We start from the raw sequence: 72,089 nt of genomic DNA, 5'->3' as shown, positions 1-72,089 counted from the left end.
TTAGGGTGTCCCAAAACTTACCTTAGCAACCAACTCACCCCTTACCGAGCTAGCTACAGTGTCTCATTGGACATATCAAACACCCAATGTTTAGACAAACCAGAACATGAACTTACAGTACCTCAGGGTACGTGGGACTCATGAACACTCTTTCGTTATATTATCATTACAAACCAGAACATGGAGTAAAGAAGACACATGTGCATTTGAAATGTTTATTTACTAATGCCGTCTTCTCAGGCGCAGTATCTTTGATAATACAAGTATACTTATTATCAGTAGCAAAATTATCAGCATAGTTACTAAGACATAAAAAGCGAATGGTGACAGCATGTTAACATGCTGTAATGAATAAGAGTTAACAACACTTATATCTCACCCTCCCTAACACATATATTATATTATTATCTAAGAAGGTCTCTTTGGGTTGTTTTAGGGCGGGCCCATACCTTAGTGTCCTAGCATGAAGGAATCACATCAGCATACACCAGCTCTCTCTGCATGTGCACCGCATCAAGTGTGTTAACAATTCTCGTGCAAAGCAATATCAATCCCGCCTCAAGCCCAAGTTGGCAAAGGCTGCACTTGTGTTATGACTATGAAGGCGTGGAGATCAGACCTCATAACAATTCCATATCGTGTTGCTCCTGAAACTTCAGCACTCTCCGTGCAGACATGTTTTATTAAACAAAGCAGATATCAGAGCAATAACATATTATTCTCACATTCACCACGCCAAACTACTAGGTTGAAAGCTAAGTCAACAAATGAGGGTCGTGTGCAGAAGTTGCAAGAAAGGAAAAATGGCGTTTAAATCTCAAACGTACCTATGCTAACTTAACACGATATAGGGATATATAGGAGTTATACAACAGCAGGAGTCTTTCCAGTTGCAGTCTTGATGCCCAGAGTGAACTCCAGAGTGCCCAGACGGTTGAAGTGGTATCTTTATATGAATCTTGTCCCACGACAAATCTAGGGACCCACCTACAGGTAAGCCCTTAAGTACCTTAAGAAGAGGGTTTGAACAAATCAGGGTTCCCTCCCAGGGGAGGGGTCGGACAGTGGGGAGGATACACCCATGTCCTTTTTCCAGTTTCGCACCAGAGCAGGAGCCAACGGCTCCCTGAGTTGTTTTGAACTAGACTATGCAAGGAGAACACCAAGTGTGCCCCTCACGCAGAGTGAGTGGCGCTGGCAAGCGTTCCAACCCGGTCCCAATACACTAAACCCTGTCTGAGAGGAGGTCACACCTCCCTGTGACAGGATAACTATTGTTCTGCCTTCCCATGCTCGAGCTTGGCTCAGCATCAGGAGGGCAGAATTGTGTCTCTGGTCGGCAGCATCCATGTTGTGCTGTCCGGGTCTAGAAGACTGGTACCGGGAGCACTGAGGGCCTCCAGGAGGAGCTTTACAGTGCATGGAATCATAGCTCCCACACCCTTTACGGTATGGGGGTATGATTCCAACATGTTTGATACCAAACATGACAGGGTTAGTTACAGCCAGTTTAGAGATGGTCATCGCGTAATGACAAATAGAGTTCAAAACAACTCAGGACATTTATCACTTAGAAGCCTAGTCTAGTTCAAAACAACTCAGGACATTTATCACTTAGAAGCCGGGAGAATGGACTTCGAAAGTTGTAGGGGTGTCCTGCTCATGCAGGGGCACCCTCACACTTAGAACCGATCACCCTGCCTTCAGGATTGAAAGGGGTGACTTATAGTTTTTAAGTGCAGTGACCTTAGATATAGGGTAACCTATATCTGTCGTAAGTGGTGCTAGCACCAACTTACACAGCCTGCAATGGCAGGCCTGTAGTTACAATTTGAGTGGTCTCCCATGGGTGGCATAATACATGCTTCAGCCCATGGGGAACCCTGGTGTACCTATGCCTGGGTACCTCAGTAGCATATACTAGGGACTTTTAAGTGTACACCAGTATCCAATCTGGGATGTACCTAAGTACTTACCATAACCAATTTAGGGGAGGAAGCACAGAGACTGGGGTCCTGATTAGCAGGATCCCAAACAGACTAGTCAGAAACAGCATAGCGCCAGGCAAAAAGTGGGGGTAACCATAAAAGGAGATCCTACTTTCCTACAGTACCAAACATACAAAAACAAACAAATTAAGGCTTTGTTAAGACTTTGTGAAGTACAAGATCCAGAGAGGTTGCACAAGTTTGATAATGAGACATCTCTGAAATCTCTAACATCAAAATGGAAGAGGTGAAAAAAGGAGAGCCTCTCTCAGCAGGGCAGATATTTTAACAATGGGTTAACATCTGGTTTGTGCCAGTAAGCAAGAGAGCTGGAAATATTGTAATGGAGAGCAGAAGGAAAAGTTAAAAAAGAAATGAGAATCTGTATCTGCACAAAGGTGGGATGTCAAGTGGGAATAAGCAACTACAAGTAAAAGAAGATAAGACAAACAGGGTCAGATAAGATATTCACAACTGAGCACTTGGGTACCCCATAATGGAGAAGAAAAGTACTAGACAACAACATATTTGTCTGCGTTCATGCAGTAAGATGCAGTAAGAGCAATTGGATAAGCAGCATAACCAAGATAACTCTGAATCTGTGAGTCCGAAGGGTGCCAAGCTTCTATGAATTGAGTGACCCACCATGTTAATAGCAGACAAAAGATAAACTACAAAGAGAAGAAAGACAGTGTGTCAGGAGTAGCGATGTTAATTAGTAAACACAAGGAGAGAAGTTCCAGCTCAATGAGTTAAAGTGGAGTCTGATTGTGCAGGCCTTTGGGGACGATGAGAATCAAGGATAATAAATCATGAGGGACTATTTTTAAATACAATGAACAAGGTGGAGTCTGAGCCTGTTTATCAGAGTCATGATGCATAAAGTGGTGGTGACAGCATTCAAAGGTATGTGAATCAATAAAATTACCAGACCTTTTTTCTGTGTCAAGAACAGGAAATCCTAAAGGATCATTCTAGGCAAAGTTCAGCTGTTATGAGAAAACTAGAACCTTGCAATGATTTTCCGTGTACATGCTGAGTGCATATATGTACAGTGAATGTGTATTGCATTTATGTTAGTTGATTCTGTCGGTTTAAGTACTGACCCCAGTGTGATCAATTTTGGGGGGCCCAGATTTAGCATGAAATAAGACTGAGGATGAGGACAGCTTCCCCAGAGAGTATAAGTGTATTTTTGGTATTCCTGTAGCTGGAGGAGGAAGAGTCAGACACTGAAGTCAGGAGGATGTGGAAATGGCTACCTGTAGGAATTCAATGAGGACCTTGTTAACAATGGGCTACTGATTAGTTATTCCTGAGTGCTGCCATTTTGTAGATGGTATGGGTCAGTTGTGGGACAGCAACTTCTGTTGTTCAAGGTAAGTTTCTAGGCAGGCCAGATAAGGGCAGGCCTGCTGCTTATTACTGCTTCAGGAAGGACGATGACAGCCAGGTGCAGAAATTTCACACCACTGTGTCCTTAGTTTGGATACTCCTGCTTGGAGCCAGCCCCATTGCTATCACCTTGCACAAAGGCTGTGTCTGAGGAACAGTTGAAAATTATGTTTGAAAGAAAATCACCCATAACCGTTTCTGAAGCCTTAAACATCGATCCACATTCCATGTCCAGAAAATGTGTATAAAAGTGGGGTCCAAACCACCCCACTTTTTTCCAGGTCCAATTATTTCATGACCATGAAAGGGAGTGCTCTATGGGGTACTTAAATGACGGCTATGTGATGCGGGCTGGTTCTGCCTGACAGCCAGTCTCCCAGCGGAATGGGACATCACCTGAAGACTGCACTTTCTTCTGGAGGAGCAAAGGGTCTGCCTAGAGCCCAGTCTTTTGAGAAAGAGAAGGAGGGAGACTGGTCATGAAGAAGGATACGCTATTCAGAAGGAAAAGTCTGATGTGCTTCCGGCATGAGGAACACCCTGTGAAAGTGGACTGTCCGAGAGAAAGAGAAACCAGGAGCGATCTATTATGTGAAAGGATCCCTTGGCCTTCTCTGGACATTTCCTGAGTGAACTGCACCAAGGCTTTACAACTATGAGTACCACTGTGTCATCTTATAGCCTGCCATGGTTCAGAAAATTTTCACTGCTGCTGACGCAGAGGAGCAGCTGCATCATCGCTAGACTGGGAGCTCTATCAGCCTAAAAAGCCACAATTGCCAAAGACCCATTACTGCTGACAAATCGGTCCGGGGGCTACAAATGCCAAGGCTGGGTACCGGTCTGCACTTGACTCGAATCACTGCAGCTGCTGAAGACATTGTGCCACTGAGCAGGACCGGCTACAATGAATCCATCCTCTGATTTGTATTCCAAATGTAGGTAGCTGCAGAGGCCCCTGCAGTGAGAAGCAGCCGCTGCACAGAGAGGGATTGCGATCTCCAACTGCTGCACCACTACATCTGCAATAACCACTAACCAGGTAAAGCGTAAGTAACCTAATAACAGACTAAAACAGAACAAGAGTCTAATGTGAGAACTTTTGCCTGAGTAAATGTCTGGGGAAAGAAACACTGAACTGAGTTCAATCTATGCCTGCAATCTATGCCTGCTTTATTCTGAGGGACGGTAGACATTATAGATATCCAAGAACAGGAAAAGGCTACCGAATGTAGGGCCAGATGTAGGAAGCCCAATACCGGTTGGTAACGGCCAAAATTGCCGACCGGTATTTAGGGTTTGGGATGTAGGAGGCATCTTTTTGGATTCAGTAAGGAAACGGTAAAATACCGATTCCTTATTTTAAGGAATCATTAATTACCGAATCCAAAAAGCTATGTAGGAGGCACTCAAGTGTGTGCCTTCTTGCATTCAGGATTAGTTATTTACCACCAACTACAAGTTGGTGGTAAATATCGAAAACCTTTAAAAAAGCAAATTTGTGCTTTTTTAAATGTGCCATGTGGCAGACATACATGCCCTTAGGTCATGTATGTGTGCCACATGTGCACACATGCACGATTCAGGGGTGCAACAGGGTGTCAATATGACACCCTGCCACCCTTGAATGTGTTCCCCATGAATGAATTCCCATTCATTCCTATGGGCCTCCAGGCCTATAGGAATGAATGGGAATTACCGAATTGGTAAATATCGATTCTTAAATACCGAATCTTACCGATTCGGTAAAATTTACCGAATAATTACCTACATGCTATTTACCTATTCTTAAATACCCAATCGGTAAAATTCGGTATTTAAGTATCGGTAAATAGTATTTACCTACATCTGGGCGGTAATGTCTTAATGAAGCTGGTAACTAAGATTACAACCCTGTAATTGCGATTCCTATTTGAATTGTGTAGTATTTCGTTTTGTCTTGTTGTGAGTTTGAAGTATTTTTATTTATAAAAAGATAAACACTGTGCTGATATTACATTAGTGTGTCTATTGGCTGACTGTTGAGTTCTAAGCTCTTGTCCCCTCTACTACCTCCTTGAAAAGTCTTTCACTGGTTGCCCTTATATCCCTGGGAGTTGTTGCAGAAATAGTTGCACTGAGCCCAGCAGCCGAGCCAGTAAGACACCGGTTGCCTATGATCTAAAGACCAACCCACAAGTCGTAGGCGGACAGAGTACCCCTACTATTTTTAAAGAGAGGACTCTGTTGCACCCACCAGAGGACTAAAGAGGCTGGAAAGTGACACCATGTGCCCCCGCAATGCAGCTGCGTTTTTTTAGAATTTTTTTCATCATGTAACATGGCATCAGGGCGTTTTCAAACCCCCTTGCCAATGGTAGCATTACCTTTATGTGTACTGAGATGGGGGTATTTTTAAATGTCTTAACTGAGAGGGATCTGCGAACTGTACAACAATAATCCCTTTTCCTACTGATGAATAACTATCACATTTGTACTCTCTAAACACAGTTTAAAGGTGTAAAACCATGTTTGAACCGTCTCTTTAAAAAGCAGAATTCCTTGCAGCTATTTCTGAGGTGTACTGCTAATTGGTACTTGTAAAACTAATGCATGACTTACAAAATCGAAAAATAAACCAAAAATGTTCCTTTAAAATTTCTTTGTGATTATGCTAAGTGCTGTTTTGTAAAATAGACTGGTTCAATTCTAAGTGGGGAAAATTACATGTGGTTAATAATACATATTGTGATGTCATTGTCTGTGAAATCATGGTGAATTAAAAATGCAAATTAGGCCCTGTGCTGTTTTTCCCAGGACATGTGCTTCGGCAACACTATGTTTGGGGCCCAGTTGCCTCTGTCTGCCAAGTGTCCCCCTGAAAGGGGTCTGACACAAAATATGGGAAATCAACACAGAGAGATGGGAATGTTCGAAAAGATAGTTTGCCCTGGAGCAAGCACCGAAAAGGTTATGCAACATTGTTTGAAGTATCCCACAAATTACTACTAAGATGGGAGTGATATTAAGCAACATTTTTGATTGCAAAGCCTTTTATTAAGTCTAATTCATTGCACTCACAAGCTTGTGGGACCAAGTTTATGGGCTATAGTTTACTTTCACAACTTTCACTCTGCTGAACCTGCTTCGAGGTGAATGACTAACAGCACTGGCCAAACAGACCAGTATGCAGAGATCCTTCTGCATGTTTTATGCATTTACAGTTTGAGTCATGGGGATAGGTGAAGGATTTCTAAGTAGCCAAAGCCTTAACTCCCACTTCCATATGTCATCCATACCCCACCTTTCTTGTCCAAACCATACTCCACAAAAGCAGGGGTCCCTCAAGGTTCTATCATCTCGCCCATGCTTTTGAACATCTACATGAAGTAATTAGCTGTACTAATCAATCAATTTCACCTCACGTACTATAACTATGCAGATGACATGCAAATACTCCTTCAACTGGAATGCCCTAAAGACATTGAAAACTCCCCAATTTTCAGTTGTCTCAGAGCCGTGGATCAGTGGATGTCTTGGAGCCATCTCCAATTGAATGCTTAAAAAACGAAAATACTCATGTGTGGCGATTGGAAACATTACGACCCGCTTGCCGCCTGGCCTGATGAACTGGGATCACCACCTAAAGTATCGAAGTAAGTAAGACATCTTGGAATGACCATGGACTCCAAGCTGTCGATGAATGCCCAAGTGGACAAACTAGCAAGATCAAGCTTTGTCACTATAAAAACGCTGCAACAAATTTTCCCTCATTTGGGATTTCCACACAAGGTCCAAGCTACCATCTCTCTTGTTCTGTCCAAACTCGATTACGCCAATAGCCTCTACCATGGATCACCTTTAACGACCATGAAAACAACTGATTCAGAACTCAGCTGCCAGACTTCTCTTGCATATCAAACCGCAAGACCACATCTCACCTGCCTTGAAAGCCCTGCATTGGTTACTGATTGCCAGAAGATCCACGTTCAAGCTACTTTGTATCACCCATAAAGCAATACATGGAATGGGACCACTCTTCATCAGGAATAAAATCACCAAACACATTCAACAAAGGAACCTATGCTCTAAAGGGGCATCCCGCCTCAAAATCCCAAGATACAAGAAAAAATCATGGGTGGCACATCCTTCTCTGTTCATGCACCCAAACTATGGAACTCTTTACCCCCCAGCATAAAATCCACCGACAACCACCTTATCTTCAGAAAACTATTCAAGAATTGGCTCTTCCCCACATAAGCACCATAAGAAAACAGAAATTTACAGCATATTCCTCTGTATGGCAGCATTTATTTTCACTATAGATATGTACCTATCTTTGTGTATTGCTTTGTTTAAACATGTAGAATAAGTATGTTGTAAATAAATAAATACATTTAAAAAAATCATCTTTGGTCTACATGTACTTACTTCCATTGTGCATCTATGTACCATCCATGTACTTGGATCTGTGTGTGTTACCTTTCTCCTGAAAAAGCATATCCAATGCACTGCCCTATTTCTCATCCTGTACCTCTATAATTATCTTTAATCTATATAAACCTACCTCCTCTATGCATCTATATACTTTCAATGTACTTATGGATCTACATTTTTATTCCTTTCTTCTAATTTAGCATTTCAAATGCACTACCCTATTTCTCAGCCTATCTTCCTTGCATCATCTGACACCTCTTTTTACTATACTGATCCCCCAAAACAAACCTTTATAAACTCTTCCCTCTGACTCTTCCCCTAAAAAAAACCTTTTACATAACCAAAAGCCTCCTCTTACTGCTATGACCTAAAAAAGAAAAAAAAGAAATCTCACTCTTCTGTCCCTCCACTATCCTTTTCAATCAAAATAACAGATTAACATGTTCACTTCTCAATTTCCACATTCCACTATACTAATTCACCACTAATCCTTTATGGGTTCCAGAGTAGCGTCCTACTCGCCAGAAAAGCGCTTCAACACCCATCCGGGGTAACAGGTGCTACATGAATGCAAACCTTTCTTCCCTTTTATCCCTCCGCTACCCTTCTCACTCCAAATAACTGACTAATATCCACCACTCAAATTACTTTCATATTTCACCATACTAATTCAGCACTAATCCTTTATGGGTTTCCAGAGTAGCGTGCTTTAAGATTCTGCTATCTTTCCGAATCTGAATCCAAATAGCTGACTAACCTATCCACCACTTAAAAGTTACTTGCATGTTTCACTATACTAATTCAACACTAATCCTCTATGGGTCCCGGAGTAGTATGCTACTCGCCGAGAAAGCGCTTCGATGCCTCGTCAGGGGTAGTAAGCACTATAATAAATGCAATAACAATACAATATGCAATGACAACTTGCTCAGTCTCTGCTTTCCCACGGACAAAAAGGAATGATTCAGCAGATTCACACCATGAATGGAGGAGGAACGGATGTGGTTGAGGTCAAGAGACAGCATATACCTTTCCTCACCCTTAACACCTGTGCTAAGTAAATGAGAGCTACAGGAGGAGACAAGATAAGGCTTAGTGAAGCTGTCTCTCTCTTCAGAAGCAAGTTCAATAACTTTTATGGAGAGGAAAGGAAGAAAATAACTGTAAGGTGTTCTATAGAATCTTTATGATTTTTAAAAATTAGCCTCACGCGTGTCAATCTTGACCAAATTTACAGTTAAGTCACATACCCCCACTTACAGCTACAGCAGATTCACAGGCAACACAACTAGGATCAGATTTAATCATGTTTACCCTTAAGAGCAGAATTACCACCCACAGCTGTATCAGTCTACTTGTGATGAGCTGAACTGGTGAAAGCACGGTACGTTGCCCACCTGCGGGTATTCCTAATGCATCTTGAAACTGAAAGTGTTTGACCTGAAAATACCATCTGTAAGTTGTCTGCTATCCAAGCTTACTAATACCAATAACTATTTAGAAGATATGCCAGAGAGAAGCAACTACCTAATGCGGTCTTGTGAGTGTTGAGCTACAACTAGTGTGAACATGCTAGGAGCCAATAGAAACTGGTCAATGCCCAACTATCTCACTACCTGGAACAAGCAGGTCTTTTGTATGCCTCACAATCGAACTTTAGGCAGTTGCAGAGCACTAATATGCCTTGCTGGAAGACTCCAATCACATCAAAATCACCCTTGATGAGGGGAGGAGGCAGCCCTAATCCTTTTAGATTCGTCGACTGCTATCAATACTGTTTTCCGTCCTCTTCTTCTTCATCGCCTGTCTGAGTTAGGTATTTGTGGCCTAGCACTCAGATGGATTTCAGTCTTGTTTGTCAATCAGACAAACAATGTAACCCCTTTTTCCTCAAGTAATAAAACGTCTCACTTGCGGTGTCCCCCAGGGGGTATTCATTGAGTCTCACCATGTTCAAAGTTGATATATCCCTCTTTTTTTTTTACTGCACTGATTGAGTTGTTTGGTATTAAGGTAACTTCATATGCTGATGATACCCGGCTGATTTTCTCGCTGGGGCACTCTACTAATGTCTCTACTAAAGCTTCTTTCAAAACATTCCCAACAATGGTCGTTGAGTCGATGCATAACATCATGCTTAAATGCAACTCTGATAACACAGGGATTCCACTCTTTGGCCACAAAGAGAATTGATCTAACTTTTCGGTTGCTGATTTCTGGTCTGAAGGTCTGCCTACTCCACGTGCTCCTGTATCCATTATCAGAAACGTAGGTTTTAAGTTTGACAACGAGCGGTCTATTCGTCCCCCGAGTGCTAGCAGGCCCTGGTCATGTTTTTCTATCCTAAAAGCCCAAAAAAGATCTTGGATATTCATCCTTTCAAGATCATAAATCAGTGGTACATGCTTTAATTGCCTCCAGACTTGATTTCGCTAATATCTTGTACAAGTTTCCTGAAAGTCTTGTTAAATCGCTTACATATCACCCAAAAGAATGGCAGCACATCTAGTTCTTAGATTACACCGGCACTGATCGATGTAGCATCATATCTGATAGCTGCGCTGGCTACAAATTGTGAAACGCATCCAGTTCAAAGCTTTAGTTTTGGCTCAAAGAGCCTTTTATGGCATCGGTGTAGGAAGTTGGCTCTGTATGTAGGCCAGTGGATCCCCAAAGGCTTAAAGAGGTAAAAGTAGATTATACCTTACTCTCTATTTGTGGTAGTGTGGGCGAGCAGTAAGGCTTCATCAGAGGGTAGTGTTAGGCATGTATTGTACACACTCAGGCAAGAAATGATGTCACACACTCAAAGACTGAACTCAGACCAATTGTTTGTATCAAACATATTTCTTTGTTGTATTTTATCTTTTAGAACTAAGCCAGAGTTGGTGCAGGTAAGTAAAACTAGTATTTTTCTAATCATTCAATTGAATGCAGTTGAATATGGATACGGGTAGGTCAAATGTTTAGAAACTGTTGAAATAATGTTTCTGTTACTTTGAAATTACTTTGTGATGACTTTTTAAGTTACTTTTCATATTACCTTTTTCTACTCTGATATGTCTAGATATCGCAGTGGGATATTTCCTGGATAAAAGGTGAGTAAAACAATTTTTTATCAAAATACAAGTTCTTAGGTTTCCATACAAAACACCCTCAACACCTAGAAGTTTTTCAGAGGACAACAGTTAATGCAATCCTATGGAGAAATATGGGGTTATCGTTTTGCAGGTAATTAAATGATCTTGAGGGTTGAGTTTCCTGGATTAGAACAAGGGCTCCCCCAGGGTCAGGGATGCACTCAAAAAGCACCCTCAGTGGCACTATGGCGGCAGGGTGCAGAGTGCTGAGGCCCAATGTTATCCAATAAGGGATAGGGGGTCTCCGTTTGGTGGCTGCTCATAACCAGGCCACAAGGTTGAGGGAGAAAAGCTCCTGGGGCTAAGCTCAGGGTAAAGGGGGGTTCAAGTTAGCACACAAGGTTCACCCACAGCAGCACAGGGGTGGCTACGTGCAGGGTGCTGATTTAGCGTTGGGTGTCCTGTTGTTTTCAATGGGGATTGCCATTTTAGGTTTTTAGTTGCAGGCTCGGTCCAGGAAGTCTTCCAGGAGGAACCATAATCTGGGCAGGTAAGTTGGAGGGCTCGGGACGTAGGTGCACCTCAGGTCCTCTTCTCCAGGGTGCAAGGCGCCTGGATGCAGAGGTGCCTTTTGAGGTTGGATTTCACCTTACCGGGCCACTCGCGGTTGGGGGTTTCTCCATGCAGAGGCTGCAGGCAGCCATGGTCCGTGCAGGTAACAGGTGGGGCAGCGTGGGAGGGGGGATTGTCAGGGACAATACAAGGGGTAATTTAAATAAATCATTAATTTTCCGTTGGCATCGACCGAGTTTAAGAGGGGACAACCCATGGTGTACTCGGACTCTGGAGCGCTGGGGGACCTCACTGGGACCGCTGGGCCACTCAGACTCGGGTCGTAAGCGTCAGGTGCAGTGGTGGTTCCAGGCATTGGGTTTCTTTGTCCTCAGCAGGCTCGGAGTGTTTCTTTGGTGATTCTTTTGGACAGAGATGTGTGACGCATCTGTGCCGTAAAAGTGGCGCATTGCTGGAGTTGCGTTGCAAGCACGACGCTGCTCCAGCAATGCTCTGGGGGCCCTATCTAGTTAATGCTGCGTCAATCCTTACGCCTGCTTCAGGCAGGCGCAGGGTTTTGACGCAGCATGGGACTAAAAGTGACTGAGTGAAATCTTGTAGATTTCACTCAGCCACTTTTAGAAGGCGTTCCAACGCCGAACGAACCCCCCCTGCGCAGGAACACCTACATGTGGGGCAGGGCTTTACAACATGACGCATCTCCCAGATGCGTCACATTGTAAGTACCCCGCACCATGGCGCAGGATTTGCGCCACCGCTGCGTCACAAAAGTGACGCAACGGTGGTGTAAATAAGGCGCAAGGGGCTTGTAAATCTGCCCATAGTCTACATGATGTCCCACAGGAACCGTACATGTTAGAACCTAGTTCTGGCTGGCTGGTGAATAACCTGGGCTGCTGCGCTTGGCTTTAGTGTGGCCAGGCCTTCGCACCAATGCCCTGCAAGGATGTACGGAGCCAATGCCCAAGAGCACCCATAACTGTGCGCTGGTGAATGATTAACTGCACAAGGAGAGCTGGCCAGGCAAAAATATTTGCTCTGGACTTCCTCCACGAGCAGGGTTTGCGTGTTGCCATTTTGTGCACACCTCTGCTGGCAGAGCTGCAAGGTTACTGGCCTGGGCACAGATGCCCAAGATTAGAGAAACAGGATGCTACAGCTACAGCTTTACTGTTTTTCACCCCGCAGCATCCATGCTGTGCTGTCGGTCTGTGCTACAGCATGCCTGCTGGCGGTGCGCTCTGTGGCCCACAACACTGCGGTGCTGTTTACTGTCCATGCAATGCCTTCTCTACCTCGTCCCCAAGGCAGCTCAGCGACATGCATGCTGTCACTGCTCTACTGCAGCATGCCTACTGTGCCGCCTATTGGCTCTGCAGACTGCTGCTGTGCTGTTCGTTAGCTATGCAAAACACCCCCCATAAGAAAGAGCAAAAACAAATCTAGCTTCATTGCTGAGTGCACCGCCCTTCAAAATGTGAACATATTCCAACTCATTTTTAAGTTTGATTTATTGAAGAATAGAAAAAGGGGAGGGTGAGGGGAGGGGGTGAAGGAGAAGAGTTACAATGAGCGGATGAGAGAAATAAACAATGTAATAAAAAGTTCATAAAAGTAAGCATTACAAGCATGAAAAATTATGAACATATTATAAAAATAGAAATACAGTAAGCAAAACACAATATATAGAAATACAATAGTTATAGCAATCAAATATATAAAGAAATAGTAGTTAATAAGAGAATCATGGGGGTTTGCGAAATTCAACTGTTTCGAGAGTAGGAGAGGGATGAACAGGAGCAGAGGGAGATAGATATGTTACCAAAGGAAGCCAAAGCAGGTCACGTTTGATAGCTAGGGAGATGGGGGATACATAGTTGGTGTCTAAACGATGGTTAAAACAGATTGCATTCCACCAGGATTGATAATAAATATTTGCAGCCTGTTTCCAGTTAGAGGTGACAATGTGAAAAGCAACAGCAAGGAAAGGGTCAAGTAAAGGGTATTGATTACGGGAATGAGGAAGGTCCGACGAGAGGGAGCCAAGAAAAACTAGTGAAGGCGAAAAGGGGACTTGAAACTGGAAAATCTTTTGAATTTGTTGCCAGACCGACTGCCAGAACTGGGAGGTAGGGGGGCATTCAAACAACATATGTTTGAGATCAGCAGAGGGGCAGGGACAGGACCAACAGGAAGAGGAAGTGTCTGGTGAAAAACAGGATAAGGCAAGCGGAGTAAATAAAGTTCTGTGATAAATGAAAAATAAAGTTTGGGTAGTGTTAGCAGCCCTAGAGGTCTTATGAAGTTTAGTCCAAATTGTATCCAAAAGAAGTACAGGCCAGTTCTGAGAAAAATCCAGCTCCCATGCAAGTTCAGTGCGAGATTTCAATCTATCAGTAGTAGAACGGAAAGGATTATATAGAGCGAATGCAGAAGGAGAGGATTCCAATAAAAGAGAAGTGGGTTTGTGATCCACAGGAATTTCGTTGGAGGATGGAAGAGTTTGAAGATATGAGAGCAGGACTGGGCAAAGGGTATTGTATTGTGTTCGGGTAGAGGCGGGCAAAGAGAAAAGAGATTGAAGATCCTGGAAGGAGAGAGGTGTACCTTGAGAAAATAATTGAGAGATCCAAGATAGTCCTCGAGAGTGCCAGGTCTTCCAATATATGGTACGATTACGGATTTTGAGAAGAGAGTTATTCCAAATCGATTGTTCGTGAATGGAGAGAAGGGATGGATAAGATGAAGGTAAGTAAGGAGAAAGGAGATTACGAGAATGTGAAAGAATAGGCGAACGAAAACGAGTTAAAGAAGACGTAAAGGACAAGAATTCACGAAAGGTAAAAGGAGAAATGAAAGAAGATTCCATAGTTAACCAGACAGGGGGATGATGAGGCACATTAGAGGAAAACCAGCGAGTCGATTGTTTCAGGGAAAAAGCACGATGGTATTGTATGAAGTCAGGAAAACGGACTCCAGATTGAGCTTTGTCCTTGCGCAAAGAAGCAAGAGCTATTCGAGGTCGTTTACCATTCCATAGGAATTTCAGTAATAAAGAGTCGATCTTCTTAAAGAAAGAAAGGGGGATGTGTAAAGGAAGCATTGAAAAAGTATAGAGGAGCAAGGGGGAAAGCATCATCTTGATAGAGTTGAGACGACCCCACCAGGACAAAAAGAGCGGATGCCAACGAGTGATAGCCGTATCCATTTTCCTATAAACATAATCAAAGTTTAGGTTGAGAGTGTCAGATAACAAGGGAGCAAACCAGACCCCTAGATATTTAATTTTGGATGGTTGCCCTGAGAAACCTGTAGATGAAAAGAGATGTTTCTGACAAAGAGGATTCAAAGGCAGAATCTCACATTTGTCAGCGTTCAAACGATATCCGGAAACTGCAGAAAAAGAAGAAACTTGCTGAAGAAAAGAGGGAATGGAAGTGGCAGGGTCGCAGCAGTAGAAAAGAATATCGTCGGCATAAACCAAGAGCTTGACTTGTTGGGAACCAAAATGAAAACCAGAGATAGTGTCATCTAAGCGAATTTTAGTAAGGAAGGGTTCTAAAGCTAAAATAAAAAGTAAAGGGGATAACGGGCAACCTTGTCGAACTCCTCTGTGTAGAGAAACATATTCCGAAGACATCCCATTAACAAAAATAGAAGCTTGAGGATTAGAGTAGGTTAGAGAGATAATAGAAATAAATTAAGGAGGAATACCGATACAACGTAAAGCCTGAAACATGTAATCCCATCCAATCCTATCAAAAGCCTTCTCCGCATCAAGGGAGATAGCTGCGAAAGGAAGAGTGAGAGAAGAAGATTTGCTAAGAATGTTGAGAAAAACTCGGGAATTATCTGAGGAGAGACGCCCCTTAACAAAACCAGATTGTTCTGGGCCAATGATATCCGGTAAAAGGGGATCCATACGTAATGCTAATATTTTCGCTAGAATTTTGTAATCAGTGTTAACTAAGGATATCGGTCTATAATTTTTGCATAGGGAGTGATCTTTATCTTCCTTTGGCATTAAGCAAATTAAGGCTTGTTGAAAGGAGCCACTAGAGGAACCGGCATCAGAGAAAGATTGGAATAAAAGTAGGAGTTTAGGGAGAAGGAGAGAGTCAGGAGTTTGATTTAAAAGAAAAAATTCCTTAGCAAAAGCAGTAAATTCGGTACAAAAGGTGGGGTCCAAAAAAGGTGGGGTCCAGAAGTAAAGCATTGTTAAATCGCCATCTGCCAGAATGTGGAGAAAATGGGAGTAGGTCCAGGTCTACAAAAACTGGAGCATGGTCGGAAAGTAAAATGGAGCCAATCTCAGAGCGGATAGCGTGTTGGGATAAGGGTTTGCTGAGAAAGATATGGTCAATACGGGATTGGGATTGATGGGGAGGGGAGAAAAAACTGTATTCTCTAACATCAGGATTGCACAGTCTCCAAAAATCTACTAAGGCGTCATTTTGAAAGGAGTTCACAAACTGCGTGTGCATTCTAGAGGGAACAAAAGTGACTTTTGAGTGTCGGTCAAGGAAGGGATCAACAATCTGATTACAGTCCCCAGCGAGAAGTATGTAATCTCCAGAAAGGGAGGACAACTTGGAGGAGATAGCAGGCCAAAAGGATCTATCGATTGCAGTAGGAGCATACACATTAAAGAGAGTGAGTGGTATATTATCGATGAGTAAATTAACAATAAGCCAACGGCCATCAACATCACATTCATGAGTAATCGAGGGAACATTTAACTTTTTATGTAACAAAAGTACAACACCATTCTTCCTAGATATCATAGGAGAGCACAGAACATGACCTACCCAACAGCGTTTAAGTTTCAAAGCCTCCGGCTCAGTAAGATGAGTCTCTTGAAGGAGGGCAACATCAGTTTTGAGTCTTGCTAAATGTGAGAGAACCCTCTGTCTTTTAATGGGATTATTTAATCCCTTAACGTTCCAAGTCGTTACACGGAACGAAACAATTTAGAAAAACAGCTAAGAGCAACATGCTTAATAATGAATAAGAAATATAATGGAGAGAAAATGAGAAAAATAGAAGAGTATAATGAAAAAATGGAGGAGTCAAGAATGAGAACAATGGTAAATCCAGAGAAGAAAAGATAAAAGCAGGGAAGTAGAAAAAGAAGAAAAAGCAAAGATGAAGAGAAGAAAAGTTAGGAAAAGTTCATGATAGGAGAGGTAGGAAAGAGGACAGCAACAATAGCGAATAAAGAGACAGTACATGTCCAAGACGAACGACTAAAAGACATACTTACGAAAATGAGAAAAACAAACAGAAATGGGGGATGGTGGTGGCAGGAGACGACGACGACAACATCCAGAGCAAACACCAAAACCTCAATTAATATGACATCAAAAAAGGCAGCACGAGGGATAATAGGGTAAAGACAAGGTGGCGAGATGAAGGGGAAAACCTGTTGAGAGAAGAGAGACATTAGGATAAATATATGAGTTGAAAAAATAAACAAGAAGGGAGATGGGATGGAAAAGAGGTATACAAATAAGATGAAACAAATAAGAAGAAACATATAAGAACAACATTGGATGTTTCATAATATCAACAATGCGAACAATGAAAAGAGCAGAACCATATTATAATGCAAATGAAATAAGAAAGGTAACAGGGCCATTCAACCGGGATTGGACATATCCATGACATCAGGACCATGCCGACGAAGAAAAGCCTGTAGGGCCTCAGGATCCTCGTAGGTGGTTGTTTTGTCTTTATAAGTAACCTTGAAAAGACAAGGATGCAAAAGACCGTATCTAGCATTAAGGGCTCTGAATTGCGGCCTCATGTCCAAGAACTTCTTCCTGCGTTCCGCGGTGGCCCTGGAGACATCCTGTGAGCTGTAGAGACGGTGACCTTCCCAAATGATCTGTTTCTTGAGTTTGGCAGCTGAGAGGACCTGAAGAAGGTCGGTATATTGGAGGAAAAGCATGATAACACCTCTAGGCTTGGTAGCAACTCTAGGACCCAGACGGTGAGCACATTGAATGTTAATGGACGATAGAGCTGGTGCATCTAAGATCTTGGCAAGGAAGGACTGGAAGAAGGCGGTAGGATTAGACCCTTCTGAAAGTTCCGGAAGGCCGTACAGGCGAAGGTTATTCCTGCGATTTCTGTTCTCCAAATCCTCTGTCTGTCGTTTAAGTAGTAGAATCTCCGCCTCCATGGATGGAATACGAGAACAAGAGGATTGTAAGGAATCTGTGGATTGTTCCAAGGTGAGAACACGCGAATCCAGAGACGACCACTTCTCCTGCATTGCCTGCATATTTTTGGTGGTAGCTTCCATAAAAGGCTTGAAAGCACGTAGTTCCTCTAATATAAGATCCATAGAGGAAGGGGAAGAAGAGCTCCCAGGAGAAGGTGGATCTTTTTTGAGACGTTTAGAAGAAACCAAAGAGGATGCCGCTTTACCTACGTTGGAAGCCTTTGGAATGGCTCCAAGTGCTGAGTCAGATTTTGATGACCGACCTTCCTCCATGTCCTGAATAGGTGAGTCAGAGTCTGAGCCGACTGGAAGTTTAGAGGTAGAGACGAGCTTCAAGTTGCGAAGTCTCCCCATGAAAGCTCAAACAATCAATTGAGAGGAGACAATGAGGCAAAAGGAAATACGCAAGTATTCAGTCACCGCAGAAAAAGAGCAAAGTATAGGCACTGTAGTAGCATAAAGAGAAAAGGTTCATCAAAAAGCCATGAATGTCTGAGAGAAAGGCAGGGTCCGCAATGTCATGTGGAGATCAGAAATGGCATCATCACATCCGGGAGGCCAAAGCTGAAAGAGTCACATCAAAAAAGAAAAGTTCACTTGAGTGCCTTTGCGTGGAATAAAAGGAGCGCCATGCAAGCGGTAGAGCAATGATGAGGGAGTAGAGAAATGGCAGAAAAACAAGCTGCAGTACTCAGTTAGGCCGTGTGAAGAGGAAAGAGATTCCACTAAATGGGGGATGTATACAGAAAAGTCAATTTACAGCAAGGACAACAGAAGCAAGTAACAGGAGTCACAGCAACTATAAACGAGGGCTCCCCTCCGATGTAGAACGTAATGCAGGAGGTACATTTAATAATGCAGTATGTAGGAACCTCATAAAGAACCCCCTCCGCCAGCCGTCGTGTGGAAATTGAAAGGACTTTGTGGAAATTGTGTGAATCCACAAAATTGCGGGCGAGTGAAGAAAAGTCTGGTCACTCCAAGCGAGAACGGAAGAAGAGCGAGCAGGCACAACAAACTGCAAAAAGAGGGCTCACCTCTGAAGAAAGTCACATTTCAGAACGTTTGATGGGCAGAGAGGCATGATAGGAGCTCCACAGGAACGTTACAGGAACCTTCTCGCCGGCCGCTGTGTGGAATCGCGGCCGGCGAACAAAATGGCGGCAGCGATATTCGGCATCAGCACCTCCGTGAAAGTGGCTGAAAAACAATGCGGAACCGGGAAAAGAAGAGGGCGAGCAACGCGCCTCACGTTCCGGTCCGCAATTCTTGTTTATAGCATGCGGAGGGTCCCGGCAGTGCCACGAAGGAGAGCGAAGTGCTGAGGCTGGATGCGGAGCTCCGGAGTCACGCCGCCATCTTGGCCGGCGCTCAAGCCACGCCCCATTACACCCATATTCCAACTCATAAATTGGTCTTGGGCAGCCAGGGCCGGACTAGGGACCAAAACCGGCCCTGGCCAAGTGCTTGAACCCCCCCCCCATTCCCCCCCGGGCGGGTTTCGGACGATTTTGTTACAGGGCCTTTGGGCAGCATCCTCACCCCACCCTTTCATTCCCTCAACACGACCCTAGTCCTATTAAAGCTATCAATTATGTATTTACACTGTGCTGTCACTGCCACGCTCAAGTGACTCTATAATTTTGATGATTCTGGACAAAACCTTGGAGAGACAGAAACTTTCTTCTTTATAGTTATTTATGAGGCATTGCATTTTGTTTTAAAATAAAACCACCTAAGCAGCTACATTGCCTGTTTCTAGGAGCTATACATGCTAAGATGGCAGGGTGTATGGATCAGTATTCAGCCGCTGCCATGCTGCCTCATTTTGCCTAATTTCAAAGAAAAGCTGCCTGGCGCCGCTTGAGCCAGAGTCCAGTCTGCCACCACGCCCAGGGAGTTGAGTTCCGACACCAAACATGACATTTCCCAGACCTAATGGACATTTTCAGTTCATCCATCGAGGCCTTGTGTTTACAGCACTCCCACAGAAACCGAGCCATTTCCCTCTGTGACGGGTGGGTGCTCGCAGAAACAACGGGACCCGGACCCCCAAAGCCTAACAGAGAAAGAACCAGGGCACAAGTCCTAAAAAAAGAAGTGGGAGGACGCTTTCACCGGAAGTGACGTCACAACAGGAAGTGAAGTCACGAAAGGTGGCTTGCACCATCTGGCTCATTGCCTCACCCCTTAGATGCGACACCCCTTAGATGCGATTGCATCTGAGAAGTTAGCGAGTGAGCAGCGTGCTGTGAACTCCGCTCCTCGTCCCAGAGAGGCCAATGAGTGAAGTCCAACTGTTTGGCAGGGGGGATGGCATCCACCCGGTAAAATAAGTGGGGGGACGCCGTCCACCCGCGTGGTACCCCGACTCGAGCCCTGGAAAGAACCCCCTGAAGCCCGGGCCTTTATTGTTAGTAAATACCATAAATGCCTATCTTTAGAGGCAATCAACCCCGAGCTGTGACCCCGGTGGATCATAATGAAAGATAAAGTGTCTCAGGCATACTGTGCCTGAAGTGGTGTGTCTAATTGAGCGTGTCTTACCTGCAAAAGGGTTTGGAAAAGTGAAGGTGACCCTGCGAGCTGTGCGGCCGCCATAATGAATGATAAAGGGCCTCGGGCATGCCCTGCTCTGTGTGCCACTGAGCCTGTCCCGCCTGCTTAAAACCATTTAAGAAAATAGTTTTCGGAGGTTGTACTTAAAACCAACTGAGTAACAACAAATGTGAAAAGACGGCACTAAGGAGGGACTACTAAGCCTATTGGCCAATAAAGCACCACCATTTACAAATGAATGTGACGAGAGCCAATTAAAAAGATGGGTGGAAAGTAGGCGGAGCTTCATGCCCATATCCTGAACTGCATGTGTCAAAAAGACAGTGAAAGCGATACCTAGGAGAGACCTAAAAATTGAGTCTTTTCAAGCAATTCTGGTGTGAGGAAAAGGAACATGATGCAACCGGAGGGAATGAAAAATGACGAGAAATGCAGTGCTATATTTTTGGAGCTGATCCACCTTCAAGGACTGTTGCATCTACATCATAAACTCATCTCAAAGACGGCAGACCAGGCACGAAGTGGATTGATGTAAAAGTGTAATCAATCAGCAGCACAACGAAGGTGACTTGAGGGCAGAGCAGAAACCATAAAAAAATGTGAACTGTTCACAGCCATGTAATCTGCATTTGAATGTTTTTTTTACCTATTGATTTGGTTTTGTTTAGCTTGGACATATTCCTTTGTTAGCGTTCAACAAATGACCTCAGCATTTTTTATCATTAATCCATTCCACCCACTCAGTGGCCCTCAAAGTCTTTCAGGTCTGGAAGCCAGCTCATAACCAGACGTTTTTGTCCATTTATCCCATCTGCAGGGAGAGAGTGTCAGGGGCCTTAATGTGGCTATATTTGGAGGCCACAATGTTACTGTATGTGGCAGCACTGCTGTGCCTGTGCTACCTCTTCCGTTGGTATCGGGAGAAGAAGACGCTTCCAAACCTCCAAGAGAAGTATGTCTTGATCACCGGCTGCGACACCGGCTTTGGAAATCTTCTGGCGCAGCAGCTGGACCGTCGTGGTCTGCGCGTGCTGGCGGCGTGCCTGACGCAGAAAGGGGCGGAGCAGCTGAAACGTTCGTCCTCTGAGAGGCTGCAGACAGTCATCCTTGACGTCGCCGATGGCCAGAGCGTGGCTGCTGCGGCTGACTGGGTGAAACGTATGGTGGGAAACAGAGGTGAGAGGAAGAACTCTACAAACGTTTGAGTGTTTCTAACAACTTATATTTTTGTATTCATACTCAAGCCTTGTATTTTTACCTCAGTCTCCTTCTCCAGGACAGATCAAGACTTTATTAACTGCCCTGAGCTCTATTTGTTTTTCTTTACCACATCTACACCGTTTGCTCTCATCTCTCTTTCTCACTCACACAGAGGGACCTTATTCCCCTCGAACTCCTCTCTTTTCTTTCCATCACACATCAGGTCTTTCTCGCCCTCTTTTACGCAGTCCTGCCAACTGTACCACGCATCAGGAGTTAGACTAAAGCATTTCAGTGTTGTGCTTCTCATCTCTGCACTGAAATGCATTGCCACGCATAACCCATAGCGCCTCAGCTGTCAAGACAAGCTGTTTATAGCTCTGCCGAAATAAAAATGTGGGTTGGTAGCTGGCAGCGTGAGCTGTGACATGTGCATGCTGCTCCCCAGGCTTGGGGTTAGCTCTGCTGGCATACTGCTGTGCTTAATGCTACAATGTTACATACCATGAGACGTCACATCCTGCTGCCAGGGTTTACTTGTGGAAGGCTGGCAGGCGCTAGCTACTTTGCGGCAAATTTTCATGGTTGCTGCCGCAGCCTCTGTTGCTGAGAGAGGTACTGGTTAGACTGTCACTAACTGGAGTGACCGGCGTTGAAGAGCAGCCAGAGTCGCACTTCAAGTGAAGTTGCTGAGAGAGTGCACTGCAGCCTAAATAACTAATTTCCTTCAGGCTACGAAATGTGGGGCTCTGAATGTTCTCCATGAGCGCTTACTCTCACCATTAAGAAGAAACAAGCAGTGAGGCGGGAGGAAGGTAGGTGAACAGATAAAGTGCGTCACAGAATCACCTTTCACTTTGATAACCACTTCAAAGCGAGCCCTGTGAGGGAGACAGGTACATCATTCCTCGTTTCCCCATCACATACACGTTTGAGACTTTCCTGGGTCTCACTTCTAACTCGCCACACATGCAAGAACTTGTGGCAACAGGAAGAGGCCCCGCTGTAGGCCATAGTGGCTACATGCCAGCCATTGGCAACCCTGCGCCCGCCCAGGCCTCTAGTCAGCCGTTGCTGCTGTTACTGTTTAGCTGTAGGTTTGTTGACTGTAGAAGCCTGCAGGTCTCAAGAAGGTGTGAATGGTGGGTGGGGCATAGGGGAGGCTCACCCTCCTTTTTGATTTTAACCCTATTTTTGAGTGGATCTGGCATTAGCTGGTCTCTCTGGCCTGTAATATGTACTGTAGTGGTTCAACTTTTTGGAGACCATCCGAGAGCTCTATCCTCAGTGGCAGGACCTCGGTTTTGAACTGTCATTAGTGTGTGGGTGCTTGAGAACCAGGATTTCCAAACACAGAGCTGAAGTTCAAGGAGGGGGGACTTTTTGAATATGCACCATCCATCTATACGCTCTTGTGGCTGGGTGATGCCACTTGTAGGCATCAGTTTTGTTCCCGATATCCTAACAAGGTGATTCCCATACTCTGCTATGAAACCAGGTTGTCATCAGTCGTACTGGGGTGAGATTTGGAGCAGGTACAGCAAGGGGGACTTCATGTCAAAGGGTACAGCAAGAAGCCAGGTCAATAGTAGTTAACCTATTAAACCAAATATCCAGACATAACAACGTTTAACATTCAATTAGAATCAAGCCTAAAGCATTAATCCACATAATAAGAAATGATGAAACACATAATAACCCAGACCCTCTGCAGAAAGACATATTCAAATTAACAATTTGCTCTTTTTTTTACAAATAAGCTCGTACAGATTCTATTTTTGTAGAACCCTTCAGTTGTTCATTCTTTTGTGAGGTGTTTAAGGTCTTTGAAACCAAACTTAATTGAAGCTTTGTTCCTAGCACCACAGAGAATGATTGGGGACACCTGTCTCTAAAGGGCTCCTATATGACACAGCATCTTTGTTTACTTTCCCCAGTGTGTGTGTGCCTGCCTCGAACTATGAACAGCTCTGCGGTACCTGGCTTGCAGAGATGGCAGTTTGTGACAGATCTTCTTTCTCTCTACAGCTCAATCTATTTGCTATGCATTTATCTCCTCTCGTCTACCGCAGGGGCAATGCAAATCAGCCTAGTCTCCTCTGTGCTTCCAGGGCTCTGGGGCCTAGTGAACAATGCAGGGATTCTCATCCCTGTTGCCCCCAACGAATGGCTGACCAAGGAGGACTTCCTGCGCGTGCTGAATGTGAACCTGGTTGGGATGATTGACGTGACACTGAGCCTGCTGCCCGAAGTAAGGAAGGCCCAAGGCAGAATCGTCAATGTGGCCAGCATCGCAGGGAGGCTGGGTTTCTGCGGAGGGGGATACTGCATTTCCAAATTTGGTGTGGAAGCGTTCTCAGACTCCCTGAGGTAATAAATGCTGACAGGATTTCTTCTTAATGTGAAGCAGAAACAAGATGCATCTTTACCCAATCAGAAGGCAGCTTCTCAAGTACAACATTGACCACAAAGGTTCACTATGCCCATGACTTAGCGTTTCTTCTTTTTGTCCTGACACAAGCCCTAAAAATCCTGCTGTTGTTATTTTTCAAATTTGAAAAGCTATGTTTCTGTCAGTATCTATTTTGGAGTAGTTTGATGTAATGCAAGCAGGATGTAACCTAGCAGCAGCCATTTTCTGAACAGCATTGTATTTGTGACAGGTTGTGGTGGTGCTCAGTGGAAAGACAGAATTCTTAAATGTAGTTTGTATGTACTTTAGTTGCAGTAAAAGGGTGCCTCCCTAAGCTTGTTACATTTTTTTAACACACTTTATTGGTGACCACAGCGTATTATATAGCATACATAGAGTACATCAGAAATAGTCTTTTCTTTTTCCTTTCCTTTCCATACATTACTGTACAATCAGCTGCAACACACCCTCAGCTTGTTACATGAGGCTTTCCTTTGAAAAGCAGAGTAGAAGGTGATGGTCCCTCACACATTTTTTATCTCAGTGACAAACTTTGAAAATTCAACTTGGTTAATTAGTCCCTGAATTCCCCAAGGCATCTTATAATGATGGTATCCACAATGTAATATTTTTGCTCCTTTGCTGATGGGCCGAGATAAAGTATATTTCCAGGAATCGCAATCACCAAAGACTTTACTGCTTGAGCCATCTCTTTAGCGCAGACAGAACCAGGTGGTTTGAAAAATATACTACTTAGTATTTGAACAATGGAATGTTGAGAGCTCCATTGAAGACAATGGGGTGCTGCGGGCTTCTAATGCCTGGTAGAAGCCCGGAGCATCAACATGCAAAGGGCTCGTGTAGCCAGAAGGGATTTCAATTCCCTCAGTCTCCGTGAGACCTTTATTTCACAAATTAGAACATTCTACCCTCTAAGGGCGGAATGTTCTAATATCCTTAGAACCCTCCGTAGTGAACTCCACCAGCCATTAAATGCCCTCTCCCTTGTTAAAGGCCTTTAATGACCGCTAGAGCCTGCTACAGCGGGCTCCAAGGATAGAATATAACAGAAAACACAAAATGTTAGGATCATAGTCAGAAGACTATGTTTCCAAAAGATACAAATAGAAAATGTCTGCATTCACTACCAAGGACAAGTCCACTTTTTCAAACGTGTATGACTTTCCAAGCTCTATAGTCCAATAAACAGCAAGTCAATTTTAATGGTGATCCATGGATGTCAATTCACCAAATTGCCAGGGGTAGTGGAAGTGACATTGCTCGCAATTTGACCTTTAGTTTGACTCACACACACACATGCTTACACATACTAACACATTCACACTCTCGTGCACATAAACACACTCACCCACGAGCATGCATACAACATACATTTAACACCATTTTTTACTAACCTTAGCCTCCAGATAGGGCCATATTCCAGCAAATGTAGTCCATTTTTTATTACACTATAGGGAATATTATTCACTATTTGTATAATAAAAAAATGGACAGAAACCAGGCAAGTGGAGCTCGAATTAGCACAGTTAGGAAGAGCTGCCCCTGTGCTCCAGGCACTGATTTTGCCACCTCTAAGGCCAGGGGGTCAGAAAAGCAGTGCCAGGGGTAGCAAGGGCCAAGCCAGCTGTGACCCCTAAATGACGTCCATGGCGGTGATCCTAAAATCCAAGGGCCTCATTAATGAGGCCTTGGGTCAATTTTGCGCTTCCGATGCGTCACGTTTTGTGACGCATCGGCGGCGTAAAACATGCCTCCTGTTGCGCTCTATTTACAAAGTGACGCATCTAAGCAGATGCGTCACTTTGTAAACCCCTGCGCTACATTATACCTGCGTCAAGTATAATGTATGCAGGGGGGCGTTTCCCCGCAAAAAGCTTCGTAGAAGTGACGCAGTGAAATCTATGAGATTTCACTGCATCACTTCTAGGACACCGTTGCGTCAAAATCTTGCGCCTGCCTCACAGCAGGCGTAAGACTGACACAAGCCCATTCACATGGGGCTTGCCCCATGTGAAAGGAAGCATTGCTGGAGTTGCGTCACTTTTTTGACACACGCCAGCAATGCGTCACTTTCGCGCTTACAGATACGTCAGAAATACTGACGTATCTGTAACCCCTTGCGACATGATGCGTCATACATTAAATATGATGCATCAGGTATGTCGCAAGGAGTGCGCACTGAGAAGTGACGCATCACTGCTTTCACGCAGCGATGCGTCATTTCTCATAAATGAGGCCCCAAATACTTAAAAAAACAATGATATGTTGCAACGTTATTCGTGTAGCTTGAATTCCATTTCCTAAATTCAATATTAGCAGTGGAAAGACTCCGCTTAAAGTATGGCAACAGGGGGTCCATCTATGATTTCTCCCGTCAGCGGGGAAGGCATCAAGGGATAGATCAGGATAGCAAAAGTGTCAAAGTAAACATAGCGGGCATCGAAGAAGTTGTACAGAAGAAGGGTTACCGGAAAGGAAGTGCACAGCAAGGTAAACTGCAGAGATGACGAGATCGGGATGAACAGCAAGAAGGGAGTTGCAAAGCGTGGCTTGCGGTATGGAACGTTGAAAGTTACATGTTGGGAACGAATATATGACGTAATTCCGCAAACAGTTATACCGCATACCATGACTCCGCATTTAATACAACGCATTAGTCATTAGTCCGCAGTACCATCACTCCGCAATATATTACACCGCATATAACTTTACCACGCATGCCTTTAAAACGCAAAAGCATGTGTGGTGAAGTTATAAACTTATTAAATGTACTTACCATATATTTATATACCGAGAGACAAGATGGCGGCCACTCCGGACTGTTTAGAATGTTGACAGACACCAGAGAGCCAATCAGCTTCGCTTCGCGAAGTTCCGTTACGCGTCAGGTACGCGAACCGGGGCGCTGCCCGGAGCGCGCTTACAGATATATATATTTTTTTGAAGGTTAATTTATCAAAATCCACTGGAGCACATATAATGAGACCTAGCAAAGGCACATCGGGCTACCAGTCCCTACAATGTTGCCAAGTTTCGTGCAAATCCATTCAGCCGTTCGGGCTAAAAGTGAGCCAACCGCCCTATGGAAATTAACATGGGAAAACGCGTTTTGGGACCCCCCTTTTTTCTCGGCCCCCCCTTGATGAACCCCCCCCAAATTTTCAGTGGCTGCTCAGAAACAAAACGTTCAATTTTCCTGAAAATTTCAGCCAATTCCGTCCACAAACGCCAAAGTTATTAGACATAGAATTTTCAAAAATCCCATAGAGAAAAAATCCTAACTATATATACCTACTGGCGACCGCCAGTAGGTAATATATATATATATATATATATATATATATATATATATATATATATATATATATATATATATATATATATATATACACGCTCTTAATAATGCATATGTATATAAAAATATATATTTTTTAATTTTTACTTTTTATACATATTTTTTTTATATATATATATATATATAAAATATATTTTTAAAATAACTTTCTGCACCCTAAAAACTAATCCCACCCAAGTCCCTTAAAATACCCCAGCACCCCAAAATACTAAGCCACCCTTACTCCTTAAAATACCCCAGCACCCTTAAAAACTAACCCATCCTGACCCTAGAAATACCCCTGTACCCCAAACCTATCCCTCAACCCTAAAAATACCCCTGTACCCCAAAACCCAAACCTACCCCTGAACCCTAAAATACCCCTGTACCCCAAAACCCAAACCTACCCCTGAACCCTAAAATACCCCTGTACCCCAAAACCCAAACCTACCCCTGAACCCTAAAAATACCCCTGTACCCCAAAACCCAAACCTATCCCTCAACCCTAAAAAATACCCCTGTACCCCAAAACCCAAACCTACCCCTGAACCCTAAAATACCCCTGTACCCCAAAACCCAAACCTACCCCTGAACCCTAAAATACCCCTGTAACCCAAAACCTACCCCTGAACCCTAAAAATACCCCTGTACCCAAAACCCAAACCTAGCCCCGAACCCTAAAAATACCCCTGTACCCCAAAACCCAAACCTACCCATAAACCCTAAAATACCCCTGTACCCCAAAACCCAAACCTACTCCTGAACCCTAAAATACCCCTGTACCCCAAAACCCAAACCTACCCCATGAAGACTAAAAATACCCCTGTACCCCAAAACCCAAACCTACCCCTGAATCCTAAAATACCCCTGTACCCCAAAACCCAAACCTACCCCTGAACCCTAAAATACCCCTGTACCCCAAAACCCAAACCTATCCCTGAACCCTAGAAATACCCCTGTACCCCAAACCTATCCCTCAACCCTAAAAATACCCCTGTACCCCAAAACCCAAACCTTCCCCTGAACCCTAAAATACCCCTGTACCCCAAAACCCAAACCTACCACTGAACCCTAAAATACCCCTGTACCCCAAAACCCAAACCTACCCCTGAACCCTAAAAATACCCCTGTACCCCAAAACCCAAACCTATCCCTCAACCCTAAAAAATACCCCTGTACCCCAAAACCCAAACCTACCCCTGAACCCTAAAATACCCCTGTACCCCAAAACCCAAACCTACCCCTGAACCCTAAAATACCCCTGTAACCCAAAACCTACCCCTGAACCCTAAAAATACCCCTGTACCCAATACCCAAACCTAGCCCTGAACCCTAAAAATACCCCTGTACCCCAAAACCCAAACCTACCCATAAACCCTAAAATACCCCTCTACCCCAAAACCCAAACCTATCCCTGAACCCTAAAATACCCCTGTACCCCAAAACCCAAACCTACCCCATGAAGCCTAAAAATACCCCTGTACCCCAAAACCCAAACCTACCCCTGAACCCTAAAATACCCCTGTACCCCAAAACCCAAACCTACCCCTGAACCCTAAAATACCCCTGTACCCAAACCTATCCCTGAACCCTAAAATACCCCTGTACCCCCAAACCTACCTCATAACCCTGAAAATACCCCTGCACCCCAAACCTACCCCTGAACCCTAAAAATACCCCTGTACCCCAAACCTACCTCATAACCCTGAAAATAACCCTGCACCCCAAAACCCAAACCTACCCCTGAACCCTAAAAATACCCCTGTACCCCAAAACCCAAACCTAGCCCTGAACCCTAAAAATACCCCTGTACCCCAAAACCCAAACCTACCCATAAACCCTAAATTACCCCTGTACCCCAAAACCCAAACCTAGCCCAGAACCCTAAAAATACCCCTGTACCCCAAAACCCAAACCTATCTCTAAACCCTAAAAATACCCCTGAATCCCTTAACCCAAAAGCCACCCTGAACCCTAATAAAAACCCCTACACCCCAAAACTTAAACGTACCCCTTAACCCTAAAAATACCCAAGCACCCCCAAAACCAACCCTATAATCTAAAAATAACATACACTAAAAATACACTGTGCACCCCATAAACCAAACCAACCCTTAAAATACCCATGAACCCCTAAAACATATACCCCAACACCCCCAAACTAAAACCATATACTTACCTTAAACTCAAATATTAAAAACATATACTTTTACCATTCATGCTTTTACAACGAATTTCGTTGTAAAAGCATGCGCGGTAAAAGCATATAAATGTAATGGTATGCGTTTTAAAAGTATTGCGGAGTAATGGTACTTGCGTTGTAATGGTATGAGTTGTGAATGTATGCGGAGGGAAAATTGCGGAGTAAAGGTGTTTACCGTTGGGAACTCGAGTCAGAACTCGACATAGCAGCAGCAAGGGACAGAGGTCGTCCTGGAAAAGGAGAAGTAGATAGAAGAATGAGAGATGGGGGGGGCAGGAGACAGGGATGCACAGAGACAAGCAGAGCGTAGTAGACAGTGGGTGCAGGGCTTGACTGGGGGACCAAAAGCTGCCCTGGCAAAAATGCTCAAACCAGCCCCCCCTCTCTTCTTTTCTTCCCTTCATCTCTTTCTGTCCATCAATTATCTCTTTCCCCACTCCTTCTCTGATATCTTGCTCTCGTCGATGTATCCCTCTTTTCATCCCTTACTCTGTCTTTCGCTGTGCCAGCTGCCAAGTATTCTCCGGGATCTAGGTGACAGAGGCACCAACAGCGGCCCTTGGCCTTCAAAACCAGCCTCCTACTGCTCCAGCCCACAGGGGAAATGATCAGTGGAATATTAGGCCAGTCCAGCATGTGGGAGAGAAGGAGCAGAGAGGACAGGTAGTGGGTTGAGCAAACAAGTATTACCTTTGCGTCCCTCTCACTTATCTCCATTACGCAATGAGTTCCCCTACCAACAAGGCCCGCCCCCTCCACAACTCCTGCTCTTTTGTGTCCGTAGACACTGACAGGTGGGTGTGGCATGCTCACTTCAGCGTAAATTGAATTTCTTCTTTTGTAAATGTGGCCGTTTCGGGTTTGTTTTTTTGGGATCCTGTCCTTGCTTTGCCGCACTTTGTGGTTAGTGCCTGTACCTGCGCTTCTGGATTGGTCATTACCAGGGCTCGAGTCAGGGGTACACGTAGGTACACAGCGTCCCCCACACTTTTCACAGGGTGGACGCCGTTCCCCCCCTGCCCAGAAGCTGGGCCCCACAGAAATAAGATGAACGTGTACCGGTGTAATTTTCAGACACCGGGACACATTCAGCACGTGATGTCATGAGGTCTTTTGCAAATTGCCCGTCCCCCCCCACTTCTTTGTATAAGACTTGTGCCCTGGTCATTACCCTTCGGCTCGAGGGCAGTTGATTGTTTTCCTTATGCATGCTGCAGGGTCTGGGGTTCCTTGCGGCACAGCAGGATATGCTTTTGGTTTCTCTCTGGCTGCTCTGCCCCTGTGAGGGTTGCAATGGTGGGACTTGGGGTTGTTGCTGCGACTCTGCGTTTTCTTGCTGGCCTGTGCTGTGCTTGATTTGTAGCGGTGCTCTCCGGTGCTCACCACCGGCACTTAATTGCCAACACCGGGGCTTATGACTGTCTGCCACATGGTAGTGGTGTCTGAAAATTTAGGTACGAGCACAACAGCTGCTATTTACTATTTCAATTTACATTTCCAAGTATTAGTATTTGCCTCTAAAGCCATTCTTATAGCTTTGGGGGCCTGCAATAGTATGAATTGTCACACTTTTAAGAGTGTGATGACTAGTAGCTTGTTGGTGCTGTCATTGGCAGTGCTGCCAGGGGCAACGGATGGTGCAAGATCTAGGGTCATCCTGTCGAGGGCCCTGGCTCTACTTTTTTTTTTTTTACAAATTAAGCACTGCTGTGAACGGCTAGTGGTAGGTGTCCCAGTGGATAGCTTTGAGCCTTCTGCTGTTGCTTTTGTATGTACCATTCCCATGTGGTGCGGGGCTGTCGGCTCTCTTGTGATGCTCCTGGTGTTTTGGTGTGTATTCACGCATCCTTGGGATTGAGCTCAATAGTGCGGGCGCTTGTCTGTGGTTCGGCATCTGCTTTCAGCCTGGTTGCTTTCCTGTGTTTGAGCCTTGGTCACCCCCCTTCGCTTGGCCTGTAGTCTGCTGTGCCTTTCTGTGGCCTTGAGGCATGTGTGCAGTTGCCGTGGCTCCCTGCTGTTCTCCTGGCTCTGGGTAGTTGTCTTGGGTCTCTGGTGATGCAGTTCCCACTCTGGCATGATTCGTTCTTAGCTGCCAGTTGTTCGGCTGCGGGGCTCTGTAACTTTGCAGGGGGGCCTCCTCAAGTTTTGTTACGCCACTGTCTCTGCGTTACGCCTCTCCGGATGGTCTGTTGCTGTTGGCCTGTCTGAGCTGTGTGTGATTTTGGTCTGTCTTCTCCTTGGACTGTGGAAATCCCTGGGCTTGTGGGGCACTTCAGGGTGGTGCTCTGACAGTTGTCCTAGCAGGATGGGCGTACTGTGGCAGCACGAAGCTGCATGCTTTCAGCCATTCATATGCATGCCAGGCCTCTCGGAGAATGCTGTGAGTTACAGCCTGTAGGGGATGTGGTGCTCCTTGCTGGTGGTAAAACGGTCGCTGATGGATATTCCATTGGGGGCTTCCTTGCATCTGGATGGTCTCAGGTGGGTTTGGTGCTATACATCTCACCATCCCATGGCTGGTTATGGTCTGTCTTGTTGTGTGTGGCCTCCATTTATGCTCTTCTATTATGTTGTTCTCTGTTTGCTCTTATAGTACCATCATGTCAACACTCCGCACCCCCAAGCACATAGCATGCATACAAATAGGTACACACAACACAGATTTTGTATTGGGTAAAACTGCTGCAGGTTTATTACATACAATGCTATGTAATATGGTGGGTTATCTTACGGGCGATCCAAGGGCAGTCAGCATTCTCGCCACCTGCCCGCCTGATAAGCCAAGCAGCACTGGGGCGAACCCCATCTGTGCTGCCCCTTCTGGTGATCCTCCTCCCGGATCACGTGACATCTGGTCCCTTATTACTCACGCCCCTTTCAGGGCGGAGCGTAGCAAGGCAAACGCCCGGTTGTTCAGGACCACAAAGCCCCGAAGGACTATCGGGGCACGGACACGGTTTCCAGGAATCTCCCATAAGGCTCCTGGGCTCTGGCACCCCTATGTGCCATGCAGAGGTACCCTTCTGTGCCCATTTGCTTCCAGATTGCCCTGTAACTCCGCAGCTCTGGCGGCGGCCACCGTTGCCGACAGAGCCCCCCACCAAAACAGCTCCTTTCTCACCTGCAACTTCTCATTTACCAGTCCCCTGCCAATCCACGGGAAGAAGACCCCATCTATATCCCAATAGCCCTTGACGTTAGACCGCTAGTGTCTCATGAAACCAAGAGCCCTTCTGGCCTATGAACTTGTGCCAAGAACTAATCCTCCTATGGGAGAGTTCCACTGCTTCACATGACTCTGCCCCGAGCCAGCTCTGGGCGGGGCAGATTCAGACACCATGGCTCACAAAGCCCCCTGAATTTGCTGCTCTCACCTAGCTGCCATCCAACTAGCACCGTGTGTCCTGCACACACTGGTGCCCCACATCTAAGGGACAGCAGCCCACTTGTTAGCTGACTGCTCCCACACCTGCCTGCCTACTTTAGGCTAAAGGGCGAGAAAGATAAACTTTAGCCTTTGCACCGTCCTTTTGCTTCCTAAATCTGGACGCACCTGAGTGTCCATAACTAGAAGTCTGTGACAATGAGCAAGGAGGGGCCCTCCTGCCCTTGCCCGGCATCCCTTAATCCTTATGGGGATTGCCAGATCAGCTCCCTCTGTGGTGAATCCCCCTAGGCATACCTTCTCAGAGAATGTCTGATTTTATCCAGTGCCCACTGCCGGTCATATGGTGCCTAACATGAGAACCTTGAAAAGCACCCAATTTACACCTGGGCATACACCAAAATGAGACTGGCTTCACACAGATGTAAGGTCATAGCGACACATTTTAAACCTATTACTGGTTGTTGCCACTTGGCACTTTTCTGGTTGCAGCTCTGTGTTTTTGTGAAGTGCGCGTGCCCACGGAGCACGCTGTCGCTGGATAGCCGGGTGCAACTACCTCCTGTTTCCCGAATATTGGGAATGCCAAATGGTCTAAAATACCATGTCGCTATATGGCTCTAACTCAGTGTGTACCAAACTTTTTGGACACCAGCACACCTGTTAGCCTAGAACTACCACTGTTAAAACTATTTAGTCGGGTCGGGGACAATCGATATTTGCCCGGCGGTATTGCCTCTGTGACCCTCTAGTTATTTAATCAATGAAGAGGCAGGCGCTGGAGACTGGAAAGCAGGAAACAAGGTTTTTATTCTCTCCGGAGGAGAACACAGCAAAACGGACAGCAGGTATCGTTCTGAGGTGCTCTAGCTTATGTTTGAGGCCTGGCCCCTTATATACAGTGTTTGCGGTTTTTATTACAGTTTACATACATATGATAAAGCGTTGATGTACGGAAAGACATTCCCGGAATCCCCCCTTCGGGCCCGTTCCCACACACATTTACAGTTGAAGTCCCCACCCTAGTCACAACAGGTGATGAGTATCGCGCAGCTGGATATTCCGCCGATTCATGGAATGTGGGGGTCGATCGGATCTCATGGGGAGGGGGCTTTGATCAACCCGGGGATCCTTTGATGGGGGAAGCTTTCTATTGTGCGGGGAGGGGCAAGGAATAGTATCGGCAGAGCTGGGTGTCGGCCTGGGAACGGGGAAGACAAACGGGCACACGGGGAAAAAGGGGGTTTGCATCTAAGGGCCGGGGATCATGAAAGGGAAGAAGGGAGGTGTCGCGCTGGGAACAGGATGAGGGCCTGGGGCAGAGCAGCGCCGAAGAGGGGTTTATGATTCAAGGCAGGTGCAAGCAGGGGGTTGGTCAGCGTGCAGGCTTAGTGAGGGCGAAGGGCTATGTCAGGGGCCAGCGGCATGCAAAAGGGTTCGTTCTGATCAGGGCATCTTAAAATGGCGGGTGCGCACGACAAAAGTGTGGCATCAGGGGAAGAGGCAAGATGGCGCAGATAATGTTCACCGAACCGTACTAATTTTCAACAGTCCTCCCTTTAACATATTCAAGACATCTTGCTGGTTCATTTTCTACTCGGTTCTATTGTGGTGGGCATGAGAAAGAAAACGGTAGGAACCCTAGATGAAAGAGTTGTAAACAATACATTTTGAGATTTCTAGTTTTTAGGAGGTGGACCTATTTGATAAACTTTGATAAACTTGTTCAGCAGGAAAGTCATAGAAATGCAATACAAAAACGATTCTGTAGCGAGAGCAGCAAGTACATTTCATAACGTGGACTGGTAGGTTATTACATATATCCGATTCGGATTGGAGCATGATCAATACAATGGCGGCTGGGAGAGAAATGAGGCGCAGCAGAAACGGTGATTGAGGACGTCAAAAAAATGTTCGTAGTTAACGAGTTCTCAGTATTCTTTGTTGTCTTTCGTTGGCGCTGTGGAGCACCGGCGATGGAGCTACGGGTCCAGCTCTATTCTAGGTCTCGCGTTGCAGGGCACGACCTTTCCCTCGTATTCCTGGTCGGAAAGGTCCTTTTCGCCCTGTGTCCTTTGAGGTGATTGTCAGAAAGTTCAGATGGAAGAAGAGCGTACAAAACAGTCCATAGGGTAGGTCGGAGAAAAAGGGGGATGGAGCAAGGCCAAATTAGGAACAAACTAGGGGAACGAGAGACTTCAGATGGGCGGGCTCATGACCGAGTCTAGAGAGCGGGGACCTTTCGGCACACATTCGAACATAGAGCGGGGGCATCAGGTTAGCCCTTTCTTCTCACTTTGCTGGAGGTAGTGCCTCGTCCTGTAGCTCTGTTCTGTTGCGGTCTCGCCTTGGCCCATGTCGCAGGTGTTCCATAGTCTGCAGTCAGGCCTCGTGCTCCCACATCCGGTCCTTCTCTCTCCTGACAGCCGTACCCTTAAACGAGTTTGAAAAGACAGTCTTTAGAGAATTTGCAGAGGAAGGTAATCACAAAAGTCTATTTCTCTCCCAGCTTCAGACAGAAATGAAAACGTCCGTTATTTTAGGGTTCACAACTAACATATAAATGACCGATGACGGGCCTGTTGGATGTACTATGACTTTCCTTCATAATTATTTATTACAGTTTCGACAGTTTATCTGATGGAGACCTACCTTCGTAAGACGAGCTTGACAAAGATATGCCGTTCTCTAGGGTTTTATATTTACCAAGGGTACTGTGTGCTATCGACATGGTACTAAACAGGTATTTTGCTGAGGGACGAACATAGGCTAAACATTTCTTTTTATCAATGCGTCCTGTTTTTCAACTAAACATTTTTCACTTTCGGCAGGGTTCATTTCAACGATTTCTTCACTTTGGTCTAGTCTTTTAACCTTGTAAAACATCATTCTGGTTCCTACGTAGCTTCCTACGGCCTGATTACTTAATCAGAAAAGACAGGGGTTTTATGGGAAACAGCTAGGGACATAGAAAACTTATGGTAAGGGCGTAAATCGACCCATCTCTCACAACCGGGAATGAGGGGTAGTTTCATAACTCCAGTTTGGAGCGGCTGATACAGGGGATGTAACAGGGGTGATCATTTTTCCTGTTTGGGTATTGCGACAATTCGGGGTGGGGAGGGTCGCGTATTCTGAGGTCCTTTTTTATACCATAGGAGCCGTTGACATGTAGTTCCCTTATTACGGGCCAGATTAGGGAACCTCTGTCGTCTTACCTGTCCTTTCCCTTACGGCCCAACCTCGGTTCATTGGCTTCTAGCGGAAAAGGAGAGGTAATGACACGGTCTCAGGGTGATTGTATTAAAGACAAGTTTTTGTGCAAATACTGACGGTATTTGAAGCCAATTAGGTGGTGTGCTAGGGGTGGCAGTCTGCCAATTTCGGGGCTAATCGCTCGGAAGAGTGGGAGTGCAAAAATAGAGGGAGAGAGAGAGAGAGAGAGAGAGAGAGAGAGAGAGAGAGAGGGAGAGAGAGAGGGAGAGAGAGAGAGAGAGAGAGAGAGAGAGAGAGAGAGAGAGAGAGAGAGAGAGAGAGAGTGCAACGGCAGGCTAAATAGTACACGTGCAACAGAGAGGGTGGCAGTGTATTCAAGAAAGGCTATTTAGTGCATTACACAGTAAAGGACATTCACGGGTCTGCGTTAGAATCTTGTAATCATGTAGTTTGAGCATTAGTCAGGGTAGAGGGGACGTGCCTTGAGAAAAAGGAAAGAAGAAAGGAGGTACCATTTTGTCGCACTTTCTCGCATTCTCGGTCCTTCGACCAGTTGGGTCAACGCCTCAGTCACACACACACATTCTCTCATAGTTTCGCATCATACGTGACATGGGTTCATTCGTGTGGTCTGGTTTAAGGGTGATCACTTTTTATCAGGTCATACTAATTTTACGGGTTTGTTCGATACGTGAGTAGTTAGTAGGCGTGCTTAGGCACCACCTTGCAGCGCTAGTCTGCTTCGTATATTAGACACGGCAAGGCTTCAGGTCTTCGCCACACCTCGGCTGTAATCTCTGATGTAACCTGCAGAGGGAGGAAAAAGGGGGTGGGGGGAGACAGTATTCGCGCATATTCAAATACATGGATTCATAAGTCCTTTACTTACCTCTTACTCGTCTTTCCTCCTCGGGGCAGAGTCCCGGGGGTATGGTTTCTGGGGTCGGGAGGGGAGAGGGGCAGTGTGCCCTTATAGGTCGGGTGTAGGAAAACGTTAAGAAGAAAACCAAAGATACCTAGTTTGAGGTATCCAGTTGGTAGGTGCATCTAGCTATCGGGGTCCTTAAATCTCCTTCAACGCTGTGACATTCTGCGGTTCATTAGTTCTTTGGTCAACTCTGTTCCCTAGTACCTTCGAGCGTTGTACTTCATAATATTTACATCATTTCATTTCACCCTTCTTTTACATTCCCTCATTTACACCGTTCGTTTTACCCATCCTTGGAAGTCGAGGTCTTCCTCCATGCGAGAGTTCATGACTCAGTCGCGTACTTTGAAGGCAGAGTGTCGTGTTGTCGATCCGATCCGACCTCCAGGGCTGGGCAACCATCTTCTTTCAACCTTAAAGAGAGAGCAGAGTAGGGTGCACAAAAAAGAACTTTCCCGCCGATCCCACATTTTTTTAAAATAAAGCATGTAATACCCGTCCATAGTTTCGAAAACCTTTATTTTGCCAAATCATTTCAGCACGTGGATTATGAGGGTGCGGTCGTATTTGGCCGGACGTGGCAATGGCTAAAGTGCGTACAGTGGGGGTGTCGTCTTGCAGCAATAAATACATTGGAAAGTTTTATTCATTCATTTGTAAGAAACTAAAACGTCTATTAATTGGCTGGGGGTTCGGGGGCATTTATTTCATAATTTAGAAGCATAATCATAATAGTTGCAATCAGATTTCCTATATGCATACCGTATGTGTGCGTCATAAATGGGGTTATACATCAGCAACGAAAATATAATACACCGCACATTTGTAATCAACATTTTTAACGGGACCCTTTCACAATGCTCGTCGAGTGAACTCTCCTTGTCTTTTCTAGCCAAGTGTACGAAGGATCATATAAGTCTCAGAACATCAAGTTTGTATTAGTGCGAAGGAACACCACGAGGTGTTCGTAAGTTCCTATTGATACCAGCGCCATTTTGGGCGGGGCCGGCTCAGTCCGGAAGTAGCATCAGGGGAAAAATGTTTCCTACAACCGGCAGTTGGACCAGAGTCCTTTTCGGCAGTTCTAGAATTCATGCTAACAGAAGGAGTGGCAATGTCATGCTTGTTTCGTTAGTGATCAAGGCAGTCGTCCCTTACCGGAAGCCTGCAGGGGCCGAAGGCTCCGCCGGGGACCTTTGTACAATCTTCAAGGCTGCGGAGATGCTGTCGGAGATGGGGGCTCGTGCCCCAGTGGGCAAGTGTCCGAGTCATATTGCTGGTCAAAGTTACTCTAGCGGCCGGGGCCCGCCTTCCAGCGGACCCAGAAGCCATTTTGAGGCCCTACAGGGGCCACTCTCGTCGAGTTTGCAAGAGTGGAAGAGATCCTTCGGAGTGAAAGGAAGAGGGCTCTGTTTTGTGAAAGCAGGACGTTCGGCTGGGGTGCAGCTGTGATGCCCCCACCTGGGGGGGGGGCGAGGGAGACTCGTTCGCGCCGTCTCCTTCTTCCGGTGCACCCCATGCTGCTCTTTTTCATCGGCCTGCACGAAGGTCTCTCCCCATCCGGTGCTCCCCAAGTCTCGTGCTCAGTGCTGTGGGAGTATGGCCATCTGTGGCGCACACTCGGTGCTGCGCAAGTATCGGTGCAGTCATTGCATATTCGGTGCTCCGAAAATATGGGCACCATTGCACGTTCGGTGCTGCGCAAGTATTGGGGCACCATCGCCTGACTGGGGGTGTTCGGCGTTGGGCCGGGGGCTGGGAGACCTCCTATCTGTGGAGGTGGGAGAGGCTCGTCCGCGTCGCCTCTCCCTCCCAGCCCGACTTGGACAAATTGTTGTGGAGGTACGTGCAGGACATCCCGCCGTCCAGAGCTGCTGCGGCTGTTATGGAAGGGAAAAGAAAGAGGTGCCTCGTTCTTCTCTGGACATGTGGCGGGACTACTTAAGACTATCCAGGCCCGTTGCGGCTGGCCGAGGAGACATGTGGCGGGACTACCTACAACTGCCCAGGCTGCTGGCTCCTGCCTCTCCTCCGGCTCCCCCATACGTTAAGATTTCCTGACCAAGAGTTGGCAGCAGGGCCCGCCTTATATGGGTTGCCGCCGGTTGGGCGTAGCCGTAACCCTACCCTCCTTTGGAAGGTTCCGGAAGGTGGGGGGGGGTGAATGTTCTATTAACTTTCATGTTCTACAGTTTACCGTTCTTGTTTTTCTAGCGTTATTGAGTTTTTCCTTGCTTGTTATGTTAAAATAAAAGTTCGTGTTTATCAGTGGCTTACTGATTTCGTTTCCCATTTCTTCCTTTCCAGGTTGTTTCATGCTAAAAATTTCTATTAACATAGTTTATGTAACATGGAAGCACGTGCAGGGGGATGACGCAGATTTACGTACACACAAACTCAGACGGGGAGGGTAGTAGAAAAGTATGACACACAAGATCCAAAGACAAACATAAAACAGTGATTATTTGGCCAAAATTATCTTTTTCCGTCTGTCAATTTAGAGCTAGGCTGGGTTCCCGTTTTTATATTGTCCGACCTAGGAAAACTCGAACATGTCGCTGAAATCGTTCTGGCGGAACCTGTGCCATCGGGCATAATCAAACGTGGTGGTTCTATCTGGTCTGTCCGTACGAGTCGGATTTTTCTTCGTTTCGCGCTTTTTCTCATTCTGCTGGCCTGTCATTCCTGTCGGCCCTTTGCCCTTGCTCACGCTCAGTAGAGTCGGGCATTGGGCTTTCCAGTGTCCGACATATCTGCAAAAAGCGCATTGGTCTGGCCCTAAGTCTGGCCGTCTTTTGCATAGTGTCGGGGGATAACCTTTGGGTAGTGGTGTCCCGGGGTTGTCCTGTCGGTATATTTCTCTACTGGTTTGTCCTCGTCTTTTCTCTGTCGTTGCATAGCCTCTCTGCGCCACATACCGAGACTGTCGAGCATAATAGGCGTTGTCTTATTATTGCGAAGGGCTATTTCCAACGTTTCTATTTTGTCAAGGTCAAAGGATCCTGCCAGTGGCCACTGTTTGTCTTGGCTTTCTTTGGTATACCTGTGCCACAATTTATTATAGGCTATGGTAACTAATCCATAGTTTACGAACATGTCCTTATTAGGGGTGCCTTCTAGTGGAGCTATATGGTCCACCTCTAATACACGGTCCGGGCTGAACCAATTATCAATCAATGGGGAGAAGACAGACATGACGGCTCGTAATGAGGGACTAAAAAGTCAGCACTGCCTATCTTATCACTAGGTGCAAAGACTAGACAGAATATTCCTATTCTTCGTTGTTTGCAGGCAGTGAATACCTCATGAACAAAAATAAAAAGAGTAACTAATAACGAGGAACAATCAAACAATCAAATAAATAAATAAGATAGAGTAAGGTCAATGGGGAGAGTAAGTAGGGCGCAAAAGTCTGCGTCCTCTACCCTTTCACTATCCGCAAAGAGGAATCTGTTGTTTCCGGTTTGCAGACAGAGAATCTCCAGAAGACAATCTGCGAACAGTAGTTCGGGGTTAAAGAACCCAGTTAATCAGTGAGGGAGAGGGAGTCTCCCAAAAACCGTTAGGAAATAATAGAGTCAGTGGGGAAGAAAGATAGGCGCGACGGTTACGTTACCTATCCTTCACTGTTTGCAAAAGAGAAGGAGCCTACTGTTTCTCCGCGTGCAGACAGTGAATCTCTAAAATAAGTTAACAAAGAGTAATACTAGTATATATTGTAAACAATCAAGCAATCAATTATTTTCGCACTCCGTCGTGTTTACACGACCTTACCCGGACCGTGTGGACAGTTTCTTGTCTTCCGAATCCAGCGCCCGTTCGTCCTCTTTTTCTCGTATTTCTCACGGCACTCCTAATGGTCCCCAGTCAGGACCGTAGATCACTTGAGAGAGAGGTCTGTTCGGAACTAGTGAAGTTCGGATGATCGGCTGCCAGACGAGGGTCTATTGGGCAAGAGCTCTCCCGATCGTTGCAGTCGTTCACTCTGTCGTCGGGACCTCTCCCACTGGATCCACGAGTCGCTGATGGGCCCCACGCTTGGGACGCCAATTGTTAAAACAATTTAGTCGGGTCGGGGACAATCGATATTTGCCCGGCGTTATTGCCTCTGTGACCCTCTAGTTATTTAATCAATGAAGAGGCAGGCGCTGGAGACTGGAAAGCAGGAAACAAGGTTTTTATTCTCTCCGGAGGAGAACACAGCAAAACGGACAGCAGGTATCGTTCTGAGGTGCTCTAGCTTATGTTTGAGGCCTGGCCCCTTATATAGAGTGTTTGCGGTTTTTATTACAGTTTACATACATATGATAAAGCGTTGATGTACGGAAAGACATTCCCGGAATCCCCCCTTCGGGCCCGTTCCCACACACATTTACAGTTGAAGTCCCCACCCTAGTCACAACAGGTGATGAGTATCGCGCAGCTGGATATTCCGCCGATTCATGGAATGTGGGGGTCGATCGGATCTCATGGGGAGGGGGCTTTGATCAACCCGGGGATCCTTTGATGGGGGAAGCTTTCTATTGTGCGGGGAGGGGCAAGGAATAGTATCGGCAGAGCTGGGTGTCGGCCTGGGAACGGGGAAGACAAACGGGCACACGGGGAAAAAGGGGGTTTGCATCTAAGGGCCGGGGATCATGAAAGGGAAGAAGGGAGGTGTCGCGCTGGGAACAGGATGAGGGCCTGGGGCAGAGCAGCGCCGAAGAGGGGTTTATGATTCAAGGCAGGTGCAAGCAGGGGGTTGGTCAGCGTGCAGGCTTAGTGAGGGCAAAGGGCTATGTCAAGGGCCAGCGGCATGCAAAAGGGTTCGTTCTGATCAGGGCATCTTAAAATGGCGGGTGCGCACGACAAAAGTGTGGCATCAGGGGAAGAGGCAAGATGGCGCAGATAATGTTCACCGAACCGTACTAATTTTCAACACCACAACCCGCCTGCTGCCCTGGCTAAAGCGCGGGTGAATGATTTAACTGCGACATGTACCTGCCCTTGTTTGCAGAGGGCACTATTTCGCTGCCTCGACAAGACGTGGCAAGAAGGTACAAGTTTGCGAGACCCACTCCCACACAACTAAATTTAAACTCAGTCCATCGGGGGTCGCAGCCCTCTCTTTGCGTTGTAATTGCCAAGGGTCAGTGTAAGATTGTACTGTCCCCCCCCATGGGCTAGTTGACTGGCTGACTCCCCGGTGGGGACCTGGTAGTGGAATGTAACCTTTATATCCTCATTGCCTAGCAACAGTCCCGCCGCAAAATTGACATGGTGCATGAGCATCCTCTGATCGCACTGGTCGATCCCTCAATTATTTCAACTCATAATGCTGTGCATAAGAATAAAATTATGCCCCGGTAGCTGAAAATTTAACCTGTTAGTCAATGTGAAAAATTTTGGATTTGACCATCGAATTAAGCCAGACACCACCCTGGGAAAGTCTTGCCCTCCCAAACTTCTGCTGCTAAACCAGGGGGCCGGCATGGCAGTGGGAGGAGGGGAACCATATGTATCAAAGCCCACCCTTTCATGAATACTGGGAATGCCAAATGCTCTTTAATATACTGAAGTCTATCTGTGCTTTCACTTTGGCTCATTGCTCCATCCCAGTTGACCCCAAAATGTAGGGGTTTTCGCAGAGCCCCACGATGTATACTTGGATACATGGCCGCTAATGCACAAGTAAACTACCCCCTACCCATCCAGTGGGGTTGCACATTACATACAAAGGATGCAGAGGGCAGTATTCTCCTGAAGCCCCATGCCACTGCACTTGCGGCGCTAGTGAAAACGTTGTTGATTTGGCTGTCAACTTGTTGCCTCCTCCCGCCCCATTGAGTTTGTGCTGGACTCTCGCTTACTACCCTACTGGGTGAGCCCAATGTATTTACCAAATTCCTTAACAATTTACGCTTCTGACTGTAATTGGGACCCGGTACCCCCATGGGATCAAGGCACAGCCTCCCATGTTTATTGTTAATCAACTCAATGGTACTTGTTTTATCGACCTCAGAAGTGTAAAATGCTAAGTGGACCTGCCAGGATCTAAACCTGTGACCAAGAGTTGAACCAGCCAATTACGGTTCTGCCGCTCCCTACGCCAGTGAAGTTGTATCCCAGGGCCGACTTATTCGTGCACATATTACTTTTATTCCCCCTGTGCCACACTAACCCCGATAAAGTTATGATGACAGACTGTAAACTGAATTGAGAGGCATGGGCCGAATAAAACAATGCGGCAGTGCCACCCGGTGGCCAACAGCAGGAGTCCGAAGAAAAGAGTTTGCTTTCCAACAACACACGTTATGAGGCAACAAATCCATTACTGCTGCGAACCGCAACTTGAAGTGCAGCCAAGGCTTGACTTGACCTGCCAGTGACAGCAGGGTCCTAGCTATGTAAAGAGATGTGTAGGGAAATTCACCAATTGTATGCTAGCAAATTGTAAAGTGTTCAATACTTCATACACCTACATGGAAGAGCAGACTGCATGCACGAGTATGCATTACTATTGTGCTTTACGGTCTTGTAAGATAAGCCCCTGCACACAAATTGGGAGAGGGTTAGTGTAATGTGCACTGTTAAACAATCTATACTAATATAATAAAGAAAGAGCCCAAACCTTTGAGGCGGGTAATCTCAGGAACGACAGCACCTTTCACAACACCCAATACAGCGTTGGAAAGGGCCGTTGCAGCCGAAGGACATAGGCTGTGCAGATGCCCACCATTTACATTTAAAAGGTAAAAGAACCGCGCCAGCAAAGTAGTCCCTTGTGGGCGTGTCTGCGTTGTGCTGTGGGCGTGTGATGTAAATGTAAATGTAGTATACTTGTGCTGTGGGCGTGTGGTACGTTCCGCCCTTCATGCCATGTCTCATTTCGTGTGCTGTGGGCGTGTGCTGGGGGCGGGGCGTGTGCGGGGCGCGGGATTACGGAAAAAAAAAGCGAGCATTGTGCCCAATATTTTATTGTTTTTTCTTCCCTGGTTCTGTACATTCCAGCTCCGGGTGTCCACCCTGCTCCCTTTAAATACCCCTGCACCCCATAATCATAACCCACCCTTACTCCTTAAAATTCCCCAACACCCTTAAACACTAACCCATCTTAACCCTATAAATATACCCTGTACCCCAAAACCCACACCTATCCCTAAACCCTAAAAATACCCCTGAACCCCAAAACCCAAACTTGCCCTGAACCCTATAAATACCCCTGTACCTCAAAACACAAGCCTACCCCTGAACCCTAAAATACCCCTGTACCCCAAAACCCAAACCTACCCCTGAACCCTAAAATACCCCTCTACCCCAAAACCCAAACCTAGCCCTGAACCCTTAAAATACATCTGTACCCCAAAACCCAAACCTACCCCTGAACCCTAAAAATACCCCTGTACCCCAAAACCCAAACCTAGCCCTGAACCATAAAAATAGCCCTGTACCCCAAAACCCAAACCTACCCCTGAACCCTAAAATACCCCTGTACCCCAAAACCCAAACCTAGCCCTGAACCCTAAAAATACCCCTGTACCCCAAAACCCAAACCTAGACCTGAACCCTAAAAATACCCCTGTACCCCAAAACCCAAACCTATCCCTGAACCCTAAAAATACCCCTATACCCCAAAACCCAAACCTAGCACTGAACCCTAAAAATACCCCTGCACCCCAAAACCCATACCTATCCCTAAACCCTAAAACCACCCAAGTACCCCATAACCCAAAACTATATCTGAACCCTTAAAATACCCAAACACCCCAAAGCATATACCTCAGTACCCCAAAACATATACCCCTATACCCATACTTACCTTATCCAAACATTAAAAAAAACATGCTTTTACCATTCATGCATTTACATTGAATTTCGTTGTAAATGTATGCGTGGTAAAAGCATATAAAATGTAATGCCATGCATTATAATGGCATTGCGGAGTCATGGTACTTTCGTAATGAAAGTATGCGGAGTGATGGTATGCGGAAAGAAAGTTGCGGAATAATGGGTGTTTACCCTCCCCCGGTAAGTACATTGGTCGCACGGCGGCCCACATCTCCAGCAACATACTCATATTTTTTCACCACCGATTTGAAAAATGCACAGGTCTCTCTCATTGATGGCCAGCACCGGCATACACTTTTAGTCACACCTCCCGCCACAAGTTCTAGAATTGCGAACTTTAGAGCTGGGGAGCTACGTTCGAATCTCGGCATCAGCTCAACATCCTGTGATTCCAGGCAAATTGCTTTGTCTCCCCGTGCCTACCACAAATGAATGTGTTCTTCTGTAATGTAAATTGTGCTCATGCTATGTTGTCGAGTTCGTGCTATATAATATTGCAAGGAAAAATAAAGTAGGGAAACTCGAGTTCACACAATACTGAACGCGCACTCTTAAGTGCATCAGCAGTGCACTGTGAATCGGAGCATTTCACAGGCCTGTCACAGATAAGAAATGCTATGAAAACGAAATCCTACAAAACAATATACTACTGGCCGGCACCAATTCATACCCGGACAACGTCGGGACGGGCTGCTAGTGCTTTTATAAGGGGCAACACTTTGCTAACCCGGATTGGGGAGCAAGCGCGCTGATGCTGTTCACGGGCAGGCCCTTGAATCCAACTTTATAACTCGCTTCCCCGCCAGAGTACCAGCCCAACGGGCCCTACAAACTTGCCCCCCCCACTTCAGGATACACATGGCAGCCTGGAGCAGCTGGGCCCCCGCCGAGGCATTGCACCCCGTATTTTAGGTACGCTAAAAACAACGCCTGCGCTAGGGAGCGCTACACAACTGGACTAGTTCCCCTTTCTTTACCTTCCGTGTGGCTGGTGCAGCACTCGGGTAGACCTGCAGACCCAGTGACCAGGCCGCATAAAGGGCGTCTATTGTTTCTGGTGTTTCCCAACAATAAAATTCCCTAGGAACACCAACTTCTCTGTGTGCCTTATTGCATGGAAGATTGGATATTGCTTGCACTATTTCATCCTTTGTTATTTCACCCGTCAGTATGACCCGCTCCTGTCTATTAAACATATATTCTGCTTTTGAAAAATATAGTGTATCAAGCTCTGTCTTAGCGCTTTCCAATCTATGTCTGGAAGTTTCAGTTGGATTGTTAAAATGAGCATGTGTTAGCGTTTTGATATCATTTTCTAAAATGGTCTGTTGACCTGTTCTACATTTAGTGGCAATGGCAGAATCCACTAATTGCCTACTAATGTTGGCTTTTGCGGGCGGACGGTAAAATGTGTGGAAAAGAAACTGAGCCTTTGTTGGCTTTCATATAAGTTGACAAATGTGATTGTAATTGTGTCTTCTCTGCCAGCCGTTTGTATCAAGATATGTTTAAATGTCATGGTTTCCTACAAGGGCATTTCAGACCCTGCTCAAGCTGGAGACTGATAGGAATATGATTTGAGAGCGCAATTTTGAAAATGTCACAATCTAGTACTTGTGGTATAATAGAACGTGAAATACGAAATTGTTTTTTCTATAATGGGTTTCATGCACTACCGAGTGATATGTAAACTCCTTTTCTGATGGATGTAGTAAATGCCAGATGTCAAGTCAAACAATAATCTTCTCAAATGTCTCACTGTATCTCTCTATCTCTGATGTGTGTCATATCTAGGGGGTCTGAGATCACATGTGGTGCCAGAGTCCATTTGCCGTCCAGACCATTTTGGAAATTCCTGATAGAATTCTGTTCAGATGATGGAAAAAAGGGGCTTTGGTCCCAACAGGGGCATAAATGGAACCTACTGCTAACATGTTATCACTGAGTTTAAGCTTGGCTAAAACAAATCAACCATCCTCATATGACCATGACTGTAGTTTTTGACATTTCAGTGTTTTTGTATTAAAATATTGTTAATACTGAGCAAGAAATAGCGGATATCGACACTGAGCTGGGGGAAGAGGGGATTGGGGAAGACCGACCTGAAACTGAGACATAGGCTGAGTCTCAAGCAAAGAGAGCTTAAAGACCTAGAAGAAGACGCGGCTCACGTACATCCGGTATTCATGCAGAGACGAGTTTACAACCTCGGTGACAAAGCTAACAAATTGATAGCCTGGATAGAGAAGAGAGATAGGAGCTGTAACTGGTGTAGTGTGTTTATCTAGGTACCTATATTGATACTCCTATTTCTGACCCTTGTCCGGTTATTAATTCACTAGTGTCCATACAACGGCACAGAAACCCGTTTTCAGATTAGGTCATAGCGCATGCTGTCACATTAAGCAAGCACTATTCCCCCAGCCCCCTAGAACGCACACCGAGTTCTCAAAACAAACCAACCCATCAGCAGACCTGGGAAATCCCCCGCAGCTATTGTTTTGATTTCGCTCGAGAACTCCTAAAAGGAATGTAAGAACGAACAGTCCTTATGACATTCTTACTGATGTCTTATGTCCATCCTTATGTCAAACTCGGCACCTTTCAGGTATAAATATACCAATGCTGCCCTAAGCAACGACACGGTGGTGATGAGCTTGGAGCAGCGCTACTTGCCGGAGAGCCCAGCTGATGCAGGAAGCCCCTCCCTTTTTGACGCGCTGAGAGAGACGCTGCCTTTTCTCCTGCCGAGAAATCCAGCCTCCGGCGTTTCCGGCTTACCTTCGCGGTTAACTGGGATATCGAGTCCTGGGAGAGAGATACCAGCCCTCCTGCCTTCTAAATCCCAGGTACTGAACTGACTAACCCCTTACAGAGAATTCTTGAGTCAGATTCTTGGCAAAACAAACTTAACTTAAACTGCTACTTACTTACTCCCTCCCACATATTAGGCTTAGGTCAGGTACACCGGGGTAGGCATAGTTAGAAGCACCAGTTGAGTACGATTAGTCAATGTATATATGTATGTATATCTTTTATCCATTTTAAGTATCATATGGCTAAGAAACCATATCAATGCTTTTACAGTATTATTTTATAATCCTGCTTTTACTGTATGCACTCTACTTAACCTTAAGTATTGCAACTGTAGCGATTCATTTCTCTTGTATGAGAAAAAGAGACTGATCAATAAATAACATCTTTTATTGAACACGCCCATCTCTTCTTTCTCTACAAACTGGTGGAACTAAGTATGCACGTACTGACTGAGTAAAATAGTTGTCTTTTGTTTTCACACGACTCTGGAGATATACTCTTGATTAGGGAGAGCAAAGTTGTCATGTTCTATGGTTGTCAGAAACTAAATCCCTTCTTGTCTATCCAGGGAGGTTAAACTCCTCCTCGCCTATTCGAGAAAGTTTCTAGTGAACTCTGAGCTAGCTGGCACACAAAACTTTAAGTCTAATATCGTCAGTAGAAGACCTAGTTAACCTCTGTCCTACGTCTATACTATTGAAGATATTATTCCAATGCGCAGAGCCTATTGGGAATATAGGAACTACACTACATGGCGCCCAATGGTTTGGTAAGGCGATAAAACTAATGCAAGAGATTAGAGTAACTCAGTCGTGCTTTTCCACACAGACCCTTTCTCCCATAAAACTCCAAAGACGTCTGGAGTGGGTCAAAGGTTAAATCCGCCAAACTTAGTAGGAAGAGACTCCTATGTATAGTTTTTGGTTTATTCAACGTTGAAGGATACACTGTTCCAAAACATTGTGCATCTAATCTTTGTTTCCGTGGAAACCTGATCTGCAACAAAAACCTTTCTGTCAGGAAAAATGTCAGAAACTGAAGAAGAAAGAGAGACAGCTAGAATAGCAGCTCGTCTAATAGAGGAAGACACAAGTCTCCTGCAAGCTGACCCGGACGCAATACTCATCCCGGTCAGCATAAGAAAAACTATAACTTTAAAACTTATAGAAAATGGACTTACATCAAGAGGTGGTACAGTCATATTCGTAATTGAGGCACATGAATATCGGCAGACAGAGGTATTCTATTCATGGATAAACTTTCCAGCAGCAAACGCTGTAACAAAGGAGTTCCACTATTACAAAATAGAGGAACCACCGGATGAGTACACCCCTTTCGAGGAGGTGGAAATCCCATTAAAATACCAAGAGCACCTGCTCTGGTTTAAAGGCGCCCTAAAACATAATGATCACATCACCAGGCTCGGTCCACTAGGTAGACCAGGAGCAACGTGGCCGGTTCTAGCCAGCTACACACCACATCCAGACATTGAAAAAATGTCAGAACCAGAACTATTAGCACAGTTAAAACAACTGATTAAAATACACAGACAATTAGTCCAATATGTAATGCGGACTTCAACAGTCCAACCAGCTATTAAAATTCCACAGCTGACCCCTCATCAGGGGAACACAAATCAAATCACACCACAGAACATACAGTCCTGTCTATGTAAAGTACCCATTAAAAGGGAACAAATTCCATTCTGGTTAGCACAGAAAATCACTCAAATAGAGGCAGTATTCCCGGATACTACCCCTACTGAGAAACACAGAATTCTGACTATCTGTCTTCCAATGGGGATCGCACCACATGTAGAGGACTGTGACACTTGGGGTACAGTCTTTGCTTCCATTTACACAAAAACACATGGTGTTCCGTCCATGTCGGTAATACCAGAGGTGCTAAAGCAGATTCAAAATGAATACGGTCCAGAACCTGCTTTAACTCTGGGTATGAAATTACTGAAAGACTTTAAGCAGGTCTCGGCAATATTACTAGCCACTATAAAGGGGGAAGCAGCAAATGTGGCAATCCGCCAAAGGTTGAAGGAAACAGATATAGCAGACCAACCATTTGAACTTGCCAGAATCATAGAAAAATCCTATGAAGAACTAGGAAGAGATAGTTTGGGTGGGAAACCAGTGAAACCCCAACTAATTGAAAATCCTGAAAAGGTATTTATTAAAAATAATCTAAACACTCCAAAAAAGAGCTGGATGGAAATAAACAATCCACTCCCAAAGAGAAGAAATTCCAGTCCAGAGGAAGGTCTCCTCGGCGGAGAGAAAGATCTCCAGACCAAGGACACAAGTCTCCCCAGAGGGAGCCCTCTGAGAAAAAATACAACCTTAGAAATAGGGATAATTTGAAGAAACCTGATAGATATCAAGATATTGATACACGTCCATCTCGATCTTTTCAGACTTCCTCACAGAAATCGGAAAGAAGAGGACGGTCAGAACACGGAAGAGCACGTCAAGTCCAAAGACAAGGAACCTGCTCATCAAAATAAAAATTTCCAATTTCCAAAGAAGAAGGTAGCCAGTATTAAAGTAATCAAACATGCCGAGGATCCTGAGGACACAGCTGAAAAACGGAGAGTGGGCTCAGACAATGCTAGACAGCGCAGCAGAAGTGAGCATAGCTCGCAAGATCCTGATGAATCATCTGGAGACAGTGGACACGAATGAGTACATTCAGGTGGAAACTGCAGATACCAGAGTTAGCAAACCTCATAAAATATATTAAATAACTTTACGTATAGAGGGAGATAAGACTAGGAAAATAAGGGGTCTATTTTGGGATAACCTCTCCAAAGGTTATGACATCCTTCTAGCTGAAAAAGACTGGCCACCAGAGTTTGTCAGGGAGTGCCCTCATGGCGAAGAAATGATTATGCCTGCCTTCTCAAATCACATTCCAATACATAAAAAATATACACTTGCAAGAAAGTGGGCAGTAGCCCAAGCTCCTGCATTATATAAAAATCATGTGGGATGGGATGAGGACTCTCCTCCTCACAAAATCCAGTTAAAATCACAACCAACTGCACAGAGGCAGTACCCAATTAAGCAAGAAGCTAAAAAACAGGTCAGGGAGATCTTAGATCAACTTGAATACCAGGGGGTGATTGAAACATGCACCTCACAAATGAACAATCCTTTGTTTCCTGTCTCCAAACCAGATGATTCATATCGTCTAGTTTTGGACTACAGACACCTTAACTCATGTTGCAAAACCTTTGCAGTACAAAACTCACACAGTGCAGCACTAATGAATAGCATAGTGCGCAAAAAATACAAAACAACATTAGACATCTCTAATGGATTCTTTTGTCAAAATATAGCACCTGAAAGCAGATATTTGACCGCTTTCTCAATAAATGGCTCGCAGAAAAATAATGTCGTTTGCCACAGGGGTTCAAGAACAGCCCGGGATTATTGTTAGCGAGAGTAACAGAGTTACTACAAATGTATGATGATGAGGCATTATCTTATGTCGATGACATCTATCTAACAGATGATGACTTGGATACTCACTTGAAAAGAGTGAACACCATAATACTTGGGTTCGCAGCAGAGGGTTACAAATTCAACTTCAAAAAGTCAAGAATTGCCCATCTGACTGTCCTATTTTTAGGATATGAATTATCAAGTGAAGGCAAAAGCCTGGCTGACAATTTCCTGGAGAAATGTGCTGTAATCCAAGCACCAAGAACGCTGAAAAACTTACAATCAATTCTAGGTTTCCTGAATTTCGGAAGAACTTACATTATAAATTACGCGGAGAGGGTTAAACCTCTCTATGACTTAATAAAACCAGATTTTAAAAGAATCAATTGGACTCAAAAACACACAGAAATTTTGAGATCTTTACAAACAGACATGTTAGTTAAAACAAAACTACAAACACGCGACAACACACGCAACCTTGTGATTCGGGTCATCCCAGGAAGATGCGGATTCACATACCTAACCTCTAATGAGGGAGAAACGGTATCAATAGCATACAAATCACATTTGTACACAGAAGCTGAAAAGACATTCAGCATTAAGGAAAACATTGTTCATGCGGTTCAAACAGCTGTAGCAAGAGAAAAATACCAAGCTGACGGCAGACAGATTACAGTCAGAACAGCAGAATCGGCCTTTGAGGCATTAACAAGCCCATGTAATTTACCTACTATGGCACTAAATCCAAAATGGATACAATGGGAAGATTCTCTTGCTACAGACAGAGTGAAATACTATTTTGACCCGGAAATGAAAAAATTAAAAAATCTAGAATATGAAAGAGAATATCCTCTGCCTAGCGACATTCTGCCCATACAACTTTACGCCTGCGTAATATACACAAACAGTTATGCAGAACCCTCAGTTTGGGGAAAACAAGCCTACAACGCCACATGCGAGATTGTAAAAGACGTGTGGCGAGGAGGTAAATTGAGACCTCTGTTTACAAAAACACACTCAGTGGAAAATAATTCAGAACAACAGACTGAAATAATAGCGTTAAAAATGGCGCTAGATAATGCCGATCGCGAATTCCCGACACTAATAGTGTGCGATTCGTATTACTGCGTCAAATCATACAACGAAGACTTGCAGAAATGGGTTCAAAACGGCTACAAAGATGACACAGATGCCACAATAAAGCAAAAATCGCTTTGGGAACAAGTAGTTCTTTTACAGAAAGAACTACCAAAGACTCACGTGATACATTCATTGAGTCATCAGCGTGATGGCGTTCACGCTGCAGGGAATTTATTGGCTAAGACAGCCACAGCGGAAGCAACTAAATCGGCTCCCGTAGCTACAAAAAAGCGTTCAGGAAAATACATTGACGGGGAAACAATACTGGCGGTGAAAACGTCATCAAAAGGCGACTGCTCAGAGCTACCCATCAACTATCCACTCAATTATACATACATAATCGATGCGAACTCCGTTCCTTTTGCTCAAATCCCTGGAGTGGGGGATAGGGTAATTCCAAACACGAACAGGAGAGGCTTGTTAATAGCAGACGCACATATGGGTGAGGGTCTTAGACACCTCAAACTAAAAGATTCTCTGGAAGAATTGCAATCCACATACTGGTGGCCAGGAATGAGCCTGCAACATCACATATTTGCAAAAAACTGTCCAAACTGCAACAGAGATCGCAGTGGCGACCGAGACGGTGTTTTACCATGGCGGTTCACTCAAGACGGGATTAAACAATAAATATATAAAACCCAGTAGGATTAATGCGCCAAATTAACATATAGAGACTACCGTCACTTAAAATGTAGACCCCAGCTCTCGGCTGACGTCTGAACTGTTATAAAAAGATTTGCGAGTCTATAATGGCATATACGCATGGGGCATGCTACATTCTGACCATTGTCCTGCTTTTAGCTCTCGAGCTTATGGGGGGTGTATGGCCAGCATGGGCATTGCATTGCGGGACTCTTATCACTTCCTTCCTGAGGGAAACGGGATGGTGTAAAGAAAAAACCAAGGCATAGAGCAATCTATAACGGCAAAGGTATTAGGTTCGGGAGCTGGGTGGGTCAAACATTTAATAAGTGTCCAACGTAGTCTTAACAATCTACCAAGAAATTCTCTGAAAGGTCTTAGTCTGTACGAACTATTGTTTGGGACTAGAATGTTAATCCAGGACCTCGACAGTCAAACTTCAGTGGTTAAAGAAAAATGCTTTGATATCAAAGATCGTTTGGCTATTTTACAGGACTTAAACGAAAAGAGAAAAGACCTGAGCAACATAAAGTTGAAGCAACAGCCAACAGCCACTGAAGAGAAACCACCTGTCCCAGCAAGGCCTGTCTGGATTCCAAAAATCGGGGATCTGGTCAGAGAGAAGATTGCGGTAAAGAAGGAATTTGGGCCTTCTTACAGAAAAACAGTACCTGTCTTGTCTGTCAACGGGACAAGATCAGTAGTATTACTGCCCCTTGCTAGTAAAAAGGAGAACCGAGTTGTATCCATCGACCTGGTTAAACCACAATCATGTGGCCGATAACAAGTAGTAGGCCAAGTGGACTCCCAAGAAGTAGTAGAACACCAAAATTTGCTACAAATACAGAGGTTCAAACTGAGAGACTAATCACAATTGATAAACCTACAGTGAAACAACAAGGACTATGCAACAAAGCCATGGAACTTAAACCTCTTGAAACCCAAATTAAAATCTTAAATCAAGAAACACCAGTCTACAATGATGTAACCACAGACTATGCTAATGAAACAAAGAAAATTCAAAAAGCAAAAAAGAATCCAGAAGCAATTGAAACAATTGACAGAACAGCATCAGGCTACTTCATCAACTTCGATGATTTTTCTGAAGATCCAAGTGAACATGGAGAACAGCCGACAAAAAAATCTTTTAAAAACAAAGCAAAGGAACTCTTTCATCAACTAAAAGAAACTTATCTGATTTCTCCATGGATTGAACTTTGGGTGGCACTAGGAGTATTCATCCTCATACTTTGGCTCATCATGGTACTATGCTTGGGACATTTCTTTGAGGGAAAATATGTTACAATGGACACAGCAAGTCAGAATATCAACTTGGTCCTGAAACCACACAAGTCTTCACACATCGAGAAAAGAGATCTTTCTTCAGTAAACTTCACAGCCAATCCTATACCCGGTGGGGTAGCATGGGACAAAACTGATTATGAAATCTATGGTCCGGTTGAGCTCCTGAAGTATCCTCATCAATTCCAGATTTCATTGAGTGACTTTGTAAAACCAAGCACATTCGCTGATGATTGGGACTTTGAAAGTATTAATGATATGATGTCAGATCTAGTGATGTCAGCTAAATTTACAGGACATGATTATTTACAAGGTTCATCTAATTATGACCAGATGTATTGTTATAACCACTATGGTAACCATTTTCTGCATAAATCTGCTCAACCTAGAAATGTTTTAAATTACAACCAATGGGAACATTGTGCTACTCCACCAAAAGGCAGTTCAAAAACATTTTATGATAGATTTTCATACTTCTCAGGGTTTAGCACAAGTGATGCAGAAACGTTTTATTTTAGACTGTTAAATAAGACAGGAATGAAAACCATGCCTACAAACACAAAATTGATCTATTCAGAGACATTTTTTGAAAAAATGAAAACATTTGGTTATGATTTTTGGAACACAAATATTGAAACTAAGACAATCTGGGGTACAAGAGATTGGCAAGTGCAAGGTTTAGAGTCATTATTTAGAGCCTGCATGATCCCAGAACAAATGATATTTTTGAATGACACAATTCAACAAACAACCTGTCTTGGCCTAGCCAAAATTAAAGACTTAAACAAACCGTCTATTCCAAAACCAACACCCGACAGTAATAGCACTACAGATGTTGAGATAGACGTATCACATATTTTAAACCAAAACAGAACACATCCTGATTGGAAGAAATGGTTGATCTGGCCCACAGACACAAATAACTGTCAAGATAGATTCCTGAACAAAAAACAGGGGTTCACATTGACCAGGCCAGACCCTAGATACTCCCAGAGACAACATCCAGGGATTGTAACTACTTACAGTGTAGGGAAACTCTGCCTTGAATGGCTACAAACATCCACACTGGTTGAAATTAAGCAACACTTGACTTTACTTAAAGAAGGTGCTGACTTGCATGATGTCATTATGGGACCACGCAAACAGCGTCAAAAACGTTTCATAGCGGCCTCTATATATGCAGCTTACAACGAAGCTTGGAAAGTAACTCAAATTGAAACAGCAGAGAAAATACGGGAAATTGACCGTGTTAATTTGGAAAAATCACTTTCTGTGGTGGACAATGGGTTAATGACTCTGTCTTCCAGAATATATTCACTGGACAGTATTGTATCATCTGCAATCGATATAATAGAACAAGACTTACTGATGTTACAACACGGTCAGTCCCAATTGCGTTCTATTGTACAGCTTGGCTGGACGTTACAATATCTGCGTTCAGGCTACGTGCCTTGGCGTTTAATCAACACAACGTCACTATTCAGTATCTTTAACCTTACTGATACACAAATCAGTTTGGCACAGAAGGGAGCAGAATATACAATTCTGAGCATTGAAAAACTTGAGAGATTACCATTGACAATGTCAGAGCGACCTGTCATTGAATGGATAGTACATAGGATAATAACTATTCCGATAACAACTTTCCAGTTTCGATACTGTCAAAAATATATACAGGCACGCCAGTATGAAAGGTTGGGTAAAGGATACATTAAGTCAACATGGAACTTACCTTATACACACACATGTTACAGTGATAAGGGACAGAGTGTATTTCTTAGTGGTAACGATTGTGAAAAATCACTAAGTGGTATACTTCTGTGTCAGGGCATAAGTTTACATGGGGCCTGCGAGGGGACTTCAAATAACCTTTCATGCCACCAGCTCGGCACACCTGCAGCACGAATAGAACCATTCTTTAGAAGACTTTCTAACGGGAGTTACATTCTAATTGTAGATCACAGATGTTGTGGCTTGCTGCCAGGAAAACCTTATCTAGTAAGCGTGACTTCCATGGTCATTTGCTGTGAACGAGTATTGTTTCCGAATGACACTCCAGACAGGGAGGGAAAAATTTGGCCCAGTTTGAATATCTCTTCTATTCGAATTGATACTTTAAGCAGAATGAAGACTGTGCTCCTACAGACGCCAACCCATTTGACGTCATCTAAAGAAACGTATGATCTCCAAGTTGCAAGGACAACGGGTGAGATACATGCCTTGTTATCAACAAATTGCCCCCTACACTTCGCAGAAATGCTAAACGAAATCTTAAATATTTCTGATACAAATGGTATCGCGAGTGTATTTAAGACCATTTTTTCGGGACTGTTAACCCCATTCAAAGCAGTCCTGAGTATTTTTCCAAATTTCGTCCATTCCATCTTTGGCGGACTTCCTCTCCTGTTGGGACTCGTAGCAGGCATCCTATTTTTGCTACTCTTGCTTCGTTATGGCAAGCCATGTCACAGACAAGACTCCAGCAACAATGGAAGAAACGATCCTAGCTATACGCTACCGGGACCGCATAACTAAAGTCCTTGGATTAGCCCGGCTAAGAGATCTGAATATGACCTGGTTTCTTTCGTTCAGACCCATATGGCAGAATTGTGTCTTACCTGTATTAAGATGCATGTTATGCGGCGAAGAATGCGTGTTGGACACCTATCTTACACTACAATCAGATGTACCATTGGATGCAGATACTTTGTTGGGTCCAGTAAAGGCTCATGCATTGTGCTGTCCCCAGCGGCTACCTATCCTGATGACGGCATTCGTGGAGACTTCACCACTATGATTGAAGGGTAGTGAAGTACAGGATGAGAACAGCATCAACCAGGTACGACCTTCTGTAAGCAGTACTGGTCTAAACATCACTGAAAGCGAACATGCGCATGACTGCATGGTAGCGACATTTTCCAACTTGGTCGAACTTTCACCAGAAGCAGTAGACTGTTTTTTCGAGAGTCTGTCTGAAATGATGTTTTCACCAGAACAGAGAGAATGACTTTAAACAAAGTTGCACACAGCGTTCCCTGAACTCTGAATTTGGCCTTCAGTTTTTGAAAACAAAGTGACTGTGAACTATTGTTTCTCTTCTCCCCTGAAAGGCGAAAAGTTTTTTCCAGATCCAAAATATTTACCTTTTTGGCACTTATCTTCTGCTTTAAGTAAAACTATTCTTAGAGAACAGAGCTTCTATTCTAAGGAACTGTAGAGACAATACATTACCTCAACCTCTAGCTTATATGCAAGTAATTGTATTTATATGTGATGAGATGGTCTCGCAATTTTTCTTCTGTATTAAGAGCCATTTCATGTGTAATTTCACAAATCATTTGTGCTGATATAAAATGTGCATCTCCTTTTTGAATGATTATACTGCTTGAATGCATACAGTACCTATACTCATTTCGTGTATTTCGCATACGCCATTTTTCAAATGCAAAAAATTTATTTTGGGGTGGTTCGGTATACACATGCATTGTTAGTTATGTTTACTATTGCTTAGGTTAGTAAATATGTACATAAAATCGTGGAGTGGGTGAAGTGTGTTTATCTAGGTACCTATATTGATACTCCTATTTCTGTCCGGTTATTAATTCAGTAGTGTCCATACAACGGCACAGAAACCCGTTTTTAGATTAGGTCATAGCGCATGCTGTCACATTAAGCAAGCACTATTCCTCCAGCCCCCTAGAACGCACACCGAGTTCTCAAAACAAACCAACCCATCAGCAGACCTGGGAAATCCCCCGCAGCTATTGTTTTGATTTCGCTCGAGAACTCCTAAAAGGAATGTAAGAACGACCAGTCCTTATGACATTCTTACTGACGTCTTATGTCCATCTTTACGTCAAACTCGGCACGTTTCAGGTATAAATATACCAACGCTGCCCTAAGCAACGACACGGTGGTGATGAGCTTGGAGCAGCGCTACTTGCCGGAGAGCCCAGCAGATGCAGGAAGCCCTTCCCTTTTTGACGCGCTGAGAGAGACGCTGCCTTTTCTCCTGCCGAGAAATCCAGCCTCCGGCGTTTCCGGCTTACCTTCGCGGGTAACTGGGATATCGAGTCCTGAGAGAGAGATACCAGCCCTCCTGCCTTCTAAATCCCAGGTACTGAACTGACTAACCCCTTACAGAGAATTCTTGAGTCAGATTCTTGGCAAAACAAACTTAACTTAAACTGCTACTAACTTACTCCCTCCCACGTATTAGGCTTAGGTCAGGTACACCGGGGTAGGCGTAGTTAGAAGCACCAGTTGAGTACGATTAGTCAATGTGTATATGTATGTATATCTTTTATCCATTTTAAGTATCATATGGCTAAGAAACCATATCAATGCTTTTACAGTATTATTTTATAATCCTGCTTTTACTGTATGCACTCTACTTAACCTTAAGTATTGCAACTGTAGCGATTCATTTCTCTTGTATGAGAAAAAGAGACTGATCAATAAATAACATCTTTTATTGAACACGCCCATCTCTTCTTTCTCTACAAACTGGTGGAACTAAGTATGCACGTACTGACTGAGTAAAATAGTTGTCTTTTGTTTTCACACGACTCTGGAGATATACTCTTGATTAGGGAGAGCAAAGTTGTCATGTTCTATGGTTGTCAGAAACTAAATCCCTTCTTGTCTATCCAGGGAGGTTAAACTCCTCCTCGCCTATTCGAGAAAGTTTCTAGTGAACTCTGAGCTAGCTGGCACACAAAACTTTAAGTCTAATATCGTCAGTAGAAGACCTAGTTAACCTCTGACCTACGTCTATACTATTGAAGATATTATTCCAATGCGCAGAGCCTATTAGGAATATAGGAACTACACTACACTGGGTCCCCGAGCTGCAGACTCCCGATGGCCCCAAGGAGGTCAAGTACTGACGTAGCGGAGGCCTTCACAGCCTACTATGAGGGGCTATACCAATCGGTCTCTGGGAGGTCAGGTAATGACAGTATCGAACTACTCAGCAACATTCCATTGTCGGTACTCTCGACGGATGACATGGAGGCAGTTGACAGCGATCTGCCGAAAGAAGAAATAGTTGGGGCTATTGGGGACCTGCAGTCTGGGAAGGCAGCAGGCTCGATTAGGATCCCTGCAGATCTTTACAAATGTGTAGCAGAGAGCATAGCCCAACACATGCTAAATATGCTCCTTACTGCGAAGGCAGAAGGGCAGCTGCCAGAGAATCTGAGGCTTGCGACCATCGTAGTCATCCCAAAAAGGGAAGCCTCCGAGCTATGTAGTGAGTACAGGCCCATTTCTCTACTCAACTTTGAGGTCAAGGTACTGGCAAAGGTGCTAACCAACCACCTTTGCCCGGTGATGCATACAGTAATCCACCCTAATCAGTCAGGATTTATGCCAAACAGAAGCACCAGACTGAATCTTCGCCACCTGTATGGAGTAATGCACATGGTAACAAATCAACCGACCGAGGCTGCCATGCTCCTGTCACTAGACATGCAAATGGCGTTCGACAGTATTGAGTGGCCGTATCTCCTCGTGGTTCTCTCCAGAATGGGTTTTGGGCCGCAATTCTGGGCCTGGGTCTAACTCCTATATTGTGCCCCGCTGGCAACGGCCCATGTGAATGGGGCAATCTCTAGGCCATTCTTGCTGCACAGGGGCATGCAACAGGGATAACCACTCTCCCCTCTGCTCTTCATGCTGGCACTCGAACCACTGGCGGTGTAGGTACGGGGGACCTGCTTGTACAAAGCATTGACGTAGAGGTGGCTGGGAGGGGGAGTATCCCTCTACGCGAATGACATTCTGCTCTATGTCCATAAACTTTTCACAGACTTTTTTTTTTTATATTTCTTTTTATTGAAGAAAAACAAAGCAAGGCATTTACAGGATATAAGATTGCAGTGACTCAACAAGGGTAGAGCATCATATCATCCAACATTACAATAAACATTACATTGAAGGGGGAAGGGGGGAGGAGAAAGGAGCAGAAAAATCCTACAAAATTATCAATAATAGTAAGGGGTCAGGGGGAAAGCAAAACATCAGGGACCACAGGCTCAGGTGGAGCACATAGATCTCCTCTATATCGGTTCCAAGGGCCCCAAATCTTATGCCATTTCCAGGGGCGACCCCGAGCCAAGTACAGTTTTCTCTCTGAACATGCACCAATCCATGTTTTCTACCCATACATCAAGTGTAGGAGGCCTTTGGGACCCCCACAGTTGTGCAATGTTCATTTTAGCTATCATGGCCCCTAGAGTCACCCACTGAGTCTGTGCCACATTATGATCAGTGGGCTCCCAAACATTTAATAAGCAACGTCTGGGCTCCGGTAAGAGAGCCACGCCCGTGACCTCCTGCATCGTTTCATGTACCCTTCTCCAATAATCTTATACCTCCCGACATTCCCAGATGATATGGAGGAACGTCCCCAGTTGACCACAACCCCGACGACACAGACCCTCCTCAGAAAAGCCCATACGGACCAGACGGGGACCCGTGGCGTATATCCTATGTAATATTTTGAGCTGGACTAATCTCAATCGTGCTGGAATCGTCACCTCCTTTGGTGAGGAGACCGCCGATTGCCAGTTCTCATCATCAAGCTCAAGGCCGTCATGGGTCCATTATTCACGCAGCCACAATAGAAGGTCCGCCCTTTGATTAATCAGCTTCTTGTACACTAGGGAAATAGTACTGTTGGGCACATGGCCGTCCAAAATACGATCCTCTAAGGGGGTAGACTCCGGTATCACCTCCCCTTCCGGGAAGACAGACGTCAGCGCATGCCGAATCTGAACGTAACGAAAGTACTCCGTCTCTCCCAATTCAAACTCGGCCTGCAGGTCCACAAACGATTTCACCTGTCCCTTCACCCACAGGTCTCCCACTTTGGAAATGCCAATAAGATCCCATTTGTCAAACCCCTTAGTGTTCCACAGTTTGCCGAACTTATCAGAGCCAAAAAGCGGGGTAGCCAAAGTCAGACGGTCCTGCCACCCTAACGAATTAGTGGCGTCGCGCCAGATCCACACAGCCGTCTTGGTTGGCCCTGTCAAAGCTTTCATCACCGATCCAGAGTACAAAGCTCTATAATAATTGCCGCCAGGAAGTAACCACCTATCCATGGCAAAACCAGGGTTTAATTCAGGGCCGTACATACCATGATTGATAGCACTCAACTGTGAAGCCCAGTAATATCTCTTAATATCAGGAAGAGCAATGCCTCCGTCATACCACGGGAGTGTTAGTTTGGCCAGCGCAATACGCGGTCTTCCATCCCACAAAAGCTTACGCTGTAGCTCCTCCACAGAATGAAAGTAACTAGCTGGGACGATATCAAGTGTGTTTTGAAGGGCATATAGAAAACGAGGGAGTGACATCATTTTAAAAAGGGCTGCACACCCAAGCATTGACAATGGAAGTTTCCGCCAGCTCGCAACATCGTGCTTTAGCCGAGTCAAAGGAGGGAGAAGGTTCCTCTCGTATCGAACCACCGGATCCATCGAAATATAAATTCCGAGATATCGGAACCCATCTTGTGCTATCTGGATAGGACAGTTATGTGGTGGGGTCGGTATCTCGCCACTAAGGACATATAAATAGGATTTCGCCCAGTTAATGACCAAGCCGGAGTTTCTGCCAAAGGAGGTCAGAACATCACAGAGTACTATTAAGGATTTCCTGGGGGAGGTCAAATACAGCAAGATGTCGTCTGCATATAATGAGATATGGTCATCAAACTGCGGAGACCAGTTAATACCCTTCATCGAGGGCTCCCAGCGGATCAAAGCGGCCAGAGACTTGAGGGCCAACGCAAATAAGAGAGGTGACAGCGGGCAACCCTGGCGAGTACCCCGCCCGAGAGAAAATGGCTCCGAGACGCGACCATTGACTACAATCTGGGCGAGAGGGTCTGCGTAGAGAAGACGCACACAGCCAATGAAATTGGAACCGAAACCGAATTTAGCCAATACCGCCCACAAATACGGCCATTCAACAGTATCAAACGCCATCGTGGCATCTAATGCCGCCAAAATAGCCGGTTCACGCAATGTCGAGGCCTTCGCGAGCACTCCGTGTAAACGCCTACGGTTCAGCGCCGTATTCCTGTGTGGGATAAAGCCCGATTGATCTGGGTGAACCAGATCACAAATAACCTTTATCAGTCTATTAGCCAACAACTTAGCAAGAATCTTAGGTTCAGCATTTAACAATGAGATCGGCCGATACGAGGCACAGCTATTCCTAGGTTTTTCTTCCTTGTGAATCTCTACTATCGAAGCCAATCTCTGTTCACGAGGGAGGAGACCACGATCTCGGGACTCCAAAAACATATCTCTCAAATACGGAGCAATCCTATTCGGGCGAAGCTTATAGAGCTCAATCGGGAGACCATTGGGACCCATCGCCTTACCAGAATGCAGAGAACGCATTGCCAACGCCACCTCATCTGCAGTGATCTTAGCATCCATAAGGTCCCTATCCGCCACAGACAGGCACGGGAGCACATTATCTCGTAACAACAAACATGAGTCCTCCTCCGGTCTATCTGACACGGAAGAGTACACAGATCTAAAATGTGGGAGTAGGCGGCTATCAAACCTTGTTATATAGTAAGACATGTGACAAGTCGCTCCTGACCACACACAGACGGTAGTGCGTGCATGGAAGAAAGTTACGGAAACATTAGGGTAGGGCACTAGGTTAACGTTGTAGACTCCACTCTGGGACTGCGATATGCTGAGTGAGGTTTGGTATCTGAAAGGTTTCCAAAAGTAGGGGCTCATCGGGATAGAACATTTGAAAGATGTCTGGCGCGACGGAACAAGGATCGACTTTGGGAACTTACAGACGAAATATCAGATGGGGGGAACTTCAGATGCGCCCTCAGATGCCATGTGTCGGAAGGGGGAACTACTTCTAGAATACTCCACTCTAGAATACAGACCCCTAGTTGTTCCAATGATCAATAAAGCTGTCTCCCAAATATACCAAAAAATTATGAATAACTCCCCGACTAAATGGGCCCCTTAAGGATGGCATGGGCATTAGACGTAGAGCTTCTCAAGGATGATGATTGGGCGGAAGCCATACAGAACCCCAGGGAAATTGCTATAAGGGTGTGGTTCAGACTGATCCATCTTCGATCCAACACAGATCATATGCCCCTAGGACATTGCAGCATTGTATGGGTGCGCTAGAGGGTGCACTAGAGGGTGTGGCGAGATGGGCACCTTCTTCCACATTCTATGGCCCTGTCCCAAAATTCAACAGCATTGGGGAGGAATTGCCTGAGAGATGACAACAATAGTGGGCCTACAGGTCCTGGTTGATGCATAATGGCATATACTGGGAGTGATGGGAGAGATAGTCTGGTCGAAATATGCCTAAATATGGCTTAGACTGGCAGACGGAGTGACAAAGAGGAATATTGCGTGAGCATGGGGAGCGGGTCAGGCTTCAAAAATTGGGGACTGGAAAAAAGACCTAGACTGATGCTAAAGGGTGGAGAAGACCATCTATCAGTGTAGAGGTTGCCCTCACAAATTGGAAACAATCTGGGACGCTTGGATACAATATAGGAGTTAACTCAGAGAAGGACAACTTTGAAGGCGATGAGAGGTAGGTTGTATTGTTGAGATTTAGAAGGTTGAACTAGATAGCCCTATGTAATGACTGTATATTGCATTGTAAATGGTCGCAGAATGAGCTCTTTAAACCTCTACTTGTCATGTTTCATTCTATTTATGTATTGTACTGCACAGTGTCTGAAGCATTTGTTTACTAAAAAGGAAGTTAAAAAAAAAAATAATATTGTTAATACTAAACTCTAAATGGTGTAAGTAAAACATTCTAACTGCTAGAATAGAAAAAGAACACTACAGAACAAAGAATGTGTATCTTTCATTGGTGGATCTAAACCTCATTTCGAGACATAGACTCCGTAGGGGAGAAAAGAATACTACTCATGGCAAATAAACTATGAGAAAACAGCAAGCCATAGAGTTATAACGTCCATCCAGGAGAAAGTCTGCATATACAAATACAGTATCAACTATACATGGTATATTAAACAACAATTTATGAGACAAGGAGAGAATCATATCCATCATAGGTAACAATTGCAGTAAAACAGTAATACAATTATATTAAACATAGCATGTACATATGTATGTAGCTGGAAGAAGCTGCAGTGGAATGTTTATCATCAATTACTTTATCAAAGGACGTGAATGACTTTAGAGGTTATCTCAATTTGTCTATGAAATTTTCCTGTGTGAGTATCTCTACACAGCGGACCAATTTATTACTGTCCGCCTCTTTCTTAAAGGGACAGACGTGTAATCTACCAGTATGATGGATTTGTGGATCATTCTGTAATTGAAGTTGACTGTTCATAGTAGTTTCATTCAGTGGTGGTGGTGTTAAATCCATGAGTTGGTCATCTAAACTGTCCAGGAAGCATACCAGATCCTCAGGCTCTGTGTAATCCCCTTGATGTCCCATCCATTGTGATCCACATTGTGGTAGGTTCTAAAAGACTATGGGCCAGATGTAGGTAAATCATATTTACCGACTCTTAAATACCGAATTTTACCGATTCGGTATTTAAGAGTCGGTAAATATGAAGTACCGAGATGTAGGTAAATCCAGATGTGGATTTACCGATTCTTTAAAAGTCGGTATTTACCGATTCGGTAAATACCGACCGGTAATGCTCCATTCATTCCTATTGGCTTTGAAGCCCATAGGAATGAATGGGGCATTACCGGTCGGCATTTACCGATCGGTAAATACCGATTTTTGGCAAGGGTGCAGGGGGTGTCACTTTGACACCCTCTAGCACCCCCAAAAAAGGTTCGGGGGCCATATGGCAGGCATACCTGCCCTAAGGGCAGGTCTGCCTGTCATATGGCACAGGTGTGCATGCACACATGTGCATGCACACCTGAATCGGTATTTCACCATCAAATTGAATTTGATGGTAAAATACCGATTTCTTAGGCCTTGTGGGACTCATAAGAGTCCCACCTACATATCAATTTTACAGATTCTGTAAATATACCGGTCGGTAAATTTACCGACCGGTATATTTACAGATTCGGTAAAATTACCGATCGGTAAATTTACCGAACGGTAAATTTACCGATTCTGCCCCCTACATCTCAAATTCCTTTTACCGGTCGGTAACGGCCGAATTCGGCCGTTACCGACCGGTAAAACCCTACCTACATCTGGCCCTATATTTGATATCCCATTTATGAAGTCTTGACCTAAGTTGCAGGAACGCTTTTCATTTGGCATTGATTTCAGTGGGGAAGTCTGCAGCAATTAATACTTGATGGCCTTCTAAGTCGTAAGAGTCATGTTTATGAGCAGCTGATAGTATTTGGAAATCCTATTCATGACATAGGAGGTATGCAATAATCGGTCTAGGTCTAGATTCAAGGGTTGAGGTGGACGTTCTTGACCGAATCCTGTAAGCTCTCTGCAACTCAAGGGGATGCTCAAAAGATATGTTCAGTGGCCATGGTATTAATATTAGTAGCAAGCTCTTCACTTCATTATTCACTTCCATTTTTTCAGGAATTCAAGAAAAACAAGCTTTATTTCTTCGGGCCCTATCATCCCAATCTATTACTTCTTGTTATATATGGCAGATATCCATGCCACTTCAGTTATAGGTGGTATTTGGACAGGTGTTCCCTCTCTGCAATAGGGAGTGTGTAAACAGGTGCCCTAGTTCCTTACATCTAGTGGCAGGCAATCTCACTCCTTTTCTTTCTTCTTTTGGGGATAGGCGTGAGCTTTCAACATTTGGGGTGAAGGTGTCCATCATCGAGCCAGATTTCTTCAGGACAAATATTCTGAATCCAGAGAACCTTCGCAGAAGCCTAGAGCACGTTTGGAATGCTGTTCCAGTGGAGGTGAAGCAAAGCTACGGGCTGTCGTACTTTGAATCCTGTAAGTGCTTTTTAATCTGAAGTGGGACGTTGATGGGAAAGAAGCTTCTCATAGTCTTTTTACCGGTGTCCTGAACTTTATTTAGCAGATGAAAGTCAACAAGGTAGGGAAGTAAAGTGGCTACATTTTCTATGGGATGACAATTCCTAAAATCTGAATGGAGACCATTAAGTGATAGACTTCCAAACTGGGGCACAGTTTCAGCTACAAAGAGAGTCTAAACAATTGGGATAAACTAAGGTAAAAAGTATCAGGGAGTGATTGAGAGCCATATTCCTAGAACCTTGCCACAGTAAATAAAACATTTTTTTTTCAGTTAAACAAATTCACATTAGAAATATTAGAAAATATATGCTTATATAACAAATTATCAAATCTGGCCAAATAAGTCAAAAGTTTCCAATATTGCTTATATCTCTGAAAGATCTATGGGAAAAACACTCATCATTGAGCATGATCCCCCCCCACCCAAAGATTTCTTAATCTTTTGGTGCACACTGGCTCATCGATGTGAGCCATCTTCTTCTTTATTCTATGTACTCGTTATCAGATGTTAGAATTGGTTTAACATATTCTTTTTAATCTCCACAGACTGTAAATACATGCATAAAATGACGCAGTTGACAACACCCAAGCTGCATCTGGTCACGGACAGTATGGAACATGCCCTGACGGCAGTACATCCGCGGACCCGTTACTCTGCTGGCTGGTATGCTAAGTTGTACTACCTTCCATTGTCCTACATGCCAACATCGTGGGCTGACCCACTGCTTACCTTCTTACCAAAGAAGGACTAAATCATGCCCAATCAAGGACAATGTTGGTTTTCTGAAGAAAAATCCATGAAGATACCAACGTATGTCACTGTAGCCTCTGATGTTTCTGCAATAGGTCTGCACTTGTTTGATAGAAGAAATAATAGATTTTAATACATGCCCTGTAAAACTAAATTTTCAAAGTAACTGGTATATGCATGCTCACCTGAAATTTCCTGTTTATATATTGTAACACACTTTTGTCTCTCTTCTTTCGTTTCCACTGTACCTTCAGTGGCTTGGCAACGAGCCATGATGTCGGAGATGTATGTCTATCATGAGCACTGATTTATGCAATGTATCTTGTACTTAAGAAAATGCAAATAAAAACGAGCTAAAAAACAATAACAATACAGCCATAAAAATACATCTTAAACGTAGAAGGACAAGGAGATTTGGACAGTCCAGTATACAGTCTACTAAGTGATTTCAACAATTACAATGGGGAACACCATTACGATATAGAAATTCTACGTCACATATTAAGGGTCTAGAATGTCACTGGTCAGTAGGCGCATCTGCTCTTAGAAGCAAGTGCCTTCACTGACCTGAAGGTGGCATGCTGCATCATCAGGCCTGCTCCTCGTTGGGCTGGCGCTGCGATGCCCAACAGGCCCCACGACGTAACACCTTGCTGGAGATCTTTTTGATTCGCCTGAGGAGCACTGTGGATATTAGTTATGTTAGATATTTTTGCATAGCGCTTGGCTGCCCCAACAACAGGGCGTCCCAGCGCTGGTGGACGGAAGGCTAGGGAAGGTGAAGCTAGACAGATGAAAAGACGGCCAGGTATAATCAGTTCCTGAATGCATAAGGGACATGTGCGAAAACAGTTAGTATATCCACGTGTATGAGTAGGCAGATTTGGAATGGAACTGGGTTAAAACTCACCAATCACAGGGCTTCCGACAACACATAATCCTCTGTCTGCCCCTACTCCCCCTCTTTCGATGCTCTTGAACAGCCAGCCTGAATGCCTCAGGAATCCTGCTTGTTTGAGTCCCCTGCGGGAAGTAAGAAAAACTAAAAAGGCAACTGCTGTGGCTAAGGTTAAGCCCTGTAGGAGGAATAACAAGGCACATTCCAACACAACCCACAACTGGAATAAAATCAAGTATAATACACTTTACTTACCCTGATATGAGGGTGGGTAGTTACACATAGTTGGGTGGGATAATCCTCGCCTCCGAGTACTTAAAAGAATTGAAACTTTCCGTTACAATAGCTAGTAAATTTTTCATTCTATGTCAGGCCAGAGGCGAGGATTATGCTTGCTTAAAGCTTACTCACCACCAAGTGAGCCATATCAATCACCGGTTTGAAGTAAAACCACTTGAAGGTAGAGTCTGAAGACCAATCTGCAGCGTTCAGAATGTCTTCCAGACGAGCTGCCAGGGGAAATGCTTTAGAGGCCATTGCCCCCTTAGCCGAATGGGTGCCAAAAACCCGAATGTCGATGCCCGCTTCTTGCATCACCCAATGGACCCAGCGGGCTATTGTTGGGGAGGAAACAGCTTTGTGAGGCCTCTTAAGGGCGATAAGCAGCTGCTGCTCACCTGGAGGGCAGAATTCCTCCGACATTTCCTCAAACGCCTTAAGGCAAGATAACACGCAGAGCTTAGGAGAATCCGGGAAGGAAGGGTAGGAAATAGTTTTCGTGCCCGTTTTAGTCCGCCTATGGATTGTGAAAGTAACCCCTGAAGGGGAAAAAATTCTCCCAGACACGCCAGCGCCCGGACGTCCGACACTCGCTCACTAGGCACAGGAGCATGACTAACTTCGCCGAAATCTCCTCGCGGGAATGGAATCTATTCAGCTGCCAGGACAGGAACAAGTTGAGGACTTAATTTACATCCCAAAGGACAGAGTATCTCGGTTCCAGTGGTAAGGAAAGGCGAATGCCTCGCAACAACCTACAAACCAGAGTATGCTCCCCAACTGGTGAACCGTCCACCATGGACTGTACTGCTGAGATCGCAGAACGGAAGGTAATGATCGAGCGATAAGCTAAACCTTCTTTTGCCAGGCCAGCCCAAAAATTTAGAACGTCAGTCACATCGGTTGCCACGGGATTCAAACCCTGTCGAAAACACCAACGGTACCACCTTCTCCAAGTGGATTGGTACCGCTTAGTTGTACTGTCGGTCCAGGCCTTGGACATGAATTTCTCAGCTGCTCCCAAAAGGCCCGGGACCGGCCAACATCCCCGGTAATCCTCCATGCCATCAGGGCCAGGGAGCCCTGCACAATAAGCGGGTGAAGATCCTTGTCCAGATTGAGCAGGAGGGCTGGAAAACAGGGGAGTGGGATTGGAGAATCCCAAGAAAGTTCCAGCAGAACTGGAAACCATACTTGCGGCCTCCATATTGGGGTGACCAGCACCAAGGTCGCCCCTTGTCAGCGAACTTGGGCTGAGACTCTTGTTATCACGGCAAACGGGGGAAAAGCGTAGCCTGTTTCGTTCCGCCAATCCTGCAGAAACGCATCCGTCTTCTCTGCCAAGGGATCTGGTCTCCATCTGAAGAAGCGAGGAAGCTGGTGATCCAGGCGAGAGGCGAACAGATCCACTGAGAAGGGGTCCCAGACATTCTGGAGATCTGCGAAAACCCCCGGGTGAAGCTTCCAAAGGCTCGCATCGTGAAGATGGCGAAAGTGGAAGTCTGCCACCTGATTGTCCTGTCCAGGAAGATACTCCGCTGTGACAGAGATCTGGTGGTCCCGACTGTATTGCCAAAGGTGCGCCGCTAGGTCCGAGAGGGCCTTTGATCTTGTGCCCCCAAGATGGTTTATGTAGCGGACCACCAATACGTTGTCCATTTTGAGGAGGACCCAGGATCGTATCGAGTCCCGGGTCCATCACTGGATCACAAAAGAGCCCACTAAGAGCTCCAGACAGTTGATATGATGTTGTTCTTGAGGAGACCACACACCGCCCGCGGTGAATTCTCCACACCTTGCAACCCATCATCTACTGGCATCGGATTCGATAACAATATTCAGTGTGGATCCAAAGATCGCTCTCCCGTTCCAAGCCTCCATGTTGGCAAGCCACCATTGAAGCACCTCCCTGGCATCCTCGGACAGTGGAACTTTTTGCGAGTAAGAAAGGCCACTATGAAGATGCAGTGCCTTGAGGCGCTGGAGGTCCTGGTTTTGCAAGGGGCCAGGGAAGATGGCTTGGATTGATGCTGAGAGCAGGCGGACAATGCAAGCCAGCTGTCGGAGGGAGGTTTGTGACTGAGTCAGAGTCCTCCGAATCTCTTGATGAATTTTCATCAACTTGATGGAGGGAAGGCTGGGGGAGGATGCTACCAAGTCAATCAGGCAACCCCAAAAAAATTACATTCTGTGCAGGCACCAAGGTGGACTTGGTTTCGTTGATCACAAAGCCCAAACCCTGCAGGAGGTTCACTACTGATTGGAGCTAAGCCACCAAAGTTCTGGGGCACTGTGCCATCAGAAGAATATCGTCGAGGTAGATGATGAGGCGGACTCCCGATGATCGAAGGCGTTCCATGACTGGCCGGGGGACCTTGGTGAAGCACCAAGGGGCAGACGAACGGGAGAGTGGTGAACTCAAAGGTCTTGTCCTTCCCAAAAAACTGAAGGAAACGCCTGTGAGGCAGAAAAATGGGAATTGCCAAGTAGGCGTCTTTGAGGTCGAGGCGCGCCATTCAGCCGTTGGGGCGAAGAATATCCCGGAGAAGATGGATCCCTTCCATCTGGAAGTGGCGATATACAAGCCAGTCGTTGAACTCCCGAAGACTGATTACAGGCTGTTTGCCCCCATCTGGTCTGTCCACCAGGAAGATGTTGCTGATGAACCCTCTGGGATGAGGGGAAGTTTCCGTGATAGCCCCTTTTTCTAAGACGGAGCTCACCTCGAGATCTACCAATGCGGCGACTACCGACGAAAAACAGAGGGGCCTTGGTCGGACTGGCTGCAACGGATCCCCCTGGAACTCCATGTGGAACCCTTGTACAGTCTGAAATACCCAGGCATCACCATGATGGAAGTCCGAGACTGGAAAAAACACGCCAGACGGGCTCCCACACTTAGACGGGAAAAAGGGAGAACACTCACCGGAAGAGTTGGAGGCTCCACAGCCTCTGCCGCCTCGACCTTTGCAGCGCCAACCTTTTGCTGGGTAGAAGTTCCCAAATCTCGCCTGATCTTGGTAATGGCCTTGGTTGAAGCCTTGTCCTCTGTTGTTATAAGGGCGACCCTATGAGCGGCCCATACCTCGCCCAGCCCCATATAAAACCGGAGGGTGAAATACTCTCTTAATCGAAGACTGGGCTTTGTCTAACGATTTAAAAGTGTTGCCAAACCGCCCTCGCTCCTTGATGAAAGGTTCCCCAAACAAGCCGCCCTGGGCGACCGGGCCCGCTTCCCAATCGGCAAGGGTCCCCAAGTTTGGGGTCTATCTTAATGAGAGGGACCTCCGCCGCTCAGTAGACAGGGGGCATTGGCGTTTCAGAGAAAACCACCACCCTCTGTGCCCAAGAGGAGAGGTGATTAGGTGAAATAAGGGAACCTGAGGATTTTGCCTCCTCAGCCATGTCTAAAATTGTTGTGACAGGGCACAAAGCATCCAACAGCTTGTCCTGGCAAGTCCACCAAGACCTGTCTATATCCTTTTTAGGATCCTTCACAAACTTCTGTAAGAAGGTAGCCATGCGGGGATCTATATCTGGGGTGGCCACCACCTTCCTCTCCAGTGATGGGCAAGGGCACTCCGCCCGGAGGCAGTTACGAGCTCCCAGCTCCAACAGCTGCCAAAAACGGCTGCCCACATATTGGGCTACCTTCTCTGAAGGGGCCCAGTCCGATGACCGAGGGTGTAGGATGTCATCGGGGTTCAACATATAGGTTACCAGAGTCTGGGGTCAGGCGAGTAGGGCGCCAGGGGCGAGAGGGACCAGCGTCATTGTCAGTGTCCCCTTGATCATCCGCCCGCCCTGATCATCTGCCCCCTGGGTAGCAGGTGTTGCTGCAGCAGGGGTGGTGGGTGCCTGAGAACTGGCCAGGAATACCTGCTTAAGGCGACTGAATGTATCAGTGTCGACGCCTGAGTCTTGGGGCCGTTTAGAAGGTGGGGGCTGAGCATCAGTCATGGCATTCCCTGGTGTAGGGTTTGGCGCCACTTGCGCAGATTTGGCTAATAGCTCACAAGCCTTATCAATCTTACGTGTCAGGCG

General features: G+C 45.3%; 1 protein-coding gene across 2 annotated transcripts; it reads left to right on the top strand.

Moving 5' to 3' along the window:
• Nucleotides 1-20,940: 20,940 nt before the first annotated feature.
• Nucleotides 20,941-67,216, top strand: LOC144773866 (retinol dehydrogenase 7-like). 2 transcript variants are annotated; one of them, XM_078658953.1, is made up of 4 exons: nucleotides 20,941-21,413; nucleotides 23,510-23,807; nucleotides 65,909-66,072; nucleotides 66,664-67,216. In XM_078658953.1, the coding sequence occupies exons 1-4, from the start codon at nucleotides 21,077-21,079 to the stop codon at nucleotides 66,867-66,869; spliced, it is 1,005 nt and encodes a 334-aa protein (XP_078515079.1). In that variant the 5' UTR covers nucleotides 20,941-21,076; the 3' UTR covers nucleotides 66,870-67,216. The 2 variants fall into 2 exon arrangements, with proteins under 2 accessions (XP_078515079.1, XP_078515081.1); XM_078658955.1 differs by having other exon boundaries at nucleotides 20,947-21,413; nucleotides 23,549-23,807.
• Nucleotides 67,217-72,089: the final 4,873 nt, after the last annotated feature.

This window comes from Lissotriton helveticus, chromosome 1_1 (assembly GCF_964261635.1).
Source record: "Lissotriton helveticus chromosome 1_1, aLisHel1.1, whole genome shotgun sequence".
Lineage (NCBI taxonomy): Eukaryota > Metazoa > Chordata > Amphibia > Caudata > Salamandridae > Lissotriton > Lissotriton helveticus.
Note: the sequence above shows the minus strand (reverse complement) of the source record. Positions and strands in the feature narration are given on the sequence as shown.

Bases quoted from the DNA above. Each gene is read 5' to 3' on its own strand.
- LOC144773866 (XM_078658953.1), top strand. From the start codon at position 21,077: ATGTGGCTATATTTGGAGGCCACAATGTTACTGTATGTGGCAGCACTG. The intron at 21,414-23,509 runs GTGAGAGGAAGA...CGTCTACCGCAG, and splicing joins ACGTATGGTGGGAAACAGAG to GGGCAATGCAAATCAGCCTA. The intron at 66,073-66,663 runs GTAAGTGCTTTT...TAATCTCCACAG, and splicing joins GCTGTCGTACTTTGAATCCT to ACTGTAAATACATGCATAAA.